We start from the raw sequence: 72,089 nt of genomic DNA on the forward strand, positions 1-72,089 counted from the left end.
GACTAAAGGCATTTTTAACACAGTTAGATAGTTGCGTTTCTTTCATTAACCATTTACGTTTCCAGTTGCACATAAAAGCCAAACGGCCAGATTACGAGTTTTGCGTTATGAGCTTTGTGGTGCTAACGTGCAGTTTTTTCTCACCGCTCACTTACCTGCAGCGCTCGTATTACGGGTTTTTACAAACCCGGCGTTAAAAGGCAAGAAGTGAGCGTAGAGCAAAATTGTGCTCCATACCGCACTTCAATACCAGCGCTGCTTAAGTCAGCGGTGAGCTGGTCATACGTGCTCATGCACGATTGCCCCATGGACATCAATGGGGAGAGCCGGATGAGAAAAAGTCTAACACCTGCAAAAAAACAGAGTAAATCTCAGTAACGCAGCCCCATTGATTTCTATGGGGAAACACATTTTATGTTTACACCTAACACAATAACATGAACCCCGAGTCTAAACACCCCTAATCTTACACTTATTAACCACTAATCTTCCTCTCCCGACATCTCAGACACCTACATTATACTTATTAACCCCTAATCTGCCGCTCCGGACATCGCCGCCACCTACATTATATTTATTAACCCCTAATCTGCTGCCCCCAACATCGCCGACACCTACATTATATTTATTAACCCCTAATCTGCCGCCCCAATGTCGCCGCTACCTGCCTACACTTATTAACCCCTAATCTGCCACCCCCAATGTCGCAGCCACTATTCTAAATTTATTAACCCCTAAACCTAAGTCTAACCCTAACCCTAACACCCACTATCTTAAATATAATTAAAATAAATCTAAATAAAAATTAATATTATTACCTAAATAATTCCTATTTCAAACTAAATACTTACCTGTGAAATAAACCCTAAGATAGCTACAATAAAACAAATTACAAGATATTTAAACTAATTACACCTAATCTAATAGCCCTATCAAAATAAAAAAAGCCCCCCAAAATAAAAAAAAACCCTAGCCTAAACTAAACTAAACTATCAATAGCCCTTAAAAGGACCTTTTGCGGGGCATTGACCCAAATAAATCAGCTCTTTTACCTATAAAAAAATACAAACAACCCCACAACAGTAAAACCCACCACCCACACAACCAACCCCCCAAATAAAAGCCCAACTAAAAAAACCTAAGCTCCCCATTGCCCTGAAAAGGCAATGAAGCCGGCAGAAGTGGTCCTCCAGATGGGCAGAAGTGGTCCTCCAGATGGGCAGAAGTCTTCATCCAGACGGCATCTTCAATCTTCATCCTTCTGGCGCGGACGGGTCCATCTTCAAGACATCCAACGCAGAGCATCCTCTTCTTCCGACGGACTAATGACGAATGAAGGTAGCTTTAAATTACGTCATCCAAGATGGCGTCTCTTAGATTCCGATTGGCTGATAGAATTCTATCAGCCAATCGGAATTAAGGTAGAAAAAATCTTATTGGCTAATGCAATCAGCCAATAGGATTGAACTTCAATCCTATTGGCTGATTGCATCAGCCAATAGGATTGAGCTCGCATTCTATTGGCTGTTCCAATCAGCCAATGGAATGCGAGCTCAATCCTATTGGCTGATTGGATCAGCCAATAGGATTGAAGTTCAATCCTATTGGCTGATTTAATCAGCCAATAGGATTTTTTCTACCTTAATTCCGATTGGCTGATAGAATTCTATCAGCCAATCGGATGGATGAAGTTAGGAGATGCCATCTGGATGAAGACTTCTGCCCGTCTGGAGGACCACTTCTGCCGGCTTCGTTGAGGACATCTTGCCTCTTGGATGAAGACCTCTCCCGGTAAGTGAATCTTCGGGAGTTAGTGTTAGGATTTTTTTAAGGGTGTAGGGCTATTAGATTTGGTGTAATTAGTTTAAATATCTTGTAATTTGTTTTTTATTTTCTGTAATTTAGTGTTGTTTTTTTTGTGATTTAGCTAATTTAATTTAATTTATTTAATTGTATTTAATGTAGGGAATTTATTTAATTGTAGTGTGGTGTTAGTGTAACTTAGGTTAGGTTTTATTTTACAGGTAAATTTGTATTTATTTTAGCTAGGTAGTTATTAAATAGTTATATTCTATCTAGTTAAAATAAATACAAACTTGCCTGTAAAATAAAAATAAACCCTAAGCTAGATACAATGTAACTATTAGTTATAATGTAGCTAGCTTAGGGTTTATTTTATAGGTAAGTATTTAGTTTTAAATAGGAATTATTTAGGTAATGATAGTAATTTTATTTTGATTTATTTCAATTATATTTAAGTTAGGGGGTGTTAGGGTTAGGGTTAGACTTAGGTTTAAATGGTTAATAAATTTAGAATAGTGGCAGCGATGTTGGGGACGGCAAATTAGGGGTTAATAAATGTAGGTAGGTAGCGGCGATGTTGGGGACATCAGATTAGGGGTTAATAAATATAATGTAGGTTGCGGCGATGTTAGTGGCAGTTGATTAGGGGTTAATAAGTATAATGTAGGTGGCGGCTGTTAGGGGTAGCAGATTAGGGGTTAATAATATTTAACTAGTGTTTGGGAGGCGGGAGTGCGGCAGTTTAGGGGTTAATATGTTTATTCTAGTGGTGGCAATGTCCAGAGCGGCAGATTAGGGGTTAAAATTTTTATTATAGTTTTTGTGATGTGGGAGGGCCTTGGTTTAGGGGTTAATAGGTAGTTTATGGGTGTTAGTGTACTTTTTAGCACTTTAGTTATGAGTTTTATGTTACGGCGTTGTAGTGTAAAACTCATAACTACTGACTTTAGAATGCGTTAGGAATCTTGGAGGTAGAGGGTGTACCGGTCACTTTTTGGCCTCCCAGGACAAACTCGTAATACCAGCGCTATGGAAGTCTCATAGAAATAAAGGGTTTACGAAATTTACGTAAGTCAGTTTGCGGTAAGGCCAAAAAAGTGTGCGGTGCCCCTAAACCTGCAAGACTCGTAATACCAGCGGTAATGAAAAAGCAGCGTTAGGACCTGTTAATGCTGCTTTTTCAGCTTACCGCAAAACTCGTAATCTAGCTGTTAATTTGTCCTCTCAATACCGCTTTAAATGCTTCCCAAAAAAGTTTCTGTTTTATTATAGTATTGATAGTTAGTTACACAGTAATCATGCCATTGGTTTTTTAACCAATTAATAAATTTTTTATTTTTCATCAAAAAGCGTGGAAAGCAAAAGCTTATATTTTGTTTATTAGTTTGTATTATTGGGAGCAAGGTAAGTGAGATTATAGCGTGGTCAGAAAAAAGTTGTTCTGAAATGAAAATGTAGTCTATTCTAGAGAATGTATGGTGGGATTTAGACAGACATGAAAAAGCCGATACATCTGGAAATTATTATTTTTTTGCAGTGCAAATTTATTTAAAATACTTGTCTTCTCTATTGTCTTACCCCTTTTTATAAAATTGTCTATCAATTTTAGAAGAAAGGGTCATGTTAAAATCTCCTCCCAATATTAATCTAGCGCTGCAGTGGGGGTATAATTTCATTTTGATCTTATCCCAAAATTCCGGTGAAAATTTATTCGGCCCATAAACATTAGCTATAATATATTCCACACCTTCAATCAAAATACGTGCTATGATATATCTACTATTGGGGTCATAATAAATTCTGTTGATTTGATATTCTAATTTTTTATAAAATAGAATAGCCACCCCACATTTACGTTTTAAGCAGGGAGTACCAACGACTTCTCCTAACCATCGTTATTTTAACTTTAGAAGATCTTTCTCCTTCAGATGGGTTTCCTGCAACAGAACAATATCGAGGGATTGTTTGCCTAGTTGGGATATAATTTGTTTGCGTTTAACTGGAGAGGTAATTACCCCGATATTTCAGGATAAAATTTTAAATTGACCCTTCAGTCTTTATATGTTAAAGTGGGGCTCAGAGAGGGGGGGGGTGCAGGGAGAGGGAGAGAGAAAAAAAAACTAGGAAAAATAAAAGAATAAAAAAACAGTATTCTAAAAAAAATGGATAAATCCTATGTTTATCCAAAATCACTGAGTATACAGGGTTAATAATAATATATTCCATTGCAATCGCCTTTTATCTTCGTGCAAAAGACCAATAAGGAAAAATGTTGTCTATTCTACAAGATATCATAGCAAACGTACTACTAGCAAGAAATTCCTTAGCCTTTTTACTCTGGTTTTACCATTGGTCTCTACCAAGATTTTTGCTGGATACACCATCCTTACTTTGTAGCCTTTATCAATTGTGGGGAAAAAAGGGGACATTTCTTTCCTCTTAATTTGGGTTTCCATGGAAAAATCTTGGAAGAGAAGAATTTTGTGGTTATCAATACTTAAAGGTGAGTTTTACCTTTAAAGCCTAAAAAATTCTATTTTATCCTGGAAATTTAGGACTTTAAATATAAGCATACGATCTTGTGTCAAACCATCCTGATTAGATCTTTTTAGACCAAACCTATTTGCTCTCTCGACCATAATCGATAATCTTTCCTTAGGGAAACCTGAAGCTTGAGGGAGTGTCTGTAAAATAAAATAGATTAGGTCATCATAATCTGCACTTTCTGTGAGACCTACTAATCTGATATTGTTGTGTCTTATAAGAGTTGCTATTGATAAAAAAGAATCGGATCAACCTGTGGCTAGGCATTTTATGCTAGCAGGACACACTGCAGCCAGTCTAAGGACTATGATAATTGACTATGTGCCACCACTGAGTTGAGGTGGGGATAGGCACAGAAAACTCCTACAAGTGGAAGCTTCATGGATTTATCGATTAGATACTGTAGTTCCAAGAGGCTTGAATGTCCAGTTGGACTTTAATGTGTTCCTTTAGCCGGATGTGGCTGTGATTGGATGATCTAGGAGTCATCCTAATTGAACATTAAAGAATCTTGCCCCCTGGTGGAATATGGACAGCTTCGAAATTTCCATGAATCTGAAATATCACAATATGAGGTCTCAATAGATGAGTGTGCCATCCGCCTTTGTTAAGTTTCTACCATGCTGTCTCAGGCATAAAGGCACTCAGGTTCTAATTCAGTTAGTGTGTATTTAATTTTTTCTAGTCTGACATTTGTTGCCTAGGCTTATCTTGTATATGCATTTTTTAACATTTTTTAATATTTTTCTAGCAGTATGACTATAGAGATAAGGTGTTAAGTTTTTTTAAAATTGTCCATGTTCAGCCAAGCTGCCATGTTTTACTGCAAGTTTACCCCAATGGTGACGTAGTAGTTATTCGTCACGGGGAAGTGAATATGCTAATTAGCCATGCACTTTCATTGTTGAGATCCAGGATTTACGCTGGAAATTATGTGGTGTAATCACACCAGTGTGGCTGACCCAGAACTGTTTTTTATCACATTAGGGTATAAATAGGGAACGGGTGTGTTAAGTTGTTAGGGAACATTTGGAGATACTGAAATAAAAACCATTGAGAAAGGTGCCAGTGCGGTACCGAAACGTCTGGGGGTATTATGCAGCTATAAGCTGATGTGATGCGATTGTGAATAAATGATATCATTCTCAAGACCGGTGAGTGCAGCGTTTTCTTCTCAAAGAAAAAGAGGATAAAAGGATTCCTATATGTTTTTGCACGCAACACCCTGGCTGTTGCCTAAGAAGTTTTAGTGAGGGCACCTGTGAACTGGATTTCTATATAATATTATACATATATATTTATATTTGTTGCCATCACTGCGCTACTTAGCCCCTTCATTGCACTTTGGTTCGGATACCATCTCTGACGGCATAAGAACAAGACTCCCAGTGAAGCCTATGGAAGAGCGCACTTGTGAGCTGACAACTTTACCAGCGCACATTAGCGTGGCCTGGTATTACACAGTGGAGCATAAATATTGCTTTCACTAAAGCAAAATTTAGCAAAATTGATAATAGAATTATGTATTGGAACATTCTTTAAAATGTCATGCTCTAGAAAGTCCATTTAAGTTAAAATGTGACTTTACTGTCCCTTTAATAAAGGAATATTTGTTATGATCAAAAGTAATTGTGCATTTACATACAAAATGAGAATTAACAAACAAAGGGTTTGATCACAATACTTTAGAAAAACTTATCCTATGATTTTCAACATAAAAACACTATTAAAGTCTATGAGGATCTTTGTATATAAATCATTTGATAAGATTTTCTAAAATATTGTTATGAACCCCAAAATAACACAATGCAAAAAATGAGAAAGTAACAGAACATATTTTTTTTTCTTCCCAGTGGAGATTGGAGATAGAAATGTCTGTCCACGCAACTCTCTGCTACTTCTGATGTGAATGACAAAGATGTACTGAAAATAAACTTTAAATAGATTTTTTTGGCTAGGATCACAATTCAGGTCATTCCCCTGTTAGAAAGGGGCAAGGAAAGAGCTTAGTGAAAATATGAAATACATTATGACTTGGTATGGTTACATTTAGTAATCATACATTTTAACTTTGTACAGGTATACTTAGTAATAGAATCCAAAAAAGTAGGAAAAAATTCACTCCAAGCCCACATAAGTAAAAAATCGATCATGTCCCCCCATTGAGGCGGGGGGGGGGGGTGATAGGGATACACTCCTCCTACAGATTGAGGCCAAATGGATTTTTCGTTTAAACACCTTGCAACCTCATGGACTCAATACTATGTTTGACTGGCACTGTTTTCTGTAGTATGGATCCAGCCCCTGTTGATGCCTGACTGTCAGATTTATACCATAGTATGAGAGTCCACGCCATTTAGGTTACCTATTTGGAGAGTCCACACTCCATTCTATGTTTGGTTATTCTTTGTTATTTTTGTTTCATTCTTTTTCTCATGCACATATGGGGTTTCTTTAGTTCATTCTCTCTGGGTTCTTTTGATCTATTTTCTATTCTTTATCTATGTCTGAGGTTCTCTTGTACTTCTTTTCTCTCTTCATAACGTTAATTGGTGGTTGGGACTCTAATCTATAACTGAGACACTACTTTGCTAACAGAATGCGCTATACTATATGTGATCTTTACATTACTTGTTATTTGTAAATCACCACCAGGCTATGGCGATAGCACTGGTTGGTTAGTGACACTGCAAATGTGCATAGGTATAGAATGGCACTTTACAGGGATGTGTGATTATACATGGTCACCTATTGAGTTCTGTTGTGTTTTAGATGATAGGGGGGAGTGGCACATGACCCGTAAGCGTAGCACCGTTGTAGTTAATATAGTGGCGCTTATTATGAGTGATGGTGTATTTATGATATAACACAGATTTCCATTGATTGAGTTTTGGCAATGTAGTGCTATGTAATCAGGTATGTTATGTCTCAGAGACAACTTCTAATACCGCTACCCATTATGTTGGTGCCCCCTCCGCTACAGATTGCGATCGTTGTGACTCATCACCATGGCAACCACAACCCTGCTGATTGGCGCATCGCCACCCACGTGAGCGGCTGATGCAGTTCCGGGTTTTGCTTCCCTTCTCAGCGTTGTGTGCGGGTGCTATGGTGCGATGCATAGCGATCGGTGCCTGTTCTGTCTTCAAGTTTGTGTTTGGTAGGTTGTCAACAGTCTCTGCTATCTCCATCTTATATTCATTCTGCATCGGATACGCTTGTCGTGAAATTCATGAGGCTATGAGCATTAGCTGGTTTACCAAGTGTAATAGATGAATTGTTATAGCTGTGGAATATATGTTTCTCATCAATGCCCAGTATTGCTATAGGTTTTTTAATACGAGCATTTGCACAGTCACAATTTGTGTAAGAGCTGTGATGGCTCATATTGCATTTTAAGTATCAGATTAACACTATGTTTATTTTGTGACGTATGGTCACCCTAGCAACATGTTTGGCGTTTTTTTTGCTAATTGGGGGGAGGGGTTTGTTTGTTTGACTGTATAAATTCACTAATGTTTGATGCAATCACTGTCTGAGGAAGGGGATACACTGTCCCCGAAACGTCACTATTTCTTTGCCAAGTAAAGTTTTGTTGAAAAGTCCAGTGAGTGCAAGTTCTTTTTGTTATTGTATACCCAATTCTACTAGCACCCTGGCAGTTGCAATTGAGTAAGAGTGCACGTCTTTGCTAACTAATATTATACATATATATTTATATTTGTTGCCATCACTGCGCTACTTAGCCCCTTCATTGCACTTTGGTTCGGATACCATCTCTGACGGCATAAGAACAAGACTCCCAGTGGAGCCTATGGAAGAGCGCACTTGTGAGCTGACAACTTTACCAGCGCACATTAGCGTGGCCTGGTATTACACAGTGGAGCATAAATATTGCTTTCACTAAAGCAAAATTTAGCAAAATTGATAATAGAATTATGTATTGGAACATTCTTTAAAATGTCATGCTCTAGAAAGTCCATTTAAGTTAAAATGTGACTTTACTGTCCCTTTAATAAAGGAATATTTGTTATGATCAAAAGTAATTGTGCATTTACATACAAAATGAGAATTAACAAACAAAGGGTTTGATCACAATACTTTAGAAAAACTTATCCTATGATTTTCAACATAAAAACACTATTAAAGTCTATGAGGATCTTTGTATATAAATCATTTGATAAGATTTTCTAAAATATTGTTATGAACCCCAAAATAACACAATGCAAAAAATGAGAAAGTAACAGAACATATTTTTTTTTCTTCCCAGTGGAGATTGGAGATAGAAATGTCTGTCCACGCAACTCTCTGCTACTTCTGGGGCGCGATCCGATATCGATCGCAGTTTGCGGCGCAAGCGAGGGAACCGGCGTCGCCCGCAGTTTCAGCTCGCAACTCGAGCCATCCCATATAGGTCGCCGTCAGATGCTAACGTGCCGTAAGTCTGACAAACCAGCGATGTCCAGAAATCTGCGTAAGTACAAATTTCTGGCGTCGCCAGTGACTTGCGCCACGTTAGAATCTGCCGGCGCCTATAAAACCTGACTAAAGTTTAAAACACCCGCACTGTCTAACACGCCTCCCTAACATAGCCCGCACTGTCTAACACGCCTCCCTAACATAGCCCGCACTGTCTAACACGCCTCCCTAACATAGCCCGCACTGTCTAACCCTCTATCCGCTATCCCCCCTCACTAGCCTAACAATAAAAATGCTATTAACCCCTAAACCGCCGCTCCCGTACCCCGCCGCAACCTAATAAAGTTATTAACCCCTAAACCGCCGCTCCCGTACCCCGCCGCCAGCTATATTATATCTATAACCCCCTAAAGTGAGCCCCTAACACCGCCGCCATCTATATTAAAATTATTAACCCCTAATGTAAGCCCCTTACACCGCCGCCATCTCTATTAAAATGATTAACCCCTAATTTAATCTACCTACCCCGCCGCCAGCTATATTATCTATATTAACCCTAAGTATATTATAGTTAATATAGTTATTACATTATATATATTAACTATATTAACCCTAATTATATTAGGGTTAATATAGTTAATATAGTTACTATAGTATTTATATTAACTATATTAACTCTAACCCTAACACCCCTAACTAAATTTATATTAAATTAATCTAATTAATTTATAAACTAAAATATTCCTATTTAAATCTAAATACTTACCTATAAAATAAACCCTAAGATAGCTACAATATAATTAATAATTACATTATAGCTATGTTAGGGTTAATATTTATTTTACAGGTAAATAGTTAATTATTTTAACTAGGTATAATAGATATTAAATAGTTATTAACTATTTAATATCTACCTAGTTAAAATAATTACCCAATTACCTGTAAAATAAATCCTAACCTAAGTTACAAATACACCTACACTATCAATAAATTTAATAAACTACAAACATCTATCTAAAAATACAATTAAATTAACTAAACTAAATTACAAAAAAAAACAAACACTAAATTACAAAAAATAAAAAAAAGATTACAAGATTTTTAAGCTAATTACACCTATTCTAAGCCCCCTAATAAAATAATAAACCCCCAAAATAACAAAAATTCCCTGCCCTATTCTAAATTAAACAAATTTCAAAGCTCTTTACCTTACCAGCCCTTAAAAGGGCCTTTTGTGGGGCATGCCCCAAAGAATTCAGATCCAATCAGCCAATCAGATTGAGCTCGCATTCTATTGGCTGATCGGAACAGCCAATAGAATGCGAGCTCAATCTGATTGGCTGATTGGATCAGCCAATCGGATTGAACTTGAATCTGATTGGCTGATTCAATCAGCCAATCAGATTTTTTTAACTTAATTCCGATTGGCTGATAGAATCCTATCAGCCAATCGGAATTCGGCGGACGCCATCTTGGATGACGTCATTTAAAGGTACCTCATTCCAAGTTTAGCAGTCGGCCGGGATGGATGCTCCGCGGCGGCGGAGCGAAGAAAGAAGATTGAAGATGCCGCCGGAAGAATGAAGACTTTGCTGCCGCTTGGAGGAAGACGTCGCCGGAGGAAGAATTCTTCTTTGCCGCTTGGAGGATGACATCGCCGGAGGAAGATTTCTTCTTTGCCGCTTGGAGGACGACATCGCCCGGATCGGATCAGGAGTTCGGCCCGGTGTGGTGAAGACAAGGTAGGGAGATCTTCAGGGGGGTAGTGTTAGGATTTTTTAAGGGGGGTTTGGGTGGGTTTAGAATAGGGGTATGTGGGTGGTGGGTTGTAATAGGGGGGGGATTGTATTTGTTGAATGCAAAAGAGCTGAATTCTTTGGGGCATGCCCCACAAAAGGCCCTTTTAAGGGCTGGTAAGGTAAAGAGCTTTGAAATTTGTTTAGTTTAGAATAGGGCAGGGAATTTTTGTTATTTTGGGGGTTTATTATTTTATTAGGGGGCTTAGAATAGGTGTAATTAGCTTAAAAATCTTGTAATCTTTTTTTTATTTTTTGTAATTTAGTGTTTGTTTTTTTTTGTAATTTAGTTTAGTTAATTTAATTGTATTTTTAGATAGATGTTTGTAGTTTATTAAATTTATTGATAGTGTAGGTGTATTTGTAACTTAGGTTAGGATTTATTTTACAGGTAATTGGGTAATTATTTTAACTAGGTAGATATTAAATAGTTAATAACTATTTAATATCTATTATACCTAGTTAAAATAATTAACTATTTACCTGTAAAATAAATATTAACCCTAACATAGCTATAATGTAATTATTAATTATATTGTAGCTATCTTAGGGTTTATTTTATAGGTAAGTATTTAGATTTAAATAGGAATATTTTAGTTTATAAATTAATTAGATTAATTTAATATAAATTTAGTTAGGGGTGTTAGGGTTAGATAGAGTTAATATAGTTAATATAAATACTATAGTAACTATATTAACTATATTAACCCTAATATAATTAGGGTTAATATAGTTAATATATATAATGTAATAACTATATTAACTATAATATACTTAGGGTTAATATAGATAACATAGCTGGCGGCGGGGTAGGTAGATTAAATTAGGGGTTAATCATTTTTATATAGGTGGCAGCGGTGTAAGGGGTCAGATTACTGGATAGATAAGGTAGATGGCGGCGGTTTTAGGGGCTCACAGTAGGGGGTTAGTTTATGTAGATGGCGGCGGGGTCCGGGAGCGGCGTTTTAGGGGGTAATAACTTTATTAGGGATGTCGGGGGGGGGGGGGGGATCGCGGTTGACAGGGAGATAGACATTGCGCATGCGTTAGGTGTTAGGTTTATTTTAGCAGATCGCGGTTGACAGGGAGATAGACATTGCGCATGCGTTAGGTGTTAGGTTTATTTAAGCAGCTAGTTTAGGGAGTTACGGGGCTCCAATAGTCAGCGTAAGGCTTCTTACGGCTGCTTTTTGTGGCGAGGTGAAAATGGAGTAAGTTTTCTCCATTTTCGCCACGTAAGTCCTTACGCTGCATATTGGATACCAAACTGCGCGGGTTTGGTATACCTGCCTATGGCCCAAAAAACTGCGGGCGACGGCAGAAATATACGCGCGTAACTTCTAGCTTACGCCGTATATAGGATACCAAATCCGCGCAATTATTGGCGTCGCCGGCTTTTGCGGGCGACGATTTTTATCGGATCGACCCCCTGATGTGAATGACAAAGATATACTGAAAATAAACTTTAAATAGATTTTTTTGGCTAGGATCACAATTCAGGTCATTCCCCTTTTAGAAAGGGGCAAGGAAAGAGCTTAGTGAAAATATGAAATACATTATGACTTGGTATGGTTACATTTAGTAATCATACATTTTAACTTTGTACAGGTATACTTAGTAATAGAATCCAAAAAAGTAGGAAAAAAATTCACTCCAAGCCCACATAAGTAAAAAATCCAAAATGTTATTCACGCCATGTAAACACATGTAACATCAAATGTGGATAAAAGCGGTCAGCACAAAAGTGCAGAATGCAGGTAAATGAACAGGTGCAGACAGCAAACGTTCATTCTGCACTTTTGTGCTGACCGCTTTTATCTACATTTGATTTTACATGTGTTTACATGGCGTGAATAAAATTTTGGATTTTTTACTTATATGGGCTTGGAGCGCATTTTTTCCTACTTTTTTGGATCCTACTTCTACATTTAGCATGTTTGCTGGGAAGAGCTGCAGCTGCCTATTTTCTTCTGGGAAATACTGCCCTTACCCTCTCTCCATTGAGCCTCACGTCACCTATCAGCTACTCTGGCTAAAGGACTCCTGTAGCGCTCCGTTGTGCAGGTCTTGAATCTATACTTAGTAATAATAATTTGAGTCATTAAAATAATATAATTTTAAGACCAACAACCAATCTTTTGTGCTGGTTAAACACATAGTAGAAGTAATGCTTGGGACCCGCAGAGCACTGCAGTTCCCGAGTGTAAACTGCTGCTGACCCAATCAGCAGCATACAAATTAAAGCAACATTCTTATTTATTCTATTATCTAATTTGCTTTGTTCTCTTGGTAACCTTTGTTGAAAGGATACTTAAGTAGGCTCAGGAGCTGGGAGCTTGCTGGCTGCGCATATATATACCTCTTGTCATTGGTTAACTAATGTGTTCAGCTAGCTCCCAGTAGGGAATTGCTCCACCTTCAACAGAGAAAACAAAGAGAATGAAGAAAAACTGATAATAGTAAATTGGAAGGTTGTTCAAAATGGTGTCATCTATCTAAATAATGTAAGACATGTTTGTGTTTCATGTCCCGTTAAAGGGATAGTAAACTCAATTTTCATTTTTTTTCATATTTCAAAACAGCAATTTTTTATAGATTACCTGTAATTTGCATTTGAAAATCTTTTTTCTGCCAAACCCTCTTTTCTCCTCATTATACATGGCAAATTACGGAGTTCTACTTACGTAGAACAAAGATGACGTCCCACATGCGGATTTACTATTATCAGTGGCAGCGCATGCACAAAACTGTCCTCTTTCATTTGCTGTCAGCCGGCGTATCATCAACTCTGAGCCGCATTCTGATGAAGAGGCCAGTGACGTTTCAGTGGGAGTGGTGAACCAGAGCGCTGAAAATAGAGGCACACACTGTATACAGTCAGGTCTGGAGGAGCGCAAAGAGTGGCAGCAGCTAGGTAAGTATATTTAAAACATTCATTGCTACTTGTAGCGCCCTCTTAATTTTTACTTAAAAGGACAGTCTACACCAGAATATTTATTGTTTTAAAAGATAGATAATCCCTTTATTACCCATTCCCTATTTTTGCATAACCAACACAGTTATAATACACATTTTACCTCTGTGATCATCTTGTATCTAAGCCTCTGCAAACTGCCCCCTTATTGCAGTTCTTTTGACAGACTTGCACTTTAGCCAATCAGTGGTTACTCCTAGGTAATTTCACGTGCATGAGCACAGTGTTATCTATATGACACACATGAACTAACACCCTATAGTTGTAAAAAAAACGTCAAAATGCATTCATTAAGGGGCAGCCTTCAAGGTTAAAGAAATTTGCATATGAACCTCCTAAATTTAGCTTTAAACTAAGAATACCAAGAGAACAAAGCAAAATTGGTGATAAAAGTAAATTGGAAAGTTGTTTAAAATGACATGCCCTATCTGAATCCTGAAAGTTTATTTTAGACTAGACTGTCCCTTTAAATTAATCTTGAACATCCATTGTAAGATCCTATTGCTACTTGTAGCGCCCTCTTAATTTATTCTTAAGCATATTTAAAACCCCTAGACTGACAAGCAATATTTTAATGTTCGTAGATCCCCCTAGTCTGATGAGCATATTGATAAGTCCTAATTCTTAAATGAGATGCGCATGCATTAGCGTGGATACAGCAAAATGAATGACTGTACTTTCACTGTTATCTGCGCATGCGAGTGCCCACAGAGTAAAATGTGCATGAGGAGAATGAGAACCCTTTATTTAAAGGGATATTCCAGCCAAAATTGGAAACCACGTGGATGCATTTCGGTATTGAACAGAATCAATTTTGTAAAATACATGCATTAGCCAAAATGATTCTAATAAAATCTATAGCTGTTTCTAAAGTGTATTTAAGTATGCACCGTGCACCAGCATTTTAAACACAACACTTGTTCAGAGAGCCTAAGGTGCTTGTACCATCTGGTAATGACTCAATTTGTTAATTGCTGACATGATACAAGCCCCACTGATCTGAGCAGCTGCATTATTTAAAATGTGGGTGCAGTAACAATATCTAGTTATGCTTCACATGCACATGCAGAGAAAAATGTTAACACTAAAACAGTCATAACTTTTACTAGGAGCATTTTTGCCAATACATTTATATTGCAAATATGTTTCTATTCAAAGATAATAAATAAAAAGGTAATAAATCTATGTGCATTTAAATTTTGACTGGAATGTGCCTTTAAATATTCTAATTTGAGGTCTGTGCTGCAGCCCCATTAATTAAGGGATAGCATACATTGTCTAACTCCAGCCTACATTTATGGACGGTCATTGAAACTGTTTAGATGGGAACATAAAATAAAACGTTATTAAAAATTCAAGCTCAGTTGAAAGGTCTGAGTAAGTAGGTTTAACCCTTTGAAACATTAACTATGTGATTATGTATTTTTTATAAGTTTACAAAAGTAAAGTTTTCTAACCCTTTAGGCAACACAACCAGTAAAATATATTAACCCACAACATCCCTGATGTTACTGCTACCTGTAGCATCTCTTACAGTCACTAAGTGCTCTGTACATACATAATATATGCATGATTGTGAACGATTTACTTGTGTATCATTTGCTCACAGACTTCCATAGCGCTATTCACAGTCAGGGACATGTCTTCATAAGCATTAAAATTCAAATTTAAAAAAAATAATATACTTATGAATGTACTTTGTGAGCTAAAAATATTGGGCCTCAATATCTATAAGCTTGCAGTTTAGTGGTTGAGGCCAGATACAATATTTTCCTGCTATGTGTCAAAGATATATAGAGATATAGGTAGTAATGTAATATGATACGTTCAAGAAGGTCGGAAAAATGTATGTGGTTAAATGATCATCTGTTATAAGTCCCACACTGATACTAAAATCACCCTATACGGTGCTAGTGAATGATTGACCATAGTCCAGTGATGATAATGGTAGGTGCAAATGCAATATGTGCCATTTTGTGTAGCATTGGGATACATAACGGGTAACTCTGTATTACATACAGCTCATAACTAGATTTGTCATTGTTCTTTGACCAAAAATTGTGTTGCAACCTAAAATATTTTAAACTATATCAATATAGTTTTGATTATGAAAATAATTCCTAGGAAGGCTCAGGAGCGGCAAAGCACTGCAGGGAACTAGCTGCTAATTGGTGACTGCACACATATTTTCTTGTTATTGGCTCACCTGTTGTGTTCAGCTAGCTCCCAGTAGTGTATTACTGCTCCTTCAATAAAGGATACCAAAAGAACAAAAAAAATTGGTAATAGAAGTAATTTGGAAAGTTGTTCTAAATTGCATGCACTGCATCTGAATCAAGAAAGAAAAAAAATGGATTTCCTGTCCCTTTAAAGCATTCATTCATGTATTGTGTGCTATTCTCTTGCAAACACACAGCTAGGTTAAAGGCAAAATGGAAGAGTTAGTTACAGCATTTGGTCAAATGGTGATAGGCCCAGGGCCACGTTAAGGTCTCTTCCTGGGTCCCTAACCTAAAGTCACACAATGCATGCCTTTAATCAAACACACTGATATACAAATAAGGGTGGCATATGCCCTTTGTAATTTCCCTAGACACATACACAGAAATGGACTGCACTCTCAAATAGGACAGGGTACACATCCCATGACCCTGCAAAACTCAACTCAATGAGGCCAATTTATCAAAGGTCTTGCGGACCTGATCCGACAGTGCGGATCAGGTCCGCAAGACCTTGCTAAATGTGGAGAGCAATACGCTCTGCGTATTCAGCATTGCACCAGCAGCTCACAAGAGCTGCTAGTGCAACGCCGCCCCCTGCAGACTCGCGGCCATTGGGCCACCAGCAGGGAGGTGTCAATCAACCCGATTGTACTCGATCTGGTTGAATTGCGGCGACTCCTGTCCGCCTCATCAGAGCAGGCGGACAGGGGTATGGAGCAGCGGTCTTTAGACCGCTGCTTCATAACTGGTGTTTCTTTTGAGCCTGCAGGCTCGCCAAAAACATGGTCCCTCAAGCTCCGTATGGAGCGTGATAGATAGGCCCCAATGACTGCTGTGAAAATGGTCTATTACACCAAGTTTGTGCAAGACATGCTTGAGCATTACATACACACGTGGTATGAGTTTAATTAATTGGAAGCTTGCTAATAAGACCAACTTTCAATCACATCATTCCATTCAAAATGATAAAGATCACAAAATTTGACAGACATAAAATCATACTTTTGCATCAGCAATGCCACTCACAAAGGGAAATCAGCAAACAAACTGGATACTCAAGATGTGGTATTCAAGCTGTTATGAAGATGGACAAGAAAACTTTCAAAATCTGATGAGAAGTTTCTCAGAGTTTCTTCTTTGAGAGACCAGAAGAGGTCCAGCAAGGACCTGGCTCAGCATCTGTCAGCTTCATTGGGATGCCAAGTTGACCCTTCTACAGTCCAAAGAATCTTGATCAGGAATGTTTTAAAGGGACACTGTACCCAATTTTTTTCTTTTGTAATTCAGATAGAGCAGGCAATTTTAAGTAACTTTCTAATTTACTCCTATTATCAATTTTTTCTTTGTTCTCTTGCTATCTTTATTTGAAAAAGAAGGAATCTAAGCTTGTTTTGGGTTCAGTACTCTGGACAGCACTTTTTTTATTGGTGAATGAATTTATCCACCAATCAGCAAGGACAACCCAGGTTGTTCAACAAAAATGGGCCAGCATCTAAACTTACATTCTTGCATTTCAAATAAAGATACCAAGAGAATGAAGAAAATTTGATAAAAGGAGTAAATTAGAAAGATGCTTAAAATGTCATGCTCAATCTGAATCACGAAAGAAAAAATTTGGGTACAGTGTCCCTTTAATGGAAGGGTAGCAGCCATGTAACCACTTTTTTTCGGAAGAAGAACAGGGTGAAAAGGATTGGAATGAAGATCAGTGATCAGTGGAAAAGAGTATTATGGAATGACAAATCCAAGTTTGACATTTTTGGTTCCAATCGTCGACAATATGTGAGTAGAAGAGTTGGAGAGAGCTGGAAGAATGACTGCTTTTGGCCTTCAGTGAAACATGGTGGACGGTCTGCCCTGGTTTGGGGCTGCATTTCTGCCAGTGGTGTTGGCAATATTGTCCGAATTGATGGGATCCTTCCTTATGGAAAGCACCTTATTGGGAATAGTTTTATTTTTCAGCATAAAAACGATCCCAAGCACACTGCAAATGCATTTAAATCATATCTGGAGAAAAAAGAACTAATAAAACACTGACAATCATGGACTGGCCTTCACAGAGTCCAGACCTGAATATTATAGAGGCAGTATGGGGTCACCTGGACAGAGAAAGAAATAAAATACAACCTCATTTTAAAGAAGAACTATGGGAAGTGCTGAAAGAAGCCTGGTAAAATATACCAGAAGATTACTTCAGAAAACCTCAGGAGAGTCTCCCTAAAGAAGTTCAAGATGTGCTTAGTGCCAAGGGAGGTCAAACTAAATACTGCCTTTTGCCTGAAGAAACCATTTTGTTCTGAATTTTTTCTGTTTTCTATTTTCAGTTTGTATCTTAATAAAGAGACCACAAAAATAAATATGGATGGTCATTAGAACTTTGTTAAAACAGCAAATCTAATGGTGGCCTAAGATTTTTGCATAGTATATATTCGTAGTTCTGGTTTCCAAGCACTCACTGTATTGGTGAATTGCCTGGGTGCTCTCTATAGTAGATAGGTAGAAATTTCAAAGAAAGAAGAGGCACTCACAGAGCTTAATGAACATCATTTTTATTAATATTTCTTCAATAAAGTTTCAGTCAACGTTTCGGTCCTCACACGTGTAGTATGTTCAGCACTGAACATACTACCAAAATAAAAAACCTAAATCCTAAACTACCCATTGCCCCTAAATGGGCATTTGTATGGGTATTGCCCTTAAAAGAGCATTCAGCTCTTTTACTGCCCTTAAAAGAGCATTCAGCTCTTTTAAGAGTGCCCAGAAATCCCTAATCTAAAAAAAAAAAAAAAGCCTAAGTCTAACCCCCCAAATAGGTACTCACCGTTCCTGAAGTCTGGCAGAGAAGGTCCTGTTCCAGGCGGGGAAGTCTTCTTCCAAGCGGCCGACATCTTCTTCGAAGCGGGGACCTGTTCCTTCTTCATCCAGGACCAAGCCGGCGCGGAGCGGTGATTAGCGTGGAGCAGGACCGGTGACAGCGGAGCCATGGAGCGTGGAGGATCCTCTTTGTACGATCGCCGCCGTACACTGAATAGTGAATTCAAGGTACCCATTTAAAAATGGTGTCCCTTGCATTCCTATTGGCTGATTTGATTCTTCAAATTCAAATCAGCCAATAGGATGAGAGCTACTGAAATTTAAACAGCCAATTTTCTTAGGCGCCGGCAGTTTCTAAAGTGCCGTAAGTCACTGGCGACACCAGAAATTTGTATTTACGCACATTTCTGGACATCGCTAGTTTATCCGACTTACAGCACTTTATGAACTGCCGGCGGGGTTTATGTAATACCCCGATGTGCGAGGTGAAATTACGGGCGGCAGCAATTGCGCTGAAGCCTGCGCCGTATATGTAATCTTAGATTAATTTAAATTATTTATTTTTTATTTTTAAGTAATGATAGCTTTTTTATTTTAATTGTAACTTAGTATTTTTTAAATTTAGGTAATTGGGGTTAATTTAGGGGGTGTTAGGGTAGGGGCTTAGTAATTTAATTTGTTTTTTGCATTGTGGGGGTTTGGCGGATTAGGGGTTAATAGATTTATTTGGTTTATTGCGTTGTGTGGGTTTGGTGGATTAGGGGTTAATATACTTTATTAGGTTTTATTGCGATGTGGGTTAATGGCGGATTAGGGGTTAATACTTTTTTTAGGTAGATCACGATGTGGGTGAATGGCCAATTAGGGGGGTTAATAGTTTAATTAGGCACATAGCATTGTGGGGGTTGTCGGTTTAGGAGTTAATACTTTTATTATTAGTTGATATGTGGGTTTGATTGTGGATATAGGGGTTTTACATGTCGGGTTTATTTTTGGGAGGCGGGTTAGACTTTTACGGGAGATTTGATATTTTTATTTTATTTCTTAGGCGCCGGCAGTTTCTAAAGTGCCGTAAATCACTGGCGACTCCAGAAATTTGTATTTACACACATTTCTGGACATTGCTAGTTTATCCGATTTACGGCACTTTATAAACTGCTGACAGGGTTTATTTAATACCCCGATGTGCGAGGTGAAATTACGGGCGGCGCGGGTTTCAGCAGTTGCGCTGAAGCCTGCGCCGTATATGTAATCTCGCCCCAAATGTTTAGGCATTCTCATGTTTATTTCTTTTGTTTGTGTTGGAGAAAGAAAAACCAAATCTGACACATTCCACACAAAACTCCAAAAATGTTCTTTTGTGATTCAGAGAATACAATTTTAAAATAGTTTCCAATTTACTTCTATTATCAAATTTGCTTCATTTCCCTGTTATGTTTTGTTGAGGAGATACCTAGGTAGGTGTCTGGAGCACTACATAGAAGGAAATAGTGCTGTCATCTAGTGCCCTTGCAAATGGATAACATTCATGCAAAACTGCTGCCATACAGTGCTCCAAACATGTGCAAGCTTCTTAGCCAAGTCCGTGCTTTTCAACAAAAGATAGGAACAGCACAAAGTAAATTAGATAATTGAAATTCATTAGGAAGTTGTTTAAAATTTAATGAATCATGAAATAGAACTTTTAGGTTTTATGTCCCTTTAAATAGTGTTTGTGAGGTCTCCAAGACAAGTTTAATTCTATGCAGTAAGAGTATTTTTTTTACTACAATTCAATTAATTGTAATAACAGGACCTATACAGAATATGTAGACTTGTAGATTATGAGTGTTTCATGAAACAAAATCTATACATTGTGAATATTACTAATCTTATTAAACAAAGATACCTTGCAAAACATTCACGCATAAATATATTTCTTCACATATTGAAAGGATGCAATTTACATAGATGCCAAAAATATATCGGCTAGATTACGAGTTGTGCGTTAGGGTAAAAAAGCAGCGTTAAAAGGTCCTAACGCTGCTTTTTTACGCCCGCTGGTATTATGAGTCTTGAAGGTTTAGGGTCATGTCACACTTCTTTGGCCTTACCACAAAACGACTTACGTAAACTTCGTAATGTCTTTTTTTATATGGGACTTCCATAGCGCCGGTATTATGAGTCTGTCCTGGGAGGCCAAAAAGTGAGCGGTACACCCTCTACCTCCAAGAGTCCTAACGCTTTTGAAAGTCAGTAGTTAAGAGTTTTATGGTACAACGCCGTAACATAAAACTCATAACTAAAGTGCTAAAAAGTACACTAACACCCATAAACTACCTATTAACCCCTAAACCGAGGCCCTCCCGCATCGCAAACACTATAATACAATTTTTAACCCCTAATCTGCTTCCCCCAACATCGCCGACACCTACATTATATTTATTAACCTCTAACCTGCTGCCCCAATGTCGCCGCACCCTACCTACACTTATTAACCCCTAATCTGCCGCCCCCAACGTCGCCGCCACTATAATAAACATATTAACCCCTAAACCGCCGCACTCCGCCTCGCAAACATTAGTTAAATATTATTAACCCCTAATCTGCCGCCCCCAACGTTGCCGCCACTATACTAAATGTATTAACCCCTAAATCTAAGTCTAACCCTAACACCCCCTAACTTAATTATAATTAACTACATTATTCCTATTTAAAACTTAATACTTACCTATAAAATAAACCCTAAGATAGCTACAATATAACTAATAATTACATTGTAGCTAGCTTAGGGTTTATTTTTATTTTACAGGCAAGTTTGTATTTATTTTAACTAGGTAGAATAGTTATTAAATAGTTATTAACTATTTAATAACTACCTAGCTAAAATAAATACAAACGTACCTGTAAAATAAAACCTAACCTAAGTTACACTAACACCTAACACTACACTATAATTAAATAAATTAACTATATTAAATACAATTACCTAAATTTAATTAAATTAGCTAAAGTACAAACCCCCCCCCACTAAATTACAGAAAATAATAAACAAATTACAGATATTTAAACTAATTACACCTAATCTAATAGCCCTATCAAAATAAAAAATCCCCCCCCCCAAAAAAAATCCCCCATAGCCTAAACTAAACTACCAATAGCCCTTAAAATGGCCTTTTGCGGGGCATTGCCCCAAAGTAATCAGCTCTTTTACCTGTAAAAAAATACAAACAACCCCCCCAACAGTAAAACCCACCACCCACACAACCAACTCCCCAAATAAAATACTATCTAAAAAACCTAAGCTCCCCATTGCCCTGAAAAGGGCATTTGGATGGGCATTGCCCTTAAAAGGGCAGTTAGCTCTTTTGCAGGCCCAAACCCTAACCTTAAAATAAATCCCACCCAATACACCCTTAAAAAAAACTAACACTAACCCCCTGAAGATGGACTTACTGGGAGAAGTCTTCATCCAAGCCAGGCCGAGGTCCTCAACGAAGCCAGGAGAAGTCTTCATCAATGACGGGTGAAGTGGTCATCCAGACGGGCAGAAGTCTTCATCCAGACGGCATCTTCTATCTTCATCCATTCGGCGCGGAGCGGGTCCATCTTCAAGACATCCGACACAGAGCATCCTCTTCTGGCGACGACTAAAGCTGAATGAAGGTACCTTTAAGTGACGTCATCCAAGATGGCGTCCCTTAGATTCCGATTGGCTGATAGAATTCTATCAGCCAATCGGAATTAAGGTAGAAAAAATCCTATTGGCTGATGCAATCTGCCAATAGGATTGAAGTTCAATCCTATTGGATGATCCAATCAGCCAATAGGATTGAGCTCACATTCTATTGGCTGTTCCAATCAGCCAATAGAATGCAAGCTCAATCCTACTGGCTGATTGGATCAGCCAAAAGGATTGAACTTCAATCCTATTGGCTGATTGCATCAGCCAATAGGATTTTTTCTGCCTTAATTCCGTTTGGTTGATAGAATTCTATCAGTCAATCGGAATCTAAGGGACACCATCTTGGATGACGTCACTTAAAGGTACCTTCATTCAGCTTTAGTCGTTGGATGAAGAGGATCCTCCGCGTCGGATGTCTTGAAGATGGACCCGCTCCGCGCCGGATGGATGAAGATAGAAGATGCCGTCTGGATGAAGACTTCTGCCCGTCTGGAGGACCACTTCGCCCGTCTTGGATGAAGACTTCTGCCTGTCTGGAGGAGCACTTCGTCCGGCTTGGATGAAGATGTCTCCCGGTAAGTCGATCTTCAGGGGGTTTGTGTTTTTTTAAGGATGTATTGGGTGGGTTTTATTTTTAGGTTAGGGTTTGGGCCTGCAAAAGAGCTAACTGCCCTTTTAAAGGCAATGCCCATCCAAATGCCCTTTTCAGGGCAATGGGGAGCTTAGTTTTTTTAGATAGTATTTTATTTGGGGAGTTGGTTGTGTGGGTGGTGGGTTTTTCTGTTGGGGGGGTTGTTTGTATTTTTTTACAGGTAAAAGAGCTGATTACTTTGGGGCAATGCCCTGCAAAAGGCCCTTTTAAGGGCTATTGGTAGTTTAGTTTAGGCTAGGGTTTTTTTATTTTGGGGGGGAGGGGTTTAATTTGACAGGGATATTAGATTAGGTGTAATTAGTTTAAATATCTGTAATTTGTTTATTATTTTCTGTAATTTAGTGTGTTTTTTTTTTTTTGTACTTTAGCTAATTTAATTTAATTTAGGTAATTGTATTTAATTTAGTTAATTTATTTAGGTGTAGACATAGCTTTTATTTCCCCATAGGAATCAATGGGGCTGCGTTACTGAGTTTTACGCTGCTTTTTTTGCAGGTGTTAGACTTTTTCTCAGCCAGCTCTCCCTGTTGATTCCTATGGGGAAATCTTGCATGAGCACGTACGATCAGCTCACCGCTGACTTAAGCAGCACTGGTATTGGATTGCGGTAATCCTATTGGATGATCCAATCAGCCAATAGGATTGAGCTCACATTCTATTGGCTGTTCCAATCAGCCAATAGAATGCAAGCTCAATCCTACTGGCTGATTGGATCAGCCAAAAGGATTGAACTTAATTTAATTTAGGTAATTGTATTTAATTTAGTTAATTTATTTAATTATAGTGTAGTGTTAGGTGTTAGTGTAACTTAGGTTAGGTTTTATTTTACATGTACTTTTGTATTTATTTTAGCTAGGTAGTTATTAAATAGTTAATAACTATTTAATAACTATTCTACCTAGTTAAAATAAATACAAACTTGCCTGTAAAATAAAAATAAACCCTAAGATAGATACAATGTAACTATTAGTTATATTGTAGCTAGCTTGGGGTTTATTTTATAGGTAAGTATTTAGTTTTAAATAGGAATAATGTAGTTAATGATAGTAATTTTCTTTAGATTTATTTAAATTATATTTAAGTTAGGGGGTGTTAGGGTTAGACTTAGATTTAGGGGTTAATAACTTTAATATAGTGGTGGCGATGCTGGGGGCGGCAGATTAGGGGTTAATAAATGTAGGTAGGTGGCGTCGATGTTAGCGACGGCATATTAGGGGTTAATAATATTTAACTAATGTTTGCGAGGCGGGAGTGCGGCGGTTTAGGGGTTAATTTGTTTATTATAGTGGCGACGACGTTGGGGGCGGCAGATTAGAGGTTAATAAGTGTAGGTAGGTTGCAAAGACACTGGGGGCGGCAGATTAGGGGTTAATAAATAGTATGTAGGTGTCGGCGATGTTGGGGGCAGCAGATTAGGGGTTAATACATATAATGTAGGTGGCGGCGGTGTCCGGAGCGGCAAATTAGGGGTTAATAAGAATAACGTAGGTGTCGGCGATGTAGGGCGGCAGATTAGGGGTTAATAAGTGTAAGATTAGGGGTGTTTAGACTCGGGTTCATGTTAGGGTGTTAGGTGTAGACATAGTTTTTATTTCCCCATAGGAATCAATGGGGCTGCGTTACTGAGTTTTACGCTGCTTTTTTGCAGGTGTTAGACTTTTTCTCAGCCGGCTCTCCCTGTTGATTCCTATGGGGAAATCTTGCATGAGCACGTACGATCAGCTCACCGCTGACTTAAGCAGCGCTGGTATTGGATTGCGGTAATGAGCAAAATTTTGCTCAACGCTCACTTCTTGACTTTTAATGCCGGGTTTCTGAAAACTCGTAATACCAGCGCTGCATGTAAGTGAGCGGTGAGACAAAACTGCTCGTTAGCACCGCATAGCCTCTAACGCAAAACTCGTAATCTAGGCCTCAGTTTTTCTTTTTTTAACAGTTAAAGGGAAATTCCGGTGAAAATGTAAATGCACATAGATGAATTACATCTTTGAATAGAAACATATTTCCAATATACATGTGTTTGCAAAAATGCTTCTATTAAAAGTTATAACTGTTTTAGTGTTAACATTTTTCTATGCACGTGCATGTGAAGCATAGCGAGATATTCTCTGTGCACCAGCATTTTAAGTGCTGCAGCTGCTCAGAGCGTCAGTTGGGCTTGTATCATGTCAGCAATTAAATTGAGTCATTACCAGATGGTACAAGCACCTTAGGCTCTCTGAGCAAGTGCTGTATTTAAAATGCTGGTGCACAGTGCATACTTAAATACACATTTGAAACAGCTATATCTTTTATTAGAAGCATTTTTGCTAATTCATTTATATTCCAAAAATGCTTCTATTTAAATTTGAAATGTATCCATGTGTATTCCAATTTTGGCTGGAATATCCCTTTAACGACGCATGTCGTACAGGGTACGTCCTGATCGCTTCCAGCCGCTTTCCGGTTATTGCAGTGATGCCTCGACATCGAGGCATCCTGCAATAACACCCCTTGGCCATCCGATGCAGAGAGAGCCACTCTGTGGCCCTCTCTGCACCGGACATTGATGGCTGGTATCGTTGGTGGGTGGGAGCTTACGTGGGAGGCGGGTGGGCGGCCATCGATGGGCCCTATGACGTTGAGGGGGCAGGATCGTCGGGGGCGCGCACAGGGGCGCGCGCGTGCATGGGGGCAGGCGCGTGCACGGGTGGAAGCGGGTGGGAACGGCTACACTAGAGAAAATGTAAAATAAAAGTAAGAGAGTGGGGTAATATTTTAGAAAAAAAAAGCATCTAAGGGATCTGGGAGGTTGGTGTTGGGGGGGGGGAAGCTACACTACAGAAAAAAATAAATACAAATTAAAACAAAGCTTTTTTTTTTTAGTAAACTGAGTACAGGGGGGTTGGGGGCTAAGGGGGGATCCTACACATCAGCATATATAAATATGCTAAAAAAAATATTTATTTTTTTAAATACCTTTTATTTTAGTACTGGCAGACTTTCTGCCAGTACTTAAGATGGCAGGGACAATTGTGGGGTGGGGGAGGGAAGAGAGCTGTTTGGGAGGGATCAGGGTGTGTGATGTGTCAGGTGGGAGGCTGATCTCTACATTAAAGCTAAAATTAACCCTGCAAGCTCCCTACAAGCTACCTAATTAACCCCTTCACTGCTGGGCATAATACACGTGTGGTGCTCAGCTGCATTTAGCGTCCTTCTAATTACCAAGAAGCAACACCAAAGCCATATATGTCTGCTATTTCTGAACAAAGGGGATCACAGAGAAGCTTTTACAACCATTTGTGCCATAATTGCACAAGCTGTTTGTAAATGATTTCAGTGAGAAACCTAAAATTGTTAAAAATTTAACGTGTTTTTTCATTTGATCGCATTTGGCATTTGGTGAAATGGTGGCATGAAATATACCAAGATGGGCCTAGCTCAATACTTGGGGTTGTCTACTACACTACACTAAGGCTAAAATTAACCCTAGAAGCTCCCTACATGCTCCCTAATTAACCCCTTTACTGCTGGGCATAATACACGTGTGGTGCGCAGTGGCATTTAGCGGCCTTCTAATTACCAAAAAGCAACGCCAAAGTCATATATGTCTGCTATTTCTGAACAAAGGGGATCCCAGAGAAGTGTTTACAATCATTTACGCCATAATTGCACAAGTTGTTTGCAAATAATTTCAGTGAGAAACCTAAAATTTGTGAAAAAAATTGTGAAAAAACATAATTTATGTAAGAACTTACCTGATAAATTCATTTCTTTCATATTAGCAAGAGTCCATGAGCTAGTGACGTATGGGATATACATTCCTACCAGGAGGGGCAAAGTTTCCCAAACCTCAAAATGCCTATAAATACACCCCTCACCACACCCACAAATCAGTTTAACGCATAGCCAAGAAGTGGGGTGATAAGAAAAAAGTGCGAAAGCATAAAAAATAAGGAATTGGAATAATTGTGCTTTATACAAAAAAATCATAACCACCACAAAAAGGGTGGGCCTCATTGACTCTTGCTAATATGAAAGAAATGAATTTATCAGGTAAGTTCTTACATAAATTATGTTTTCTTTCATGTAATTAGCAAGAGTCCATGAGCTAGTGACGTATGGGATAATGACTACCCAAAATGTGGATCTTCCACTCAAGAGTCACTAGAGAGGGAGGGATAAAATAAAGACAGCCAATTCCGCTGAAAATAATCCACACCCAAAACAAAGTTTAAATCTTATAATGAAAAAAACTGAAATTATAAGCAGAAGAATCAAACTGAAACAGCTGCCTGAAGTACTTTTCTACCAAAAACTGCTTCAGAAGAAGAAAACACATCAAAATGGTAGAATTTAATAAAAGTATGCAAAGAAGACCAAGTTGCTGCTTTGCAAATCTGATCAACCGAAGCTTCATTCCTAAATGCCCAGGAAGTAGAAACTGACCTAGTAGAATGAGCTGTAATCCTTTGAGGCGGAGTTTTACCCGACTCGACATAAGCATGATGAATTAAAGATTTCAACCAAGATGCCAAAGAAATGGCAGAAGCCTTCTGACCTTTCCTAGAACCGGAAAAGATAACAAATAGACTAGAAGTCTTTCGGAAATTCTTAGTAGCTTCAACATAATATTTCAAAGCTCTAACTACATCCAAAGAATGTAATGATTTCTCCTTAGAATTCTTAGGATTAGGACATAATGAAGGAACCACAATTTCTCTACTAATGTTGTTAGAATTCACAACCTTAGGTAAAAATTTAAAAGAAGTTCGCAACACTGCCTTATCCTGATGAAAAATCAGAAAAGGAGACTCACAAGAAAGAGCAGATAATTCAGAGACTCTTCTGGCAGAAGAGATGGCCAAAAGGAACAAAACTTTCCAAGAAAGTAATTTAATGTCCAAAGAATGCATAGGTTCAAACGGAGGAGCTTGAAGAGCCCCCAGAACCAAATTCAAACTCCAAGGAGGAGAAATTGACTTAATGACAGGTTTTATACGAACCAAAGCTTGTACAAAACAATGAATATCAGGAAGATTAGCAATCTTTCTGTGAAAAAGAACAGAAAGAGCAGAGATTTGTCCTTTCAAGGAACTTGCAGACAAACCTTTATCCAAACCATCCTGAAGAAACTGTAAAATTCTCGGAATTCTAAAAGAATGCCAGGAAAAATGATGAGAAAGACACCAAGAAATATAAGTCTTCCAGACTCTATAATATATCTCCCTAGATACGGATTTACGAGCCTGTAACATACACTTAACTTTGGTAGATCCAGCACCAGGCAGCGTTTTTCCAGAAGTATCTTCTAACTCAGTGTCAATCTGGGACATCTTGCACTATGTAATAGAAAAAACAACATATAAAGCAAAATTGATCAAATTCCTTAAATGACAGTTTCAGGAATGGGAAAAAATGCCAGTGAACAAGCTTCTAGCAACCAGAAGCAAAAAATAATGAGACTTAAATATTGTGGAGACAAAAGTGACGCCCATATTTTTTTAGCGCCAAAAAAGACGCCCACATTATTTGGCGCCTAAATGCTTTTGGCGCCAAAAATGACGCCACATCCGGAACGCCAACACTTTTGGCGCAAAAAAATGTCAAAAATGACGCAACTTCCGGCGACACGTATGACGCCGGAAACAGAAAAAACTTTTTGCGCCAAAAAAGTCTGCTCCAAGAATGACGCAATAAAATGAAGCATTTTCAGCCCCCGCAAGCCTAACAGCCCACAGGAAAAAAGTCAAATTTTAAGGTAAGAAAAAAACTGATTTATTGAAATGCATTATCCCAAATATGAAACTGACTGTCTGAAATAAGGAACGTTGAACATCCTGAGTTAAGGCAAATAAATGTTTGAATACATATATTTAGAACTTTATACAAAAGTGCCCAACCATAGCTTAGAGTGTCACAGAAAATAAGACTTACTTACCCCAGGACACTCATCTACATGTAGTAGAAAGCCAAACCAGTACTGAAACGAGAATCAGTAGAGGTAATGGTATATAAGAGTATATCGTCGATCTGAAAAGGGAGGTAAGAGATGAATCTCTACGACCGATAACAGAGAACCTATGAAATAGACCCCGTAGAAGGAGATCATTGAATTCAAACAGGCAATACTCTCCTCATATCCCTCTGACATTCACTGCACGCTGAGAGGAAAACCGGGCTCCAACCTGCTGTGGAGCGCATATCAACGTAGAATCTAGCACAAACTTACTTCACCACCTCCATAGGAGGCAAAGTTTGTAAAACTGATTTGTGGGTGTGGTGAGGGGTGTATTTATAGGCATTTTGAGGTTTGGGAAACTTTGCCCCTCCTGGTAGGAATGTATATCCCATACGTCACTAGCTCATGGACTCTTGCTAATTACATGAAAGAAAGTGAACAATTTTTTTATTTGATCTCATTTGGCAGTGAAATGGTGGCATGAAATATACCAAAATGGGCCTATATCAATACTTTGGGATGTCTTCTAAAATATATATATATGTCAAGGGATATTCAGGGATTCCTGAAAGATATCAGTGTCCCAATGTAACTAGCGCTAATTTTCAAAAAAAGTGGTTTGGAAATAGCAAAGTGCTACTTGTATTTATGGCCCTATAACTTGCACAAAATGCAAAGAACATGTAAACATTGGGTATTTCTAAACTCAGGACAAAATTTAGAAACTATTTAGCATGGTTGTTTTTTGGTGGTTGTAGATGTGTAACAGATTTTGGGGGTCAAAGTTAGAAAAAGTGTGTTTTTTTCAATTTTTTCCTCATATTTTATAAAAAATGTTATAGCAAATTATAAGATATGATAAAAATAATGGTATCTTTAGAAAGTCCATTTAATGGTGAGAAAATGGTATACAATATGTGTGGGTACAGTAAATGAAGAAGAGGAAAATTACAGCTAAACACAAACACCGCAAAAATGTAAAAATAGCTCTGGTCCTTAAGGGAAAGAAATTGAAAAATGGTCTTGTCCTTAAAGGGACACTAAACCCAAATTTTTTCTTTCATGATTCAGATAGAGCGTGAGATTTTAAGCACCTTTCTAATTCACTCCTATTATCAATTTTTCTTTGTTCTCATGCTATCTTGATTTGAAAAAGCAGTACTGTAGCTTTAGAGCCGGACAATTTTTTGTTCAGAACCTGGGTAGCACTTGCTGATTTGTGGCTAAATGTAGCAAACCAATCAGCAAGCGCTACCAAGGTGCTGAACTAAAAATGGGCCGGCTCCTAACCTTTCATTACTGCTTTTTCAAATCAAGATAGCAAGAGAACAAAGAAAATGTGATAATAGGAGTAAATTAGAAAGTTGCTTAAAATTGCATGCTCTATCTGAATCATGAAAGAAAAAAATTGTGGTTAGTATCACTTTAAGGGGTTAACAGTCTTGCAGTTACATAGTACATTTGTTTTTCCGTAGTGCTAAATATTTGCAGTGGTTTGCTATTATTGGCTCCCACTGAAATCAATGGGATCTGATAAACGATACACGTTTACACAAATTGTCATTATACGACTGCTGAACTTTGCCCAAAAAGGACTTCTCACAAAAGTAGATGATAAGGCACATGGGATGAAATGGTGTAAGAAAAATGTTAGAAAAAAATATTAAGGATTAATCCTTTTGTGCAGTGTCTAAGGAAAATAATCATTTACATGTGTAAAATAAACCAACCTGATAAGTGTTAAACCATTTAAATACCATTTATATATTGACATGTATGCTGAGCATGTTTAATTAAAGGGACAGACTACATCAGAATATGTATTGTTTATTTATTGTTTAAAATATACATAATCCCTTTATTACCCATTCCCCAGTTTTGCATAACAAACACAGTTATATAAATACACTTTTCTTTTACAAAGATATGACGAGTCCACGGATTCATCCTTACTTGTGGGATATTATACTCCTGCTAACAGGAAGTGGCAAAGAGCACCACAGCAGAGCTGTTATATAACTGCTCCCTCAGCTCCTCCCCCCCCCCCCCCCCGTCATTCTCTTTGCCTAGGCTAGTAATAGGAAGGGTAAAGTGATAGTGGTGATGAAATGATAGTTTTAATTTCTTCAATCAAGATGTTTTTTATTTTAAATGGTACCGGTGAGTACTATTTGACTCAGGGGGGATTTGGAAGAAGATTTTCCCCTGAAATTGATGATCTTAGCGGCAGTTACTAAGATCAATTATTGTTCCCACAGATCTGAAGGTAATATGGGAAAAATCTTCAGTGTGGAGAACAGTCTCATGCAGCAAGCAGCATTTGAGGTATGTTTTCAGCCTTTTTATTTCTGAGGAGAGTTAATATATCAGAACTGGCTGATTGGGTTCCTCATAGTGGGAACAGGGTAAGCAGTAGTCCTATATGCAAAAGGGTGTTACTGTACTCCTGGGTGTTTGTTTTCTAATACTTATGCACTCAAAGTCAGCATATAATTAAAACACTGGTACATATTACTAAGTCTTTATTATATTGTTAAACAAAAGGATGGCCTTTATTGTGTTTTTGGGAACCAAATGGCAGTTTAAAACCGTTTCTCATGAGGTAGTTTAAATTTTAGTGCAACCTCCATTGTGGGCGGGGCCTAGTTTACACTGAAGGAGACAGACATTTGCTCCGGTTGGGCCCTATCTGTGTTCTGTACTATCAGGATTGGAGTCGATTAATTTGGCAGTGTTCTGGGGGCAGGTAGGTGCCACAGCAGAGCTGTGGCGAGATGCAGGGGTCTTATTTAGCAAAGTGTAATTTTTTTGCTTAAATGTTCCTCTAAAGTGTAAATTTTTACTCTTGCATTTGGGATGCAATAATTTTTGGCAACTCTGCATTTATATTCATAGTTTTTGAACGTTTATAGGCTACTTAAGTGTGTTTGCAAAAAAATTGTGCGCTTTTATTTCTTAAAGGAGCAGTACCCGTTTTTTACAAAATTATTTTTTTTCAATAAATAAAGTGTTTACCAACTGTTGTGGTTATTACTACTTTGTTTAACATGTCTGACATTGAGGAAACTCATTGCTCTATGTGTTTAGAAGCCATTGTGGAACCCCCTCTTACATTGTGTACCTCTTGTACTGATAGAGCCTTTCACTGTAAAGAACATATTTTAGGAAATGAAAGTATGTCTAAGGATGATTCTCAGTCTGAAGAGAATCAGGATATGCCATGTAATTTTCCTCAAGTGTCCCAACTTTTAACACCCACACAAGTGACACCTAGTAGATCTAGTGCGTCTAATTCTTTTACTCTGCAAGATATGGCTACAGTTATGTCAACTACCCTCACTGAGGTATTATCTAAACTGCCAGGTTTGCAGGGTAAACGCAGTAGGCCAGGTATTAACGTAAATACTGAACCCTCTGATGCTTTAGTAGCCATTTCCGATGTACCCTCACAATGCTCTGAATTGGGGGTTAGGGAATTATTGTCTGAGGGAGAACTTTCAGATTCAGGGTATGTGTTACCTCAGACAGATACGGACTTAGCGTCCTTTGAAATTTAAACTTGAGCACCTTCTCCTGTTGCTCAGGGAGGTCCTAGCGACTCTGGATGATTGTGAACATATTACAATTCCTCCAGAATAATTATGTAAAATGGATAAATATCTAGAAGTTGCTACTTACACTGATGTTTTTCCGGTTCCCAAAAGAATGTCGGAAATTATTAAAATGGAATGGGATAGACCAGGTATACTGTTCTCTCCCCTCCTAATTTTAAGAAAATGTATCCCATATCAGACACCATCAAGGACTCCTGGCAAACGGTCCCTAAGGTGGAGGGAGCAATATCTACTCTAGCTAAGCGTACAACTATACCTATTGAGGACAGTTGTGCTTTCAAAGACCCTATGGATAAAAAATTAGAGGGTCTTCTAAAGAAATTATTTATTCACCAGGGTTTTTTGTTACAACCTGCTGCCTGCATTTTTCCAGTAACTACGGCGGCGGCTTTCTGGTTTGATGCCCTTGAGGAGTCTCTGATAGTAGAGACGCCCCTAGACGACATTTTGGACAGAATTAAAGCTCTCAAATTAGCTAATTCTTTTATCACAGATGCAGCTTTCCAGATTACTAAATTAGCAGCAAAAAATGCAGGCTTTGCCATATTGGCACGCAGAGCGCTATGGTTAAAATCGTGGTCTGCTGATGTATCGTCAAAGTCTAAACTGTTAACTATTCCTTTCAAGGATAAGACCCTATTCGGCCCTGAATTGAAGGAAATCATTTCAGACATTACTGGAGGTAAGGGTCATGCCCTACCTCAAGACAAACCCCTTAAGATGAGGGGTAAGCAAAATAATTTTCGTTCCTTTCGAAATTTCAAAGGAGTACCCTCTGCTTTCCCTTCCTCTACTAAACAGGAAGGAAATTTTGCTCAATCCAAGTCTGTCTGGAGACCTAACCAGACCTGGAATAAGGGTAAAAAAGCCAAAAAGCCTGCTGCTGCTACCAAAACAGCATGAAGGGGCAGCCCCTGATCCGGGACCGGATCGCAGACTTTCTCTCTTTGCTCAGGCCTGGGCAAGAGATGTGCAGGATCCCTAGGCATTAGAAATTGTGACCCAGGGGTATCAACTGGAATTCAAAAATTTTCCCCCAAGAGGGAGATTTTATCTTTCACGTTTGTCTGTAGACCAGACAAAAAGAGAGGCGTTCTTACACTGTGTAAAAGACCTCTATACCATGGGAGTAATTTGTCCTGTTCCAAAACTGGAACAGGGACAGGGGTTTTACTCAAACCTTTTCGTAGTCCCCAAAAAAGAGGGAACTTTCAGACCTATTTTAGATTTAAAATGTCTAAACAAATTTCTCAGAGTCAAGAGTCTCATCGTTCAAGGAGACTATATAAACAATCTTACCAATGATCCAGGAGGGTCAATACATGACCAACGTGGATCTAAAGGATGCGGACCTTCACATTCCTATCCACAAGGATCATCATCAGTTTCTAAGGTTTACTTTTCTGGACAAGCATTATCAGTTCGTGGCCCTTCCCTTCGGGTTCGCCACAGCTCCCAGAATTTTCACAAAAGTGCTAGGGTCCCATTCTAGAGGTTCTCAGGCCGTGGGGCATAGCAGTGGTGCCCTATCTAGATGATATTTTTATTCAGGCATCAAATCGTCATCTGACCAAATCTCACACGGACATTGTGCTGTCCTTCCTAAGGACTCATGGTTGGAAAGTGAATATAGAAAAGAGTTCACTTATTCCACATACAAGAGTTCCATTCTTGGGAACTCTGATAGACTCGGTAGAGATGAAAATATTTCTGACGGAAGTCAGAAAATCAAAGATTCTAAATACTTGCCAAGCTCTTCAGTCCATTCCTCAGCCATCAGTGGCTCAGTGTATGGAGGTCATTGGATTAATGGTAGCAGCAATGGACATCATCCCGTTTGCTCGCTTTCATCTCAGACCACTGCAGCTGTGCATGCTCAGACAGTGGAATGGGGATTATGCAAATTTATCTCCTCAGATAAATCTGGATCAAGAGACCAGAGACTCTCTTCTTTGGTGGTTGTCACAGGATCATCTGTCCCAGGGAATGTGCTTCCGCAGGCCATCATGGGTTATAGTGAAAACGGACACCAACCTCTTGGGCTGGGGTGCAGTCTGGAATTCCCTGAAGGCTCAGGGAACTTGGACTCTGATGGAGTCTCAATTACCAATCAATATTCTGGAACTGAGAGCAATATTCAATGCGCTTCAGGCGTGGCCTCAGTTGGCACTGACCAAATTCATAAGATTCCAGTCGGACAATATCACGACTGTAGCATATATAAATCATCAGGGGGGGACAAGGAGTTCTCTTGCGATGATAGAGTTATCAAAGATAATCCGATGGGCAGAGAATCACTCTTGCCATCTATCAGCAATCTATATCCCAGGAGTAGAGAACTGTGAAGCGGATTTTCTAAGTCGTCAGACTTTTCATCCGGAAGTGTGGGAACTCCATCCGGAGGTGTTTGCATCATTGACTCAACAATGGGGCACACCAGAATTGGATCTAATGGCATCTCGACAGAATGCCAAACTTCCACGTTACGGGTCAAGGGATCCTCAGGCTGTACTGATAGATGCTCTAGCAGTACCTTGGTCGTTCAACCTGGCTTATGTGTTTCCTCCTTTTCCTCTCCTACCCCGTGTGATTGCGAGAATCAAACAGGAGAGAGCTTCAGTAATTCTAATAGCGCCTGCGTGGCCACGCAGGACTTGATATGCGGATCTAGTGGACATGTCGTCTCTACCTCCGTGGAAACTACCGTTGAGGCAGGACCTTCTCTGCATCTGACTGCCTGGAGATTGAACGCTTGATTTTATCAAAGTGGGGATTCTCTGAGTCGGTCATTGATACTCTGATTCAGGCTCGCAAGCCTGTCACTAGAAAGATTTACCATAAGATGTGGCGTAAATATCTTTATTGGTGCGAATCCAAGGGCTACTCATGGAGTAAGATTAGGATTCCTAGGATTTTGTCCTTTCTCCAAGAAGGATTGTAGAAGGGGTTATCTGCTAGTTCTTTAAAAGGACACATTTCTGCTTTGTCATTTTTATTACACAAGCGTCTGGCGGATGTCCCAGACGTTTAGTATTTTTGTCAGGCTTTAATCAGAATCAAGCCTGTGTTTAAACCTGTTGCTCCGCCATGGAGTCTGAATTTAGTTCTTAATGTTCTTCAAGGGGTTCCGTTTGAATCCATGCATTCCATAGATATTAAGCAGGAGCTATCAAAATCACTGAAGCTCTCTCCTGCTTGATCTTGGCAATCAGACGAGGGAGCAGAGGAAACGGTGGAAACACATAAGCCAGGTTGAAAGACCAAGGCGCTACTAGAGCATCTATCAGTGCTGCCTTGGGATCCCTGGACCTGGATCCGATAACTGGGATGTGGTTCGCGCTTTGAAGTTTTACTTACAAGAGACCAAGTATTTCCGACAAACATCTTCTCTTTTTGTTGTTTATTCTGGAAAGAGTAGGGGTCAAAAAGGTACGGCTACCTCTCTCTCTTTTTGGCTGAAAAGCATCATCCGCCTGGCATATGAGACTGCTGGACAGAAATTACGGCTTATTCAAAGAGATGTGGCTTCCACATGGGCTTTTAAAAATGATGCTTCTGTTGAACAGATTTGTAAGGCTGCGACTTGGTCTTCCCTTCATACTTTTTCCAAATTTGATACTTTTGCTTCTTCGGAGGCTGTTTTTGGGAGAAAGGTTTTTCAAGCAGTGGTGCCTTCCGTTTAGGTCTCTGTCTTGTCCCTCCCGTTCATCTGTGTCCTGTTGCTTTGGTATTGTATCCCACAATTAAGGATGAATCTGTGGACTCGTCATATCTTTGTAAAAGAAAAGGAAATATATGCTTGTCTGATAAATTTATTTCTTTTACTATATGACGAGTCCATGGCCCGCCCTGTCATTTTAAGACAGAATTTATTTTATTTTTAAAACTACAGTCACCTCTGCACCTTTTTAGATTTTCCTTTCTCTTCCTATATCTCCGGTCGAATGACTGGGGGAGGAGCTAAGGGAGCAGTTATATAACAGCTCTGCTGTGGTGCTCTTTGCCACTTCCTGTTAGCAGGAGGATAATATCCCACAAGTAAGGATGAATCCGTGGACTCATCATATCGTAAAAGAAATAAATTTATCAGGCAAGCATACATTTCCTTTTTATCTTGTATCTAAGCCTCTGCAGACTGCCCCCTTATTTCAGTTCTTTTGACAGACTTAAATTTTAGCCACTCATTGCTGACTGCTAGGTAACTCCACGGGTGTGAGTACAATGTTATCTGTATGGCACACCTGAACTAACAGCCTCTAGTTGTGAAAAAAAAATCAAAATGCATTCAGATAAGGGGCGGCCTTCAAGGGCTAGGAAATTAGCATATGAGCCTACCTAGGTTTAGCTTTCAACTAAGAATACCAGTAGAACAAAGCAAAACTGATAAAAGTAAATTAAAAAGTTGTTTAAAAACAAAATTTATGCTTACCTGATAAATTTATTTCTCTTGTGGTGTATCCAGTCCACGGATTCATCCATTACTTGTGGGATATTCTCCCTCCAAACAGGAAGCTGCAAGAGGATCACCCACAGCAGAGCCATCTACACAGCTCCTCCCCCAACTGCCACCCCCAGTCATTCGACCGAAGACAAGCAAGAGAAAGGAGAAACTATAGGGTGCAGTGGTGACTGTAGTTTCAAAATAAAAAACACCGGCCTTAAAATGACAGGGCGGGCCGTGGACTGGATAAACCACAAGAGAAATAAATTTAGCAGGTAAGCATAAATTTTGTTTTCTCTTGTAAGGTGTATCCAGTCCACGGATTCATCCATTACTTGTGGGATACCAATTCCAAAGCTATAGGACACGGATGAAGGGAGGGACAAGGCAGGCGCTTAAACGGAAGGCACCACTGCCTGTAAGACCTTTCTCCCAAAAATAGCCTCCGAAGAAGCAAAAGTATCAAATTTGTAGAATTTAGAAAAAGTATGAAGTGAAGACCAAGTCGCCGCCTTGCAAATCTGTTCAACAGAAGCCTCATTTTTAAAGGCCCAAGTGGAAGCCACAGCTCTAGTAGAATGAGCTGTAATCCTTTCAGGAGGCTGCTGGCCAGCAGTCTCATAAGCTAGGCGGATTATACTTCTTAACCAAAAAGAAAGACAAGTTGCTGAAGCCTTTTGGCCTTTCCTCTGTCCAGAGCAGACAACAAACAATGCAGATGTTTGACGAAAATCTTTAGTAGCTTGTAAATAAAACTTTAAAGCACGAACCACGTAAAGATTGTGTAAAAGACGTTCTTTCTTAGAAGAAGGATTAGGACACAGTGACGGAACAACAATCTCCTGATTGATATTCTTATTACATACCATCTTAGGAAGAAACCCAGGTTTGGTACGCAAAACTACCTTATCTGCATGGAAGATCAGATAAGGGGAATCACACTGCAAGGCAGATAACTCTGAAACTCTTCTAACTAAAGCCTGACAAAACGCCTGAACGTCTGGAACATCCGCCAGACGCTTGTGCAAAAGAAATCTGTCCCTTTAAGGAACTAGCTGACAATCCCTTCTTGGAGAAAAGATAATATCCTGGGAATCCTGACTTTACTCCATGAGTTACCCTTGGATTCACACCAATGAAGATATTTACACCATATCTTATGATAGATTTTCCTGGTGACAGGCTTTCGAGCCTGAATTAAGGTATCAATGACCGACTCGGAGAAATCACATTTTGATAAAATCAAGCGTTCAATCTCCAAGCAGTCAGACGCAGAGAAATTAGATTTGGATGGTTGAAAGGACCCTGAAGTAGAAGGTCCTGCCTGAGCGGTAGAGTCCATGGTGGAAGGGATGACATGTCCACCAGATCTGCATACCAAGTCCTGTGTGGCCACGCAGGAGCTATCAAAATCACCGAAACTCTCTCCTGCTTGATCTTGGCAATCAGACGAGGGAGCAGAGGAAACGGTGGAAACACATAAGCCAGGTTGAAAGACCAAGGCACTACTAGAGCATCTATCAGCGCTGCCTTGGGATCCCTGGACCTGGATCCGTAACAAGGAAGCTTGGCGTTCTGACGAGACGCCATGAGATCCAGTTCTGGTTTGCCCCAAAGTTGAATCAACTGTGCAAACACCTTCGGATGGAGTTCCCACTCCCCCAGATGAAAATCCGCCTCCCAGTTCTCTACTCCTGAGATATGGATAGCTGATAGATGGCAAGAGTGAACCTCTGCCCATAGAATTATTTTTGAAACCTCCAACATTGCTAGGGAACTCCTTGTTCCCCCTTGATGGTATTGTCCGACTGAAATCTGATGAACCTGACCGCAGCTAGCTGAGACCAAGCCTGAAGAGCATTGAATATCACTCTTAGTTCCAGAATGTTTATCGGAAGGAGCGTCTCCTCCTGAGTCCACAAGCCCTGAGCTTTCAGGGAGTTCCCGACTGCACCCCAGCCCAGAAGGCTGGCATCTGTCGTTACTATTGTCCAATCGGCCTGCGGAAGGTCATACCCTTGGACAGATGGACCCGAGATAGCCACCAGAGAAGAGAATCCCTGGTCTCTTGATCCAGATTTAGTAGAGGGGACAAATCTGTGTAATCCCCATTCCACTGACTGAGCATGCAGAGTTGCAGCGGTCTGAGATGTAGGCGGGCAAACGGCACTATGTCCATTGTCGCTACCATTAAGCCGATAACTTCCATACACTGAGCCACTGAAGGGCGAGAAGTAGAATAAAGAACACGGCAGGAATTTAGAAGTTTTGACAACCTGGCCTCTGTCAGGTAAATCTTCATTTCTACAGAATCTATCAGAGTTCCTAGGAAGGAAACTCTTGTGAGAGGGGATAGAGAACTCTTTTCTTCGTTCACTTTCCACCCATGCGACCTCAGGAATGCCAGAACAATGTCTGTATGGGACCTGGTGATTTGAAAATTCGAAGCCTGTATTAGAATGTCGTCTAGGTAAGGGGCTACTGCTATACCTGCGGCCTTAGGACCGCTAGGAGTGACCCCAGAACCTTCGTAAAGATTCTTGGTGCCGTAGCTAACCCAAAGGGAAGAGCCACAAACTGGTAATGCCTGTCTAGGAAGGCGAACCTGAGAAACCAATGATGATCTCTGTATTGGAATGTGCAGATAAGCATCCTTTAAGTCCACGGTAGTCATATATTGACCCTCCTGGATCATAGGTAGGATGGTTCGAATAGTCTCCATCTTGAAGGATGGGACCCTGAGAAATTTGTTTAGGATCTTGAGATCTAAGATTGGTCTGAAGGTTCCCTCTTTCTTGGGAACCACAAACAGATTTGAATAGAAGCCTTGCCCCTGTTCCTCCTTTGGAACTGGGTGAATCACTCCCATAACTAGGAGGGCTTGAACACAATGTAAGAATGCCTCTCTCTTTATCTGGTTTGCAGATAATTGTGAGAGATGAAATCTTCCTTTTGGGGAAGAAGCTTTGAAGTCCAGAAGATATCCCTGGGACACGATTTCCAACGCCCAGGGATCCTGGACATCTCTTGCCCAAGTCTGGGCGAAGAGAGAAAGTCTGCCCCCTACTAGATCCGTTACCGGATCGGGGGCTGATCTTTCATGCTGTCTTAGAGGCAGCAGCAGGTTTTTTAGCCTGCTTTCCTTTGTTCCAAGCCTGGTTAGGTCTCCAGACCGGCTTGGACTGGGCAAAATTTCCCTCTTGTTTTGTATTAGAGGAAGTTGAAGCTGCGCCACTCTTGAAGTTTCGAAAGGCACGAAAATTAGACTGTTTGGTCCTTAATTTGTTGGACCTATCCTGAGGAAGGGTATCCTGAGGAAGGGCGTGACCTTTTCCTCCAGTAATATAAGAAATGATCTCCTTCAGTCCAGGCCCGAATAGGGTCTGCCCCTTGAAGGTAATGTTGAGAAGCTTAGACTTTGAAGTAACGTCAGCTGACCAGGTTTAAGCCATAGCGCCCTACGCGCCAGAATAGCAAAACCTGAGTTCTTAGCTGTTAGTTTGGTTACATGAACAACGGCGTCAGAAACAAATGAATTGGCTAGCTTAAGAGCTTTAAGCTTATCAAGGATATCATCCAATGGGGTTTCTACCTGTAGAGCCTCTTCTAGAGACTCAAACCAGAAGGCTGCAGCAGCAGTGACAGGGGCAATGTATGCAAGGGGCTGGAGAATAAAACCTTGTTGAATAAAAATTTTCTTAAGGTAACCCTCTAATTTTTTGTCCATTGGATCTAGAAAAGCACAACTGTCCTCGACAGGGATAGTTGTACGCTTCGCTAGAGTAGAGACTGCTCCCTCCACCTTAGGGACCATTTGCCACAAGTCCCGTGTAGTGGCATCTATGGGAAACATCTTTTTAAAAACAGGAGGGGGAGAGAACGGTACACCTGGTCTATCCCATTCCTTAGTAATAATTTCTGAAAACCTCTTAGGTATTGGAAAAACATCAGTGTAAACAGGCACTGCATAGTATTTATCCAATTTACACAATTTCTCTGGGACTACAATGGCGTCACAGTCATCCAGAGTTGCTAAAACCTCCCTGAGCAACATGCGGAGGTGTTCAAGCTTAAATTTAAATGTAGACATAACAGAATCAGGTTGAAGTGTCTTCCCTGAGTCAGAAAAATCACCCACAGATAGAAGCTCTCCTTCTTCGGCTTCTGCACATTGTGAGGGTATATCAGACATAGCTACTAAAGCGTCAGAGAGCTCTGTATTTGTTCTAGCCCCAGAGCTGTCTCGCTTTCCTTGTAAACCTGGCAGTTTGGACAATACTTCTGTAAGAGTATGATTCATAACTGCCGCCATGTCTTGTAAAGTATACGCAATGGGCACGCTAGATGTACTTGGCGCCCCTTGAGCGGGAGTTAAAGGCTCTGACACGTGGGGAGAGTTAGTCGGCATAACTTCCCCCTTGTCAATTTCCTCTGGTGATAAATCTTTTAAAGCCAGAATATGATCTTTAAAACTTATAGTAAGATCAGTGCATTTGGTACACATTCTAAGAGGGGGTTCCACAATGGCTTCTAAACATAATGAACAAGGAGTTTCCTCTATGTCAATCATGTTTAACAGACTAGTAATGAGACCAGCAAGCTTTGAAAACACTTTAATTAATGTGAAAAAGCAGAATATAAAAAACGGTACTGTGCCTTTAAGGTGAAAAAACAAACACAAAAACTGCAAAACAATGAAAAAAGCAATTAACTCTATTATATACACTGTAAAAATTTCATAGACTAAAATAGCATTGCACCCACTTGCAAATGGATGATTAACCCCTCAGGTTAAAAAACGAAGCAAAAAAACTGTAAAAACCGTTATAACAGTCACAAGCAAACTGCCACAGCTCTACTGTGGCTCATACCTTCCCATAAAACGACTTTTGTAGGCACAAAAACCCTTTACAGAGATCCAATATGTCAGGGGACTCCTTCAGGGAAGCTGGATGTCTCAGAATGTAAAAACAACTGCGCAATGAGAGCGCGAAAATAGGCCCCTCCCAGCATGTACTCAAAGTCAGAGGGCCTTAAAAAACTATTCCTAGGAGTAAAATAACAGCCATGTGGAAAACTAGGCCCCAAATAAAAATTTATCACCTCAGTAAAAAACGTTCTTTATATATATGCAAACGTTTTACATACTAAGCCATATTAGAGAGTAATATGGAAATTACCCTTTACTGCAAGCATGATGCCAGTCGTTTATTAAATCACTGCAATCAGGCTTACCTTAAATATATCAGGCACTGTCAGCATTTTCTAGTTCTTATCATCCTCTAGAAAATAATATACTGAACATACCTCAGGTCAGTTAATTCTGCAGGCCGTTCTCCAGCTGAAGTTTCCCCATACTCTTCAGTTATGTGTGAGAACAGCAGTGGACCTTAGTTACAAACTGCTAAGATCATCAAAAACCTCAGGCAAATTCTTCTTCTAATTTCTGCCTGAGGTAAAAAAACAGTACAAAGCCGGCACCGTTTAAAAATAACAAACTTTTGATTGAAGATAAACTACACTAATTCACCACATCTCTCTACCTACTTCCCTTGTCGAGAGCTGCAAGAGAATAAATGGGGGTGGCAGTTGGGGGAGGAGCTGTGTAGACGGCTCTGCTGTAGGTGATCCTCTTGCAGCTTCCTGTTGGGAGGGAGAATATCTCACAAGTAATGGATGAATCCGTGGACTGGATACACCTTACAAGAGAAATTCCCTATGTGAATTCCCTATGTGAATCATGAAAGTTTATTTTTGACAAGACTGTCCGTTTAATGATTTTTCTTTAAAGGGACATGAAACCCCAAATTATTATTTCTTGATTCAGATAGAGAATTGGATTTTAAACACATTTCCAATTTATTTCTAATTTCTATTTTCTAATTTGTTTTGTTCTCTTGGTATTTTTTGTTGAAAAGAGCTGCTAATTTGTGGCGGCACATATATGGCTCATCTTATTGGCTCACCCAATGACTCCCTAACTAGTTCCCACTAGTGCATTGCTGCTGCTTCAACAAATGATACCAAGAAAATTAAGCAAATTAGATAATAGAAGTAAATTGGACAGTTGTTTAAAATTTCATGTTCTATCTGAATCATGAAAGAAATTTTTGGGGTTTCATGTCCCTTACACTTTTAGTTTTAAAAGTACTTTTTTGAATCAGAAAATACTGTTTCTTGATTTGGAGAGATTTTCACCTGAAATCAAGAACAGTACATGAAATTAGTTTCTATAAGTAGAGTAGCCGCAATTGATATAATCTTCTATAATGGGGTTTTAATATCTGACATAGTGAACGCAATTTATCATTGCACCAGCAGTTCTTGTGAACTGCTGGTGCGGTACTGCCCCCTGCAGATTTGAGGCCAATCGGCCGCTAGCAGGGGGTGTCAATCAACCCGATCGTATTGGATCGGGCTGATTGCTGTCCACCACCTCAGAGGTGGCGAACGAGTTAAGGAGCAGCGGTCTCAGGACCGCTCCTTCTTAACTTCCGCTTCAGGCGGAACTGAAGTGGAGTAGTTCGGAAGCAGCATCCGCTGCTTTATAAATCGACCCCTAAGTTACAAGCTATCAACAAAAGTTCCAGATTTTAATGTCTAGAAATAAAGACAAATTTATTTAAAACGATCTACATTAACAGGTTTAATATGTTCTTTTTTTAATGAAAAAACATATGTTAAGAACATCATAATATTTATGTTACTGTACGAAGAAAGCAACACAATTTTCTAGATATTGTAAGAACACAATTTTTGGACTTTTGGACGAAATATCTTGCTTGTCAACAAACAAGAGGGAACAGCAAACAGTTAAATCCAAATCACGATGACACGATTGCCAATAGAAATCCAGTTTGTAAAAGCGAGAGTCCTGTAAATTACAATCACGAAAATGCAAGTATGAAATAAAGATACATTTTAAAGGGACACTCAGGCCAAAATTAAACTTTCATGATTGAGATAGAGCATGCAATTTTAAACAACTTTCTTTTTTACTTCCATTAACAAAATGTGCACAGTCTTTTTATATTTACACTTTTTGAGTCACCCGCTCCTACTGAGCATGTGCTAGAATTTGCTGTATATACGTATATGCATTTGTGATTGGCTGATGGCTGTCACATGATACAGGGGGAGTTGAAATAGACATAACTTTGAAATTTGTTAGAAAAAAAAAACTACTACTTATTTGAAGTTCAGACAAAGAGGCCGATTTACCAGCCCCCATATCGGCCCCAATGCCTCTGTTTCCGCACAAGCCTTCAGGCTTGCCAGAAACAGGAGTTAAGAAGCAGCAGTCTTAATGCTGTCTCTGAGGTTGCGGACATCAGTCCGCCCGATCTCATACGATCGGGTTGATTGACACCCCCTGCTAGCGGCCGATTGGCTGCAAATCAGCAGGGGGCGGCATTGCACAAGCAGTTCAACAGAACTACTTGTACAATGTTAAATGCTGACAGCGTATGCTGTCGGCATTCAGCGATGTCGGACGGACATGATCCGTTACAGGGAATCATGTCCGTCCGACTGTTAATAAATCGGGCTCTAAGTGCTATTGCATTGTCTTGTTATTGTGCATTTGTTGATTATGCAAATCTTCTGTACTTACTGGTCCTTTAAGAATTGGATTGTTGAACACCATTTCTAGATGTTCGAATCTTGATTTCCGCTTACTTGCATTTCCTATAGATTTCATTAGCTGTATGAGATATCACATATTAAATACAAATATATACAGTACATACATTTCTGTCCTGACAGACCATACAATAGTGGTGAATAGTTGCAAATATGTTGAAATGGTTTGTTTTACAATTATCACCTGCCAAGTTTTTAACGAAATGTTATACAAAGTTTAAAAACTTTTTGTGAAGCAATATTTTTACCATTTTGGCAACTGCAGACCAACATTTTGAACAGGTATTGGTGGTATTTTAGTCAGCCTTTTAACTGACAGCCTTGAGCTTGAATAATATTATTTTACACTGTAGTGTTGAATTTGGCATATTTTAAATTGGATGGTGAATTTTAATATTTCAGTAGGTAGGTTTAATTTGAACCCATTAACTTCTGATCCATTTCCACCCAATGTTGAGCTGTTTTTGCGTTTGAAGTGCTGCTTACATTTAATATTATGCATTTACCCCAAGTTACCCACCATTTGAAACAGCAGACAATTGAATGTGCCTTGGGAGTTTATTGGAATTGAGGGGTTTGAATACTTAACCCTTCCATACAGCTCTCTTAAGCTCTCTGCAGCAGCCCGACATTTTTGGGTTTCCAGGGCCTGGTGACATCACTAGACCACCAGAGAAGCAGAGGTAAGTGCAGCCCCTCCCCCCACACTTAGCTCTAATGAGCTCTGAAGAATTCCCCCTACTAAAACCATTGTGTGGTCATCATCCGCAGTTAAGTGGTTAAATAGAGGTTTTGATACTGTGATTTTGGAAGGAGAATTTTTTTTATATTTTTTTAAACATTTTTTTTAAAAGAACTGTGTAATTTCCACTCAAAAACTCAAGAAATGATTTGTTTAATGTGCTCACTCAAATGTTCTCAATGTTTTGCTCCTCTCATCCAAAAAGGAGCTGTACTACAGAATATATAATCAGCTTTAGTGGTCCATATACAAAAATGATGATGGAATGATATTGTTGATAATTGTGTTCATGACAAGTGGTTTATTCAGTTTTGCACTGTTCTTCTATTTAGTTAAATAAAAGCTCTGAAAAAGAAAAAAGAAACTGTGATGTTCCCACATCAAAAATCAATCAATCAATCATGTTAATTTGTGTCATGCTCAAAACTTATACGTATATGTTTTACAATATCTTAAATTCCAATATCTCACAAAGAAATGATTTGAATAGATTTAAATAACATTACCCTTACTTAGGATTTTGCTGCATCAAACAGAGAGAAAAAAATAAAGAAAAAAGGAGTGAGTCTTAATAAGAACATTACCATTTAGAGAGCTAAAAATGTTCATACAGATCATATAGGAGAAACTGCCTGTCTTGCTTGTAAAAGCTCACAATGTTATGTTGAATTCTCCATCTATACAACAAAAAATAGTAATGGCTTTACTTTAACATTACATTTATTTTTCCACAAAAGGTACCTCTGCCTGACATGAGAGCCCATCACATACAGCCCTGCTGCCAGTAACACAGCAAAAGCTGCTTAGCATTCTGTTAATAAAACCCCTGGAGTTGAACTTCTGTTTCAGCGTCTGCTACTCTCAGCAAGACCTCAATTTATTGTGGTGTTTCCTGCGACCTCCAATTTAGCTGTGTGAGGCAATTAGCCCATCCAATGGGCACCTACTCAATGCTAAGGTATAATGACTGTCCAGTAAATATTGTAGTTGCTGGTTAATCAGCTATTGCAGAGCACAAAGAATCTGTTTTGACTGAAGACTGATGTCTATACAATGATCTGTGTATGCTCATGAGAAATATCAGCTGTAGAAAAAAACACAAATTTATTTAAGTTGGAGAAAAATATTTTTTTCTATCAAATATATCTGAGAAAACATATTATTCCTGGGGAATAGTAAATAACTTTTGACTCACTGACTCACTACAACTGATTCAAGTTCTAATCAATTTTTTTACGTATTGCAGATTCTGATATAGCAGATGTTTTTCAGGAGTTCTGCACTTTATTTAATATATCAAAGTTTATCATAAAAAATAAGGTAGATTTCAGCATTAAAAATAGTTTAGTAAATGCGCTTTTGTTTTTGGATGAATGTTAAAAAAAAATTGAAGAAAGTCTATATTAGTTGCTTTCATCCAAAAATGAAAAATTAGTGACTTTGTTAAAGAAAAAAAAAAATTAACAAATGTTTGCTCAAAAAAATTAGTTGATTTGGTTGTGTGGTTAAAACAATTACTGTGAAAATTTGAAATTTTGAATTTATACTATTTAGTTATGAAATGCTTTAAAAGTTAAAATCTCCCTGTTAGTTTATTGATTCCTGTGTCACTTGACTGATCCTTAAATTATCCAATAAGTATGTAAGTTTAAAAAAACACGCAAAAAACCTTATATATATATATATATATATATATATATATATATATATATATATACACACTTTGATTGTAGTAGCCGTGTTAGTCCAGAGAGATTTAGATATCAAAAATAACAAGAGTATTGCATTGAGCAATGATACTTTTTTTATTGGACTAATAAAAATGCTTTTCACAGAGAAGAACTTTCCTGTAGTATATCAGTCTCATCCCGCCTATTACGGTCAGTCCAGCGCCGAAATACCAGGCAATTCCTCTCGGAACAAGGAACACAGCAACCCCAGACGATCGTTTACATACAGAGAGAAGTGCACTCACAGGAACGAACAACTGGCTCAATACCATTGTTAGCCTGTTCTATGGCGATTTACCACCTGGGTGCAGCTTTTTAGCCCAGCCCAAGAGGAATTGCTTGGTATTTCGGCGCTGGACTGACCGTAATAGGCGGGTTCAGACTGATATACTACAGGAAAGTTCTTCTCTGTGAAAAGCATTACTGGGCTAAAAGAAGCTGCACCCAGGTGGTAAATTGCCATAGAACAGGCTAACAATAGAATTGAGCCAGTTGTTCGTTCCTGTGAGTGTGCTTCTCTCTGTGTGTGTATTTATATATATTATTCAAGAAATGTACAGAGGGGATGCAACTGCTAGGAGCTAAGAGGTAAAATGATATAACTAGAACATCTGTATCTGAAATATCTAAAGCCAATGGTGGTGCAGACCCTTTAAATAATGTGTCATGAAATAAATAAACAAAGAAAAACATCCAGGAATATAATCCGGGATAAAAGACAGGGATTTCAGCACTCTTTTGAAAAGTAATTTAATAGCTCACACGTTACAATGTATCCATAAACCTGCTATGTTCGCAAAAAAGGCGTTCTCTCTCACAATGTGAACACAGGAACCCAAATACAAATACCAATAGCAACTTATGCACAAAGTGAAAATACCAGAGTGTGAAAATAGTTACAGAGTTGATTGTAAACATTCAAACCTGACCGGACAGGGATCTGTGTAAATACCGGATCAAGAATACTTATTATTTATAGTAATAAGAGGACAATGTTATCGAAGTGGGGCTATACCTTCTCACCTTGCTGCTCACAGCACCTCATGAGGTGTGCCCTCAATATGCAGAGGTCTTTGCTGGGCAGGAAATTTTTTGGGGATCTAAGAAGTGAATAGCAATCTTCAATAGCATAGGCAAGTCAAGATAAGGCATGTATATACATTGCGTACATATAGATAGAGTATATAGAGGGGGAACGCCACTCAGACTTACTACACCCTGCTGCACACAGCACTTCTTGTAAGAGGTATCTTACTGGGCAGGTACAAAAGTGGTATCTAAGCAGTCAGTGAAGTTGTGCCCCCTAGATATGTACAGCACAGCGAAGATAAATAAGGCAAGTAGTGAATGGCATATACAAGTAAGTTGCACACAGTCCATAGGAATAGCTGTTAGAGGTCGTATGTTTAGTGCATTAGATAGTCGAGCAAGTTCTACAAGCAGTAGCGGTTAGTAGCCAGCAATCAGGCAGATGCAAAGATGCACGAAAAACAGCTTGTCAATGTGTACGCATATGCATTTGTCATCTATTTCTTGTAGTTAGCTCTAATGCAGATATGTGGGCCCCCTCAACAGGGTAGCTAAATGTACATGTGCTCAGTATGATAGCTGGCAAGCATAGTTCATTTCAAAAGCAACAGTAGAAAACCATATGACCTTATTCTTGTATCAGATATCCAAAGGTTTATTGTGCCGATTCATGCCTGTTTGTTAAATAGGCAGTTAGCTCTAAAGTCCATTTCCTTGTTAGACTTGCTTGATCCGTATATCCATGAGTTGGAGTAAGACTCGCCGGTACAAACACACATCACATGATCCAGTCGGCTGAGCCAATGCCGACGCGCGTTTCACCCGCTCGTCCAAGTATAGACCGGGCTTCGTCAGGGCATAATACTTCTGAGATCCTTACGTCCTCATTTATACTCGTTCATGTTGACGCCTCTGCTGGAGGGTGAAATTATTAAGTGACACCAAAGTGCCGAGATAGAGCCAAAGAGACCTTATGTGCAACAAGGTTAATCAAGTAAATTACATATTGATAGAAAAATCTTTTTATATATATATACACACACTCTGATATAGTAGGAAACCAATATACAATTAAAAACTTCTTCTTATTTATTCTATACATACATAGTGCACTTCACTACATAAGGGCATAGGATACTAGGTTTAAACTAGATACCAAAAAGGGAACAAGCTATGAGATCAAAGTTTTAAAGGAAACAGGCCATATCTATTCTATCATTTAGGCCTATCGGTAATTGTGTCTCCAAAATTGAAATCCACCTGCATTCCTTACGAAGGAGGACCTTGTCATTGTCCTCTCCTCTATAATTGGTAAAGCCCCTGTCATGCCAACAAAGGAGAGAGAATCAAGATTGCATCCATGGGTCAGTTCATAATGTTTTGCAACATTGGTTTTAGGGTTCTTATTTTTGACATCGTCTCGATGCTCAGTTATGCGGTCCTTTATGGCTCTTCTAGTCTTGCCCACGTAAAAACGTGGGCAGCTGCAAGAGAGAAGATAGATGACCCCCTCAGTATTGCAATTTACAAAGTTTTTCAATTTGTATATTTTGCCTGTGTGTGTGGCAAATGCTTTGGTTTTAACCATGTACTTGCACATCACACATCTGCCACAAGGATCATTTCCAATGGATCTATGTTTACTGAGCCAATCTGTTTGCTTCTGTGCAGACACATATTGGCTTCTTACAAATTTGTCTTTTAAATTGGCTGCCCTTCTGGCTGTAATATTAGGGAATTCACCAACTTCCTGGGATACTCCTTCATCACTAAGGAAAACATGCCAGTTTTTAGCCAGAATCTGTCTCAAAGCAGTCCAGTGGCAATTGTAGTCTGCAATCAATCTTATTTTGGATTCTGTTACCTTTTTTTTTTTTTTAGGTATAAGGAGGTGTTCTCGGCCCAACCGGGCTGCACTATTTAAAGCCCCTTTTACTATTCTCTTCGAATAGCCCCTATCTATGAACCGTTTCTCCATTTCTGCTGCATGTTGAAAATATTAGTGGCAGTGCTCTTGCGAAAGTTTTCTGTTGCCAAAAATCCCTGAGGATTTTTCTATCAATATGTAATTTACTTGATTTACCTTGTTGCACATAAGGTCTCTTTGGCTCTATCTCTGCACTTTGGTGTCACTTGCAATAATTTCACCCTCCAGCAGAGGCGTCAACATGAACAAGTATAAATGAGGACGTAAGGATCTCAGAAGTATTACGCCCTGATGAAGCCCGGTCTGCACTTGGATGAGTGGGTGAAACGCGCATTGGCATTGGCTCAGCCGACTGGATCATGTGATGTGTGTTTGTACCGGCGAGTCTTACTCCAACTCATGGATATACGGATCAAGCAAGTCTAACAAGAAAATGGACTTTAGAGCTAACTGCCTATTTAACAAACAGGCATGAATCGGCACAATAAACCTTTGGATATCTGATGCAAGAATAAGGTTGTATGGTTTTCTACTGTTGCTTTTGAAATGAACTGCGCTTGCCAGCTATCATACTGAGCACATGTACATTTAGCTACTCTGTCGAGGGAGCTCACATATCTGCATTAGAGCTAACTACAAGAAATAGATGACAAATGCATATGCGTACACATTGACAAGCTGTTTTTCGTGCATCTGCCTGATTGCTGGCTACTAACCGCTACTGCTTGTACAACTTGCTCGACTATCTAATGCACTAAACATACGACCTCTAACAGCTATTCCTATGGACTGTGTGCAACTTACTTGTATATGCCGTTCACTACTTGCCTTATTTATCTTCACTGTGCTGTACATATCTAGGGGGCACGACTTCACTGACTACTTAGATCCCCCTTTTGTACCTGCCCGGTAAGATACCTCTTACAAGAGGTGCCGTGTGCAGCAGGGTGTAGTAAGTCTGAGAGGCGTTCCCCCTCTATATACTCTATATGTACGCAATGTATATACATGCCTTATCTTGACTTGCCTATGCTATGGAAGATTGCTATTCACTTCTTAGATCCCCAAAAAATTTCCTGCCCAGCAAAAACCTCTGCATATTGAGGGCACACCTCATGAGGTGCTGTGAGCAGCAGGGTGTAGAAGGTATAGCCCCACTTCGATAACATTGTCCTCTTATTACTATAAATAATAAGTATTTTTGATCCGGTATTTACACAGATCCCTGACTGGTCAGGTTTGAATGTTTACAATCAACTCTGTAACTATTTTTACACTCTGGTATTTTCACTTTGTGCATAAGTTGCTATTGGTATTTGTATTTGGGTTCCTGTGTTCACATTGTGAGAGAGAACGCCTTTTTCGCGATCATAGCAGGTTTATGGATACATTGTAACGTGTGAGCTATTAATTTACTTTTCAAAAGAGTGCTGAAATCCCTGTCTTTTATCCCAGATTATATTCCTGGATGTTTTTCTTTGTTTATTTATTTCATGACATTATATATATATATATATATATATATATATATATATATATATACATACACACACATACAACACACAGAAAACCTGGCACTCGCCAGCAGATTCACAGTAATATATAAAAGCAAAACTGGGGGAAGTCAGTTACAATTGGCGCCAAAGGAGCAAGCCCCAGGACCACGACAAGTTCTCCCCCTTCCTGGGACCCTAAACCGGCACCCACACAATGCATACTTCCAAACAAACCAACTGGGAACCTCCCAGGGTGACAGAGGCTTTTGTAACCTACCCTATGTAAATACAAAAAACAGGAATGGACCGCACTCACAGACTGGACTGAGTCCACATCCTAAGCCACAGCAAACTCCACAGCCCTGAACACTGACAGACAGATGCAAAGTTCCCAGCAACCCAGGGAGTTAACCCCAGAGCAGCCTGTGTGATAGGCCTGCAGGGAAGCATTACAAACATTATCAACACAACACACAGAAAACCTGGCACTCGCCAGCAGATTCACAGTAATGTTTAAAAGCAAAACTGAGGGAAGTCAGTTACATTTGGTGCCAAAGGATCATGCCCTGGTCCACGACAAGGTCTCCCCCTTCCTGGGACCCTAAACCAGCACCCACACAATGCATACTTCCAAACAAACCAACTGGGAACCTCCCAGGGTGACACAGGCTTTTGTAACCTCCCCTATGTAAATAAAAAACACAGTAATGGACCGCACTCACAGACTGGACTGGGTCCACATCCTAAGCCACAGCAAACTCCACAGCCCTGAACACTGACAGACAGCTGCAATGTTTCTAGCAACCCAGGCAGTTAACCCCAGAGCAGCCTGGGTGGCAGGCCCGCAGGGAGGCATTACCAACATTATCAGCACAACACACAGAAAATGTTGCACTCGCCAGTAGATTTACAGTTATGTTTAAAAACAAAACTGGGGGAAGTCAGTTACATTTGGCACCAAAGGATCAAGCCCAGGACCACGACAAGGTCTCCCCCTTCCTGAGACCCTAAACCAGCACCCACACAATGCATACTTCCAAACAAACCAACTGGGAACCTCCCAGGGTGACACAGGCTTTTGTAACCTCCCCTATATAAATACAAAACACAGGAATGGACCGCACTCACAGACTGGACTGGGTCCACATCCTAAGCCACAGCAAACTCCACAGCCCTGAACACTGACAGACAGCTGCAATGTTTCTAGCAACCCAGGCAGTTAACCCCAGAGCAGCCTGGGTGACAGGCCCGCAGGGAGGCATTACCAACATTATCAGCACAACACACAGAAAATGTTGCACTCGCCAGTAGATTTACAGTTATGTTTAAAAACAAAACTGGGGGAAGTCAGTTACATTTGGCACCAAAGGATCAAGCCCAGGACCACGACAAGGTCTCCCCCTTCCTGAGACCCTAAACCAGCACCCACACAATGCATACTTCCAAACAAACCAACTGGGAACCTCCCAGGGTGACACAGGCTTTTGTAACCTCCCCTATATAAATACAAAACACAGGAATGGACCGCACTCACAGACTGGACTGGGATGATCTTGTCATGGCTTTTTTGCATTCAGAGTTGCGCAGCAGGATTGAGCTTGCATTCTTCTGGGTTGCGCAGCAGGATTGAGCTCACATTCTATTGGCTGATTGGAACAGCCAATAGAATGCAAGCTCAATCCCATTGGCTGATTGGATCAGCCAATAGGATTAAAGCTCAATCCTATTGATTGATTGCATCAGCCTATAGAATTTTTTACCCTTTAATTCCTATTGGCTGATAGAATTCTATCAGCCAATCAGAATTCAAGGGACGCCATCTTGGATGACGTCCCTTAAAGGGAACCTTCAGTGTACGGCTAGAACCGTATGAAGATGATGCTCCGCGCCGGATGTCTTGAAGATGGACCCGCTCCACGCCGGAAAGATGAAGATAGAAGATGCCGTCTGGATGAAGACTTCTGCCCGCCTGGATAATGACTTCTTGCCGCTTGGATGAAGACTTCTCCTGGCTTCGTTGAGGACTTCTTGCTGCGTGGATGAGGACTTCGCCGGCTGGATGAGGATGGATATCCGGTCTTCCAAAACTGTAAGTGGATCTTCGGGGGTTAGTGTTAGGTCTTATTAAGGGTTTATTGGGTGAGTTTTAGTTTTAGCTTAGGGTTTGGGAAGAGCTGAATGCCCTTTTAAGAGCAATGCCCATCCAAATGCCCTTTTCAGGGCAATGGGTAGCTTAGGTTTTTTAAGATAGAACTTTATTTGGGGGGGTTGGTTGTGTGGGTGGTGGGTTTTACTGTTGGGGCGCATGTTTGTATTTTTATTTGTCAGGTAAAAGAGCTGATTTCTTTGGGGCAATGCCCCGCAAAAAGGCCCTTTTAAGGGCTATTGGCAGTTTAGTTTAGTCTAAGGGTTTTATTATTTTGAGGGGCTTTTTTATTTTGATAGGGATATTAGATTATGAGTAATTAGTTTAAATATTTGATAATTTCTTTTTTATTTTGTTTAATTTAGTGTTTTATTTGTTTTTGTAATTTAGTTAATTGTATTTGATTAATGTAATTTATTTAATTTTAGTGTAATGTTAGGTTTTACTGTAAGACAGGTTAGGTTTTATTTTACAAACTTACTTGTGAAATAAAAATAAAAAATAAGCTAGATACAATATAACTATTACGTAGCTATATTGTAGCTAGCTTAGGTTTTATATTACAGGTAAGTATTGATTTAGTTTTAAATAGGAATAATTTAGGTATTAATTGTAATTTTTATTTGGAATTATTTTAATTATGTTAACGTTAGTGGGTGTTAGGGTTATGTTAGGGTTAGGGTTAGACTTAGGGTTAGGTTTAGGGGTTAATAATTTTAGTATAGTGGCGGCGACATTGGGGACAGCAGATTAGGGGTTAATAAGTGTAGTTAGGTGGCAGCGATTTTGGGGGCAGCAGATTAGGGGTTAATAACAGTGATGTAGGTTGCGGCGATGTTAGGGACAGCAGATTAGGGGTTAATAAGTGTATGTAGGTGGTGATGACATTGGGGACAGCAGATTAGGGGTTAATAATATTTAACTAGTGTTTGCGATGCTGAAATGCGGCGGTTTAGGGGTTAATATGTTTATTATAGTGGCGGCGATGTCCAGAGTGGCAGATTAGGGGTTAATAATTTTATTTTAGTATTTGCGATGCGGGAGGACCTCGTTTAGGGGTTCATAGGTAGTTTATGGGTGTTTAGTGTACTTTTTAACACTTTAGTTTTGAGTTATATGTTTCAGCTTTGTAGCGTAAAACTCATAACTACTGACTTTAGATGGCGGTACAGATCTTGTAGTTATAGGCTGTACCGCTCACTTTTTGGCCTTCCAGGCAAAACTCATAATACCGGCGCTGTGAAAGTCCCATTGAGAAAGGACTTTTTTAAAAAGTGCGGTATTTACGTTGCGGTACAGCTATACCTACAACACCAGCGGTAGTGAAAAAGAGCCATAACGATGCTTTTTCACTCATAACGCACAACTCGTAATCTAGCTGAGTGTTAATATGAGTGAAACTGTACTTTGAAAGGTAATTTTGAAGTGTTTCGTAAAACGTTTATGTTGCGCAAAACTTTTAACTACAGCTCTTCGAGCACGTAAAGGATTGTTGCATAAAAGGCGAATGCGAGCAAGCAATCACGATTTTTCAAGACTTGTAATACCTGCGCATTGGAAATTCATAACGCTTTACTTGTAATCTTGCCCTTTGTGAATTAAATATATTGCATAGTAATTTGCTATAAACTATATTGTTGAATTTTGATACCAGACATATTTGCAACTGTATATATATTTATTTTCTCATACTATACATTGTTTAAGAATCATCTGCATTGACACTTTCACAAATAATAAAGCTGTCTAACCAGGGTCGGCTCGAGAACAAATTAAATGGGGGGGTATTTTTTTTTCACGAGGGGGTACGCATTTACAAAGCATGTATGAGAATCAAAATAAGAACAGACCTACATATTCTGCAGGAAAGTGTAGCTTCTGGCTGGCTTATCCCCCACTATTAACATTTGGAGAATATGTGCTAAATCACTAGGTAAAAGAATGAAGTCTAAATCCTCTGTAGTGCACTAGAACAGAGCCATTAAACTTGAGACCCGCAGTGCAATAGCTCCTTAAAAACAATTCACCCCTTAATCACCATGATCCAAAACCCTTAAACTCATTCTCAAATCTCAATCATGTCCCCTAAACAGCCATGCACCCCAAACCCCCCAATGCAATTAACCCCTTTGTTTGCAATAGCAGTGAAGATACTAGGTTTTCAGGTACTGGTAATTTCGTAGATTAGATTTAGCTATACCTGTTTCACAATAACTAACGGATATCAGGCTACTTAATGCAACCTATGTACTGTGAACCTATAAGAATATGATTGTATCATATAAATATAAGTCTATAGAAGCCGGTAGCCATTTAAAGACATATTTATATGATACAATCATAATCTTATCATGGTCTATTGTTTAAGCAAATGAGTAACTCACGATAGGTAAAATTAATAGGGTTAAAGACAAGTCCAAAAAGTCTCTAATTAACTTCCAATTCCAAATAAGAGGTTAAGACACAGAGCTCCTTGCAGATGCGTTATGCGACCTCACAGTTCGGCAGCTAACTCCGCCCCCAGCATTACATAATTATATTATTTTTAAAGCGTATGATCATATCAATATTTTTTGAGGGGGCACAGCATTCCATTTGGGTGGGCATTGCCCCTCAATGCCCCCGTTAAAGCCGACCCTGTGTCTAACCCTAACTAAAGAAGATTTATTTTGTATGGATGAATAAAACTTTTCCCAAACTGGATAATACATAGGCCTCTATTTATCAAGCCGTCAACCGCAAATACGCTGGAATTCCGCAGCGTATTTGTGGCGAGGCTGATTCGCCGTAGTTATCAAGCCCTACAGACCGGCAAAAGTAGAATTTAGTGACGTAACCTACGATCGATGGTTACGTCACTCCAGATGTTCCGAACGCAAGTTCAGCACAATCTAACTACTTTTGGAAGTTATCAATGAACAACCAGGTATGCTCGCCACTATTCCGGCCCAGCGTACCTGGTGTTCAATCCGCCGCAATCCCATAGGAATCAATGGGAGTCTGACAGCAGCGAGAGCTCATGTTTGCTGCTGCCCGATATCCCATTGATTTCTATGGGAAGTGTCGGCACCTAACACCCTAACATGTACCCCGAGTGTAAACACCCCTAATCTGCCCCCCCTACACCGCCGCCACCTACTTTATACTTATTAACCCCTAAACTGCAGCCCGCAACCGCCGCCACCTACATTACATGTATTAACCCCTAAGCTGCCAGTCCTGGACCCCGCCGCAACTATAATAAATTTATCAACCCCTAAACCGCCGCTCCTGAAACCCACCGCCACCTACATTACATTTATTAACCCCTAATCTGCCCCCCTACACCGCCACCACCTACATTATATCTATTAACCCCTAAACCTAAGTCTAGCCCTAACCCTAACTTAAATATTATTTAAATTAATCTAAATAAATATTCCTATAATTAAATAAATTAATCCTATTTAAAAATAAATACTTACTTATAAAATAAACCCTAAGATAGCTACAATATAACTAATAATTACATTGTAGCTGTTTTAGGGTTTATTTTTATTTTACAGGCAACTTTGTATTTATTTTAACTAGCTACAACAGCTATTAAATAGTTATTAACTATTTAATAGCTACCTAGCTAAAATAAATATAAAATTACCTGTAAAATAAATCCTAACCTAAGTTATAGGGACGCCATCTTGGATGACGTAATTTAAAGGAACATTCAGTGTTAGGACGTCGTTTGAAGAGGATTTCTCTGCGTCGGCTGGATTTAAGATGGACCCGCTCCGGTTGATTGAAGATAGAAGATGCCGCTTGGATGAAGACTTCTGCCGCTTGGAGGACCTCTTCTGCCCGGATTCGATGAAGACTTCTGGCCGGATCGGATGAAGACTTGTGCCCGGCTGGGTGAAGACGTCTCAAGGTAGGGTGATCTTCAATGGGGTAGTGTTAGGTTTTTGTAAGGGGAAATTGGGTGGGTTTTAGAGTAAGGTTGGGTGTGGGTGGTGGGTTTTAATGTTGGGGGGTTGTATTTATTTTTTTACAGGCAAAAGAACTGATTACTTTGGGGCAATGCCCCGCAAAAGGCCCTTTTAAGGGCTATTTGTAATTTAGTTTAGGGTAGGGAATTTTATTATTTTGGGGGGCTTTATTTTATTAGGAAGCTTAGATTAGGTGTAATTAGTTTAAACTTCTTGTAAATTTTTTTATTTTCTGTAATTTAGAGTTTGTTTTTTTGTACTGTTAGTTAATTTTAGTTATTTTAATTTAACTGTAGGTAATTGTATTTAATTAATTTATTTAATGATAGTGTAGTGTTAGGTGTAATGGTAACTTAGGTTAGGATTTATTTTACAGGTAATTTTGTATTTATTTTAGCTAGGCAGCTATTAAATAGTTAATAACTATTTAATAGCTATTATAGCTAGTTAAAATAAATACAAATTTGCCTGTAAAATAAAAAATAAACCCTAAAATAGCTACAATGTAATTATTAGTTATATTGTAGCTATCTTAGGGTTTATTTTATAGGTAAGTATTTAGTTTTAAATAGGATTAATTTAGTTAACAATAGTAAATTTATTTAGATGTATTTAAATTATATTTATGTTAGAGGGGTGTTATGGTTAGACTTAGGTTTAGGGGTTAATTCATTTAATATAGTGGCAGCGGTAGATTAGGGGTTAGATTAGGGGTTACTCAATGTAATGTAGGTGGCGGCGGGCTCCGGGTGCGGTGGTTTAGGGGTTAAACAATTTATTTATTTGCGACGGGGTCCGGGATCGGCAGGATAGAGGTTAAAAACTTTATGTAGGTGGCGGCGGTATAGGGGGCAGCAGATTAGGGGTTAATAGGTATAATGTAGGTGGCGGCGGGGTCCGGGAGCGGCGGTTTAGGGGTTAATATATTTATTATAGTTGCGGCGAGGTCCGGGAGCGGCTGTTTAGGGGTTAATATATTTACTATAGTTGTGGCGGGGTCAGGGATCGGCGGTTTAGGGGTTAATAACTTTATTTAGGTGCGGGGGGCTCCAGGAGCGGCGATTTAGGGGGTATAACAGTATAGTATAGTGTGGGTGCTTAGTGACAGGGTAGCAAGAAAGCTGCAAAGAAGCCGATGAGCAGCGAGATCGATGACTGTTAGTTAACAACAGTCCGCTGCTCATCGCACCCTACTTGGTGTGCGACTTTTTGACAGGTTTCTTGGTAAATTTGGCGAACGTATTCAGGTCCGCGGCGGCGATGTTAGGCGAGCTTAGGCGAGCGTATTGGGGCCGGCGAATGCAGGAAAGTAGACAGCTTGTTAAATAGATGCCCTACAGTTAAACATATACAAACTAATGACTAGAAAACATGTAAAATAAACTTTAGGCTCTCTTTTCTTTATCCTTTGAAATTGAATGAAACAAAGCAAACTACATCTGATTCACGTATACTATACGCTGCACTGATTTTCCACTCTAATCATTCATCAACAGAGAGATAGATTCTGAACATCTGAGCCGAACAGGTGGAAGAAGAAAACAGGCCAACAACTGGCATTGCATTGTGCATAATATTTCTTATCAGACTGTTGCCTGATGCAACATCCAAAATATATTATTTTAATCCACACTGTTCCTTAAAATATACCAGGTGTGACAAGCTGCCATTATAACAGTAGAACCTCTGTAGTGGGCTTTTAAAAAATAAGTTCAAACGAAGCGTTCATATAAATGATAAACATTCAGTTTCCGAATGAAACCAAAAAAGATGCTTTAAAGAAAAGTGTTTTTACTTTTGTATTTTTTCTTTAAAGAACAGTGTCACATTTGTGTAAAGAGAATTTGTTAACATCTAGATTATATATTCTAATTATTTGGGATTCATATTTTCTGCTTACTAACCGTAGCCAACATAGGGGGTAGTTATCAAGCCGTCTACTTTTCTGGCTTCGCCGGCCCAATACGTCCGCCTAAGCTCGCCTATCTTCGCCGCCGCCGCGGACATTGAATACGTTCGCCTAAGTTATCAAATAAAGCTGTCAAAAAGCCACGGGGCGATGAGCAGCGGACTGTGAGAGTTATCACTCATCCGATCTCGCTGCTCTTCGGCTTTTTCCCAGCTTTATTGCTAGCCTGTCACTAAGCACCCACACTAAACTGCACTGTTCTACCCCCTATACCGGCGCCCCCGGAGCCTCCCGCAACTCAATAAAGTTACTAACCCCTAAACCGCCGCTCCTAGACCCTGCCGCAACTCTTATAAATGTATTAACCCCTAAACCGCCGCTCCTAGACCCTGCCGCAACTCTTATAAATGTATTAACCCCTAAACCGCCGCTCCCGGAGCCCACAGCCACCTACAATATACCTAGTAACCCCTATCCTGCCCCCCTATACCGTCGCCCTCTATAATAAAATTATTAACCCCTATCCTGCTGATCCCGCACCTCGCCGCAACTAAATAAATAGTTTAACCCCTAAACCGCCGCTCCCTGAACACGCCGCAACCTATATTAAACCTATTAACCCCTATCCTGCCCCCCCTACACCGTCGCCACCTATAATAAATTTAATAACCCCTATCCTGCCCCCCACTACGACGCCGCCACTGTAATAAATTTATTAACCCCTAAACTGATGTCTAACACTAACCCTAACGCCCCCCTAACTTAAATATTAATTAAATAAATCTAAATAATATTTATATTATGAACTAAATTAATCCTATTTAAAACTAAATACTTACCTTTAAAATAAACCCTAATATATATATTGGAAGATGACATCGCCCGGATCGAAGACTTCTTCAGCGCCGCCTGGATGATGACTTCATTGGATGGAAGATTTCTTCAGCGCCCCTTGGATGATCACTTCTGCCGGTCCGGATGTCCACTTGGGTTCCATCGCTGCTCGGCTGAGTGAAGACGACTCAAGGTAGGATGATCTTCAGGGGATTAGTGTTAGGTTTTTGTAAGGGGGGTTTGGGTTAGATTAGGGGTATGTGGGTGGTGGGTTTTAATGTTGGGGGGGTTGTATTTTTCATTTACAGGCAAAAGAGCTGAACTTTTGGGGGCATGCCCCCACAAATGGCCCTTTTAAGGGCTGGTAAGGTAAAAGAGCTTTGAACTTTATTTAATTTACAATAGGGTAGGGAATTTTTTTATTTTGGGGGGGTTTGTTATTTTATTAGGGGGCTTAGATTAGGTGTAAGTAGCTTAAAATTGTTGTAATATTTGTAAAATGTTTGTAATTTATTTTTTTATTTTCTGTAACTTAGCTTTTTTTATTTTTTGTACTTTAGTTAGTTTATGTAATTGTATTTAATTGTAGTTATTTGTAGGTAGTTTATTTAATTAATTTAATGATAGTGTAGTATTAGGTTTAATTGTAACTTAGGTTAGGATTTATTTTACAGGTAATTTTGTATTTCTTTTAGCTAGGTAGTTATTAAATAGTTAATAACTATTTAATAACTATTCTAACTAGCTAAAATAAATACAAAGTTACCTGTAAAATAAATATAAATCTTAAGATAGCTACAATGTAATTATTAATTATATTGCAGCTATATTAGGGTTTATTTTATAGGTAAGTATTTAGTTTTAAATAGGAATAATATATTAAAGTATAGTGTAGTGTTAGGTGTAATTGTAACTTAGGTTAGTTTTTATTTTACAGGTAAATTTCTCTTTATTTTAGCTAGGTAAGCTATTAAATAGTTAATAACTATTTAATAGCTATTGGACCTAGTTAAAATAAATTGAAAGTTGCCTGTAAAATAAAAATAAATCCTAAGATAGCTACAATATAATTATTATTTATATTGTAGCTATATTAGGGTTTATTTTACAGGTAAGCATTTAGTTTTAAATAGGATTAATTTAGTTAATAATAGAAATATTATTTAGATTTATTTAATTAATATTTAAGTAAAGGGGGCATTAGGGTTAGTGTTAGACTTAGGTTTAGGGGTTAATAACGTTATTATAGAGGGCGGCGGTATAGGGGGGCAGGATAGGGGTTAATAGGTATAATGTAGGTGGCGGTGGGCTCCGGGAGCGGCGGTTTAGGGGTTAATACATTTATTATAGTTGCGGTGGGCTCCGGGAGCGGCGGTTTAGGGGTTAATACATTTATTATAGTTGCGGTGGGCTCCGGGAGCGGCGGTTTAGGGGGTAATACATTTATTATAGTTGCGGTGGGCTCCGGGAGCGGCGGTTTAGGGGTTAATACATTTATTATAGTTGCGGTGGGCTCCGGGAGCGGCGGTTTAGGGGTTAATACATTTATTATAGTTGCGGTGGGCTCCGGGAGCGGCGGTTTAGGGGGTAATAACTTTAGTTGCGGCGGTGTAGGGGGGGCAGATTAGTGGTGTTTAGACTCGGGGTACATGTTAGGGTGTTAGGTGCAGACAGCTCCCATAGAAATCAATGGGATGTCGGGCAGCAGCGAACTTGTACTTTCGCTATGGTCAGACTCCCATTGATTCCTATGGGATCCGCCGCCTCCAGGCTGGCGCTTTGAAAATCAGGTACGCTGGGCCGTAAAAGTGCCGAGCGTACCTGCTAGTTTTTTGATAACTAGCAAAAGTAGTGAGATTGTGCCGCACTTGTGTGCGGAACATCTGGAGTGACGTAAGAATCGATCTGTGTCAGACTGAGTCCGGCGGATCGAAGTTTACGTCACAAAATTCTACTTTTGCCGGTCTCGAGCCTTTGATAACTAAGGCGAATCAGCCTCGCCACAAATACGCTGCGGAATTCCAGCGTATTTGAGGTTGACGGCTTGATAACTAGGCCCCATTGGCTCAAAGGGAGTCGGGATGCCATGGATTTTTTTTCCTTGTAGCAGAAACATGGTGGTATTTTTATTATGTTTAATTATGGTTGCAAGCTGCATGAAGGTATACCCTAAGGCCAAAAATATACTGAAAATATTACAGTGATGAAACTATAGCGAATGTTACATTTTACATTAAGCTTAGATGCTGGGGCTTAAACCTAAATGTCAGTATGCCCATATTACCTACTATTACCCTACCTGTGAGTATTACATGTATGATGGCAATTTCAACAACATCGGTGATCTTAAAGGGACAGTCTAGTCAAAATTAAACTTTCATGATTCTAATAGAGCATACAATTTTAAACAACTTTCCAATGTACTTTTATCATCATATTCGCTTTGCTCTCTTGGTATTCTTTGTGGAAATTTAAACCTAGGTAGGATCATATGATAGTTTTTAAGCCGTTGAACTGCCACTTATCAGGGCCGTTTCTAGGTGCGGGCAGTGGCCCGGGCTGCATTAGGGAGCACTATAAACATTTTTTTTTCTATTGTGTTAAAGTGGCAGTGCTTGATTGATAAACTACTGGTATAGCAAATGTTCAAATACACAGATCACAAGCATATGCATAAATATATTTATATATATTAGATGTCAATCATACTAATGGAGCAACAAGATCACAGTGGGGGTGTGTTAAGACCGGATAACTCGTTAGAGCTAAAACTGAAAGTAAAAAGGAGAGGAATCACCCTGAGGAAAGCAGTCTCCTATATCACTGATCTGTGTCACTAAAGAGGTGATGTTTTATGCATAGGACAAATTATAGATGGTCTTTACATAATGATATGTACATATGTTTTGTTTTACTGAGCTAATTAAAAAAGGTGCTTTATAAAACTTGGGTTTCCACATACTAAGGAACAGGTTTTCTGTTAAGGACTGTTGAATAAAAAAAAATCTTTTTGACATTATGCTTTTTTTTGGTATTTATTTACTTTCGGCTAGATTTAGAGTTCTGCGGCCAAAGGGGTGCGTTAGCTACGCATGCTTTTTTCCCCCCGCACCTTTTAAATACCGCTGGTATTTAGAGTTCACAGAAGGGCTGCGTTAGGCTCCAAAAAGGGAGCGTAGAGCATAATTTACCGCCACTGCAACTCTTAATACCAGCGGTGCTTACGGACGCGGCCAGCTTCAAAAACGTGCTCGTGCACGATTCCCCTATAGGAAACAATGGGGCCGTTTGAGCTGAAAAAAACCTAACACCTGCAAAAAAGCAGCGTTCAGCTCCTAACGCAGCCCCATTGTTTCCTATGGGGAAACACTTCCTAAGTCTGCACCTAACACCCTAACATGTACCCCGAGTTTAAACACCCCTAACCTTACACTTATTAACCCCTAATCTGCCGCCCCCGATATCGCTGACCCCTGCATATTATTATTAACCCCTAATCTGCCGCTCCGTACACCACCGCAACCTACGTTATCCCTATGAACCCCTAATCTGCTGCCCCTAACCCCCGCCGACCCCTATATTATATTTTTTAACCCCTAATCAGCCCCCCCCAACGTCGCTGCTACCTACCTACAATTATTAACCCCTAATCTGCTGACCGGACCTCACCGCTACTCTAATAAATGTATTAACCCCTAAAGCTAAGTCTAACCCTAACCCTAACACCCCCCTAAGTTAAATATAATTTTTTTCTAACACCACGCCGGGTATCACCGATCTGTCCAGAAGAGGGTCCGAAGTCTTCCTCCTATCCGGGCGATGTCTTCATCCAAGCGGGGGCTGAAGAGGTCCATCATCCGGCTGAAGTCTTCTATCAAGCGGCATCTTCAATCTTCTTTCTTCCGGCTCCATCTTCATCCCGCCGACGCGGAACATCCTTCCTCCACGACGTACTCCCGACGAATGAAGGTTCCTTTAAGGGACGTCATCCAAGATGGCGTCCCTCGAATTCCGATTGGCTGATAGGATTCTATCAGCCAATCGGAATTAAGGTAGGAAAATTCTGATTGGCTGATTGAATCAGCCAATCAGATTCAAGTTTAATCCGATTGGCTGGATCAGCCAATCAGATTGAGCTTGCATTCTATTGGCTGTTCCGATCAGCCAATAGAATGCAAGCGCAATCTGATTGGCTGATCGGAATTCGAGGGACGCCATCTTGGATGACGTCCCTTAAAGGAACCTTCATTCGTCGGGAGTTCGTCGTGGAGGAAGGATGTTCCACGTCAGCGGGATGAAGATGGAGCCGGAAGAAAGAAGATTGAAGATGCCGCTTGATAGAAGACTTCAGCCGGATGATGGACCTCTTCAGCCCCCGCTTGGATGAAGACTTCAGCCGGATGATGGACCTCTTCAGCCCCCGCTTGGATGAAGACTTCAGCCGGATGATGGACCTCTTCAGCCCCCGCTTGGATGAAGACTTCAGCCGGATAGGAGGAAGACTTCGGACCCTCTTCTGGACGGATCGGTGATACCCGGCGTGGTGAAGATAAGGTAGGAAGATCTTCAGGGGCTTAGTGTTAGGTTTATTTAAGGGGGGTTTGGGTTAGATTAGGGGTATGTGGGTGGTGGGTTGTAATGTTGGGGGGGTATTGTATGTTTTTTTTTTACAGGCAAAAGAGCAGAATTCTTTGGCGCATGCCCCGCAAAAGGCCCTTTTAAGGGCTGGTAAGGTAAAAGAGCTTTTCAATTTTTATTTTAGAATAGGGTAGGGTATTTTTTTATTTTGGGGGGCTTTAACACAGATAGGGATTAAATCCCCACAACACTCTCAACATACCACACATGTTTGAGGTCAAATTAGGTGAGCATTATTCTAAGGAATAATTTATTTAATAAGATTTATTTTATTTCGTTAGATAAAAATTATATTTAACTTAGGGGGGTGTTAGGGTTAGGGTTAGACTTAGCTTTAGGGCTTTAGGGGTTAATACATTTATTAGAGTAGCGGTGAGGTCCGGTCGGCAGATTAGGGGTTAATATTTGTAGGTAAGGTAGCGGCAACGTTGGGGGGGGGCAGATTAGGGGTTAATAAATATTATGTAGGTGTCGGCGGTGTTAGGGGCAGCAGATTAGGGGTACATAGGGATAATGTAGGTTGCGGCGGTGTGCGGTCGGCAGATTAGGGGTTAAAAAAATTTAATAGAGTGGCGGCGTTGTGGGGGGGCCTCGGGTTAGGGGTACATAGGTAGTTTGTGGGTGTTAGTGTACTTTAGAGCACAGTAGTTAAGAGCTTTATGAACCAGCGTTAGCCCAGAAAGCTCTTAACTCCTGGCTTTTCTCTGCGGCTGGAGTCTTGTCGTTAGATTTCTAATGCTCACTTCAGCCAAGACTCTAAATACCAGCGTTAGAAAGATCCCATTGAAAAGATAGGATACGCAATTGGCGTAGGGGGATCTGCGGTATAGAAAAGTCGCGGCTGGAAAGTGAGCGTTAGACCCTTTCCTGACTGACTCTAAATACCAGCGGGCGGCCAAAACCAGTGTTAGGACTACCTAACGCTGGTTTTGACGGCTAACGCAGAACTCTAAATCTAGGCGTTATTGTTTAATAAAGGTTAAAGGGACAGTATACACTCATTTCCATATAACTGCATGTAATAGACACTACTATAAAGAATAAGATGCGCAGATACTGATATCAAAATCTAGTTTAAAACTGTTTAAAAACTTACTTAGAAGCTCTCGGTTTAGCTCTGTTGAAAAGGTAGTTGGAAAGCACACTACCAGTGGGAAATAAGACACTCCCCCCTCCCTCTTCTTTTGCATATGAAAAGACCCTTTACATAAACAGGAGCAAGCTGAAGTAGGTATATGACGGTATTCTCATAAAACTTTGGGGCTTGATTAGGAGTCTGAAATTCAGAGCAATGTTATTTAAAAATAAGCAAAACTATACATTTTAAAAACAAAACTTTATGGGCTATATAAATAGATCATCTACAAAACATTTATGCAAAGAAAAAATGAGTGTGTCATGTCCCTTTAATAGTGATGGGTGTGTGTATGTGTCATTTACTCCATAATGACAATGGCAAGTTTTCACAAACTCACATGTGAGTGCTTGTGTCTGCTATTAATGCCTGAATGTGTGTGTGCCTATCTATCCCTGCCTGTGTGTGTCTGCTATTACTGCCTGAGTGTGTGTATGCCTATCTATCCCGGCCTGTGTGTGTGTGTATCTGCCTATTACTGCCTGTGTGTGTGTGTGTGTGTCTATGCCTATATATCCCTGTCTCTGTGTGCATGTCTCTGTCTATTACTGCCTGTGTGTGTGTAGGCCTATCTATCCCTGCCTGTGTGTGCATGTCTCTGTCTATTACTGCCTGTGTGGGCATGTCTCTGTCTATTACTGCCTGTGTGTAAATGTCTTTGTCTATTACTGCCTGTGAGTGCATGTCTCTGTCTATTACTGCCTGTGAGTGCATGTCTCTGTCTATTACTGCCTGTGAGTGCATGTCTCTGTCTATTACTGCCTGTGTGTGCATGTCACTGTCTATTACTGTGTGTGTGAATGTCTTTGTCTATTACTGTCTGTGTGCATGTCTTGAGCTTTAATCCTATCTTAAATTTCATCCAAGGAAGTCTCTACTTGAAGAGAATCAGAGAAGGCATTGAACCAATAAGATTCCGCACTAGTCACGGTGGCAATAAACACTGCAGGTTGTCAATGGAGACCTTGATGAACATAAATATTTTTCAAATAAACCTCCAGCTTCTTGTCCATCGGATCCTTAAAAGAGCAGCTATGCTCAATAGGAATAGTAGTTCTCTTATCCAGAGTGGGAATGGCCCCTTCAAATTTGGGTACAGTATACCAATGGTCTTTAATGGAGTCCTCGACAGGAAACATTTTCTTAAAAATGGGAGACAGGGAAAAAGACACCCCTGGTTTCTCCAATTCCTGTGAGATAATCTCCCTAGCACGGTCTGGCACAGGAAAAACCTCCAAAGTGGAAGGTTCATCAAAGAAAACTATTAAGTTTACTAGATTTCTTAGGAGTGACAACGACAGGGGCATCAGAGTCATCTAAAGTAGCTAAAACCTCCTTTAAAGGATTACTAACTTTTGGTTTGTACCTTAAAAATGGCTCACATATTTTCAATCACATTTCTACAAATTCAATCTACCTTATGATATCCTGAAATGAAGCTTCATTTCTTTAGAAAATACATTTAGAAATTGCCCGCATGACAACACTTCATCCAGCCCTCAAAAATGGGCCGTACATGGTATCACCCAATGACCAATCCAATGTCTATTTTTTGCATGTAATTAGAATAAGATTACCTAAAACTAGGCATGCGCAACTTGATTGGTCTATTTGCGCTTGTGCAGAATGCGGTACAGGTTCCGTCATTGCCCACACTGAATTCCCTATATCGCATGCGCATTTTAATTTTTAACCAGTTAGATAGGTTCTCCAGGCTTTCTACAGTCTATTCATTGTCAGAATTTTATAATGCTATTGTTCTAAAATTGTTGATTGATGTTATAATATCACAGTGTAAAATAACGCCTTGTACGATATATCATTAATATTTTGGTGACATATTTGATGACGTTTACCTATATCGTGCATGCGCATCGCGGCCATGAGGATTGGAAAGCGGTAACGGAGTAAAAGGTAGTGGGTTTGGAAAAAATAAAATTTTCAAAGACAGTTCACTGATGGGCATTTTATTTTTATTCATATTTTCGATCTATGATTGATATAATTTTGACTACAGTGTCCCTCTAACAATACACAAAGGATACCACCTCAAGAGAAGGAATTATACTGTCCGAATCTGAGATTTCACCCTCAGAACGTTCCGATGTATCTTCCTCATCAGACTTATGAGAAAGGGTAACTTGGGAAGCATAACTGAGGACAGGCACCTTACTTTCTGAATTTCTAGATTTCCTATTGCATTTTCCCTGTAATCTGTGAATGGCAGCTAATGCCGCAGATACCGCTGAAGATACCTGGGTGGCAATTTCTGCTTTTAAAATAACTCCACTAGGAGTTATAGAGGAACCTCAGGGCACTGCATGTGATGCCACTGAGGCTTGGGACGAAGCAGGAGAAAGCTGAGGTATTATTTTAACAGCATCATCCTGAGAGACATTAGGCTCAAAGATTTTATCTTTATTTTGCTGTTCTTGACACAGGAAGAACAAAATTGCATAGGAGTTGCAATTTGTGCATCTAAACATAATAAGCATGAATTCATGAGACCAGGCTCTTGCTCCATATCAGACATGTTGTGAAACAGTAAATAATTGTGTACAGATAAGTTTCTAAGATTTTAATATTCAATTAAAATAAGCCAAGGAAAAAATACACTTTAAATTTTATTCCAAATTAGGATCAATCCCCAGCTAAAATTATGTGAGAAAAGTTAAGAAAAAACATTTAATAAACATCAAATAAACTTCTAAAATACCCCTCAGGCAACCCCAAACCTCAATTATTGAGGTTACTTACCACTACCAATAAAGATCGTATCACCCAGAAATGGAGAAAAACGACTTTTCCCTCAGAAACGTTATGAAGTAAAGCCGGTCATGTGACCGCAACTGCCGAGCTCAAAATACTGCTGCGACACAGAGAGGCACTACTTCCTGGTACACTGAGTACCAGAAATAACCGTTTTTTCAAACCTAACAGTTTAAAATGTTGCATCGTTTTATTTTAAAGCAAAGGGAAAATGAAAAAGCTGCTGTAATAGAAAATTCAGTCTTACTTTCAGTTTAAACTTGTATTGTTTTATCAAGTAAATATGTGTCAGAAAATAAAGCCTAATAAAAACATTTTACCCTTTCTTTTTAAAAGAGTTTAAATGTTAGTCTCACACATGCAACAGTGCCCGCTTCATGCCCCAGTGTAACCCATAAAACAGGATTATCTATGTCCCAATAAAAAAACAGTGTCTTTTAATTTATTAAGTGCATGGTCTCCCCAACTGGAAGAAAAAGCACTTACCTGCTCATTTATCCGGCATGTAGACAGTTACAAGGTATGAGAGGACACAGTTCCTCACAGAGACCTTTGAAAAAGAAAGAACAGAGTTGCCAACTCTGGCTTTCTAAATTAGGGCAGCAATCTATCAGACATGTTGTGAAACAGTAAATAAATGTGTACAGATAAGTTTCTAAGATTTTAATATTCAATTAAAATAAGCCAAGGAAAAAATACACTTTAAATTTTATCCCAAATTAGGCTCAATCCCCAGCTAAAATTATGTGAGAAAAGTTAAGAAAAAACATTTAATAAACATCAAATAAACTTCTAAAATACCCCTCAGGCAACCCCAAACCTCAATTACTGTGGTTACTTACCACTACCAATAAAGATCGTATCACCCAGAAATGGAGAAAAACGACTTTTCCCTCAGAAACGTTATGAAGTAAAGCCGGTCATGTGACCGCAACTGCCGAGCTCAAAATACTGCTGCGACACAGAGAGGTACTACTTCCTGGTACACTGAGTACCAGAAATAACCGTTTTTTCAAACCTAACAGTTTAAAATGTTGCATCATTTTATTTTAAAGCAAAGGGGAAATGAATAAGCTGCTGTAATAGAAAATTCAGTCTTACTTTCAGTTTAAACTTGTATTGTTTTCTCAAGTAAATATGTGTCAGAAAATAAAGCCTAATAAAAACATTTTACCCTTTCTTTTTAAAAGAGTTTAAATGTTAGTCTCACACATGCAACAGTGCCTGCTTCATGCCCCAGTGTAACCCATACAACAGGATTATCTATGTCCCAATAAAAAAACAGTGTCTTTTAATTTATTAAGTGCATGGTCTCCCCAACTGGAAGAAAAAGCACCGGCATGTAGACAGTTACAATGTATGAGAAGACACAGTTCCTCACAGAGACCTTTGAAAAAGAAACAGAGTTGCCAACTCTGGCTTTCTAAATTAGGGCAGCAATCTATCTATCTATTGGGTACTTGTAAAGTGCAAACTAATCACCTGTGAGGGTCTCAAGGGGCTATAGGAGGGGAGAAGAGGGGGGCTAAGGGAAGACGATTCAGTCCAAGAGCCAGGTCTTGAGGTCCTTCCTGAAGTTTGTAAGGGAGGTGGATTGTCTGACGTGCAGCGGGAGGGAGTTCCATGACCTTGCTGCCATATAGGAGAAGGATTTTCCTCCAGCTGTTTTTTTCTTGATGCGGGGGATGACTGAGTGCTTGGTTGGCAGAGCGTAGTTGTCTGGAGGTGGTGTAGAAATTGACACGATGGTTGATGTATTCAGGACCGATGTTGTGGAGGGCCTTGAATGCATGGGTTAGGAGCTTAAAGGTGATTCTCCTGTTGACGGGGAGCCAGTGTAGGTTCCTTAGGTGTTTGGTGATCTGGTTTTGGCGAGGGATGTTGAGGATGAGTCTTGCTGCGATGTTCTGGATGTGTTGGAGTCGTAGATGAAATCAAAATTTTTCTTTAGACACCTAAACTTCACCTCCTCCATGCACCGAAGGCAAAGAGAATGACTGGAGGGTTGTGGGTAAGGGAGTGATACTTAGCAGTTTAACTGTGGTGCTCTTTGCCTCCTCCTGCCAGCCAGGAGTGATATTCCCAACAGTAATTACTCAAGTCGTGGACTCACCATGGGGCCTATCTATCAAGCTCTGCAGGCTCGCCAGAAACACCAGTTATGAAGCAGCAGTCTAAAGACCGCTGCTCTATAACCTGTCCGCCTGCTCTGAGCAGGCGGACAGACATCGCCGCAGTTGACACCCCCCTGCTGATTGACACCCCCTGCTGGTGGCCGATTGGCTGCGATTCTGCAGGGGGCGGCGTTGCACCAGCAGCTCTTGTGAGCTGCTGGTGCAATGCTGAATACGGAGGCCAGACTTTGATAAATAGAGGCCACATCTTAGGAAAGAAATGTAGTGTATAAAAAAAAAAAAACTTTCTAGTTCATTTCCATCATCAAAATGTGCAATCTTTTCATAAGCACATTTTCTGAGCATGTGCAAGGGTACACAATAATTACGTTATATGTATTTTGTGATTAGCTGATGGCTGTCACATGATACAGGGGAATGAAAATGAAACTAACTTTGAAATTTGTCGGAAAAATATCTACTACTCCTTTGAATTTCAGACTTTTTCATTGTCTTTTTCTTTATTGTGCATTTGGTGATTATGCAATTCTTCTGTATTTAATGGTTCTTTAAGCCTGAAGAAACAGTCAGTAGGATTTTGGCTGAGAAGTGTGTTACTTATTAACCTTGACTGTATTCAAATCTCAGTGATTGTTTCCAGCTCCCTGTCTATGTTTTCCTTTGGATTGCTGGAGACACATTAGTATATTACTGCCATCTCTATGTTGGATGACCTGCTATGTAGTGATGTCGCGAACCTAAAATTTTTGGTTCGCGAACCGCGGACTCGAACTTCTGGTATTGTTCGCGAACGCACGAACTGCGCGAACCGCCATTGAATTCAATAGGCAGGCGAACTTTAAAACCTACAAGGACTCTTTCTGGCCACAATAGTGATGGAAAAGTTGTTTCAAGGGTACTAACACCTGGACTGTTGCATGCTGGAGGGGGATCCCTGGCAAAACTCTCATGGAAAATTACATAGTTGATGCAGAGTCTGCTTTTAAGCCATAATGGGTCTAAATCAACTAACATTTCCAAAGTGGCTGTCTCAAAACATCCCGGACAGAAGATAGATTGATAGTGATAGATAGGATAGATAGATATACATAGATTGATAGTTAGATAGAATC

The sequence above is a fragment of the Bombina bombina genome, chromosome 3, assembly GCF_027579735.1.
Source record: "Bombina bombina isolate aBomBom1 chromosome 3, aBomBom1.pri, whole genome shotgun sequence".
NCBI lineage: Eukaryota > Metazoa > Chordata > Amphibia > Anura > Bombinatoridae > Bombina > Bombina bombina.